The sequence below is a fragment of the Cucurbita pepo genome, chromosome 8 (assembly GCF_057944985.1).
Source record: "Cucurbita pepo subsp. pepo isolate OVF chromosome 8, ASM5794498v1, whole genome shotgun sequence".
NCBI classification, from domain to species: domain Eukaryota; kingdom Viridiplantae; phylum Streptophyta; class Magnoliopsida; order Cucurbitales; family Cucurbitaceae; genus Cucurbita; species Cucurbita pepo.
This window is the reverse complement of record NC_141805.1, coordinates 6,811,007-6,883,095: the sequence shown is the minus strand read 5'-3', so window position 1 is coordinate 6,883,095 and position 72,089 is coordinate 6,811,007. Positions and strand designations below refer to the sequence as shown.

Here is a 72,089-nt window from a genome sequence, read left to right as displayed (position 1 = left end):
AAAAAATAGTACTTGGTTTGATAATTTAAAAAAATACTCAGTAAATAATCACACTGTTGCGGTCGAAAAATGGAAATACATGCAACGATCTCTACTTTTCAGTCTGGATAGAGCGGAATGTGTAATATTTCTCTACACATGCACACATAGATCCACCTAGCAGACTCGTATACGTATCCTCTAAGTCTACTTGTTGGGCTAGCTTACACTCACGTTGGCAGAAGCTATGGAGGGAAAGGAGCGTGCATAATATCACGACGTACATGATATCGTAGTTTATGTAGTGTAATATATGGAGGTTCATGCATCATACAACATTAACATCACAACATAGTTCCATAACATGACATAATCATATTATAGTACATCTTGTATCATTGCATAAACATAACATACCACAAAACGCATCAACAATCATGAAAAATTCGTCATTCGTACATCATACAAGTCATTCAACCAAGCCAACATTAAAGTCATTTCGTAGGCGAAGTTATTAACGTATGGAAAATTAGAGTATCTTTGTTTAAGACCTACCTTGATCGGCACAAATGTGAGGATTGTTGAGCTATTGATAACTCTCTAATAGTAGAGTCATATTAAGTCCTTTTGTAGTTAATATTGCACTCTTATTCACAATTTACTCATTTATTACCCCATTTATTCTACTTAGTGAGCATGAAATCGTTTATTGCGGTCCAACATGAAAAAAAATATGATTTTGCATAAATCGATTTTAATTGTATGTTTAATTGAGTTACGTGGTAAATTTCAGACATTTATGCTAAACCACGTGGGAGTAGCAAATTTGGAAACAAATGGGGGATGACATGGAAATTTTAAATCCACGTCAGCAGTCCAAGTGGGTCATTGATTACCCAATGAGGAACATCCTATTTGGACAACTTATTCATTTTCAGCCCTAAAGGGGAACCCATGCTCAATATAAAAGGAAAAGGAAGATTAAGAGGAGGAGAGCCACACTTTGGGGAGAAAAATCGAATTACACAGCAGCAGCGTCTGTTGCAGTGAACTGCTATGAAACTAGAGAAGAAGAAGAAAACCCTAATCCAGCAGCTGTTGACAGCAGAAGGAAAAGGAGACCAACAAGGATTGATTAGGGCAAAGAGGTGGACGTGAGAGCTCAAGAGAAGGGAACTTCCATTGACGAACGACAACAAACCGGGATAACTCTCTATTTCCTTATTCTCTTTTCTTATTCCATCAATTTTACTTGATCAAGATGCAGATTCCTCTGTTTAATTCAGTTTGTATGGAGAGCTAAACTTAATAGGGGAGGCGTGAGAGTTTTATATAGTTTAAGTATGTTGACGGTATGATTTTAGTTTATTAAAGAGTTGTTGTTAATGATTTACATGTATGTTTAATTAGCTACTTTACATACATAGTTATTCTCTTGTTCGGGAGAAGAAAGAGAGCAATGAAATTCTCTTTAATACTCTAGTTTGATAGCAAGGAGACTTGAAGGGTAATAGAAGGGTTAGGAATAATTCTTTTCCTATAGCCTTGTTAAGAGAAATTACAACGATTATGGAAATAATCACCATTCATGACCCTCGGAAGTGGGCTTGAGAATCTATTATAAGAAACTAAAATCAACCACAAAACTCAACAACTTGTCTATTTAATCTCTCTTAGCCGAACCTTCCTCATTATAGTTGATTGTCTCATAATTTTCTGTTTTTCGACAGCAGTAGCACTCTGTTTTAGTTTTGTTTAAATAGTTAAAATCTCCAACACCCATTTGAATGTTACCCAAAAACTCAATTTCCAGCGATAAAATTAATAAAAAAGATAGGTTCCCTGTGGAATTGATAATTTACTTATTACTTGGTACTTGTGATAGTGTATACTTGCACTTATTCTTGTGAATTTTACATCATTTTATTCTATACATCCACAAGCGATCAGCTATTCTTAGATATATTTATATTTTAAGTCTCTCCTTTCTCCGGTAGAGTTGAAGCCTCAAGAAAAACAGCCCAATAAATAGTTCATACTCGTAATTGTGCTCCATACATTAAACCTATGATAATTTGCCAAACTATCAAGTTTGAATAGTTCATGACACTATAGGGTTCCGCTGACTTCCAGACGTCGTTACAGATTAGCTTGATTAAAGGGTCCAGGCGAGCGCCCGGACGATTCACTCTCGCATGTGTTGGTCATGTATAAAGGAAGTACTACACATCCAATTTGTTCGAGATTGGAGGTCACTCCTAGATGAGTTAGAGCTCGATCCCAAGAGCATGTTGCATGTGTTTGCATCAGCATGACCCCTACAATGGGTCACTTACTGAGTATTCTTTGAAATACTCAAGCCGTATGCCACATATCATTTTTCAGGTAAAGACAAAACGCCCATGTACAGACGACGACGACATCGGAAATAGATACTGTGGTACGTGCATAAGGTAGTTGCATGATTAAATTCTTAGTCATAGGAGTATAGGATGCTTTTATTTCATTATTTAGATTATTCCATTTGTAATTGTTTTGTGTTAATTTTAAATTCCAACGTTATATTTTGAAACACGTAAGACCGACAATGTGTTCTAGTAGTTTGAAGTGTTCTGAATGTGTTTTAAATTTTTCGTTATTTATGATGAGTATCTAAGATTTATATTCCGCATTTAATAGATAAGCATGAGACTTGGTAGCGACTCTGAGTATGTAAAAATTTAGGATCGTTACATAAAACATTAACTTGAGACTAAAGAAGAAGCTAAACCTAAATGGGAATGAGTGAATAAAAAATAAAATACGAGGAATGCCAAACCGAATCAAATAAGTTAAAAAATCAAAAATTGTTACCCATACAGTATTAGAAAGCCATGACAAAGGGATGACCTTAGAGTCAAGGTCGAGGCCTAAGCCATCGAGGCTAGAAATAAGTCACTTAGGTTGAGGCCACCTTGGTCAGGTTGAGAAAATCTTGATGAATAGCTTTACTGAGTAAGCCTATGTCAAGGCAAACACCTTCATCCAAGTCTATGATGAATCTCTCTACCTTCTTTGTCTTCATGTAGACCAATTATGAGGCTAGGCTAAGCTCATTCGCCTCATGAATTCTTGGTATATTCCTATTGTTTTATACATGTGACCATGCTCAAGTAATACTCTTCTCATAATGTCGTGTGATTAAACCACCATTAGGACTGAGAAACATATTTGTGCATCATCCTACAACATGAACGATGCACAAGATACTTTATGGTCATCTAAACTCTTCAATAGATGAAATATCATCTCCATTATGAACCTATTCCTCCTTTCACTGACGTCATTCTATTGAGGAATGTATACTGCTGTCAATTTATGTTTAATTCCAGCCTCTTCACAAAAACTGTTAAATGTACTCCTTGCAATTATCTGATCTTATAGTCTAAATCAAGCATCCACTCTCATTCTCAACTCTGGCTTTGAATTTCAAATACATCCGCAACTTCTGGCTTTTGCTTGAGCAAGAAGATATAACACATTCTCATTAGATCATCAATAAAAACAATGTAATAAAGATTACCATTTAATGATGGTGTTCGTTGACGACCACAAAGATCAGTATGAACCAGCTGTAGTTTTTTCGAGGCTCTCCATGAATGTTTAGGAAAGGGTTGCCTATGTTGTTCCCCAAAATTACAAGCACGGCAAAGAGGAATGTAATCATTAATGTCGGCGAGTCTTTCTACCAGCTTCTTTGACTGCATCTAAAGCAAAACTCGATGATGAAAGAGACCAAGTCTTTTGTGCCAAATCTTAGTGGCACTAGCTATGGATATAAAGGTCATCTGCATTTTCTCCATCAGATTTAGAGCAAAGCTTTTTCCTTTCATTTTGACATTGAACATGTCTTTGCACTACATCTCTAATCAATCACTCCTTATTCTCAAACAAGTAACTGTCCATGTTTTTTGAAAATTTTTTAGGGAATGATGTGGCATGATGATTTAGAATAGAATTTCGAAGAAACGGAGTGTATAAAGCAGTAAAAAAAGTGCTTAAAATCGAAACCCTAATTCGAAAACCCCAAACCGAGACGTTGGAAACATGTGCTAAAAAAAATGAGCAACCGTACATGTTTTTCAAAACTTTTGTGGGGAATTATTAGGCATGATGATTTAGAATAGAATGTTGAAGAAATGGACTGTATAAAGCAGTAAAAAAGTGCTTCAAATCGAAACCCTAATTCGGAAAACCCAAATCGGGACGTTGAAACATGTGCTAAAGAAACCGCGTAACTTTCCATGTTTTAAGAAACTTTTTTGGGGAAGGATTAGGCATGATGATTTAGAATAGAATGTTGAATAAAAAGAGTGTATAAAGCAGTAAAAAAGTGCTTAAAATCGAACCCTATTTCGGAAACTGCAAACTGGGACGTTTCAAACACGTTCTAAAAAATCGATAAACTGTCCATGTTTTTCGAAACTATGATTAGCCATGATGATGAAGAATAGAATGTCGAAGAAACGGAGTGTATAAAGCAATAAAAAAGGGCTTAAAATTGAAACCCTAATTCAGAAACCCCAAACCGGGACGTTCGAAACACGTGCTAAAAAACCAAGTAACTGTTCATGTTTTTCGAAACTCTTGTAGGGAATGATGAGGCATGATGATTTAGAATAGAATTTTGAAGAAACGGAGTGTATAAAGCAATAAAAAAGTGTTTAAAATTGAAACCCTAATTCGAAAACCTCAAACCAAGATGTTTGAAACACGTGCTAAAGAAACTGAGTAACTTTTCATGTTTTAAGAAACTTTTGTGAGGAATGATTAGGCATGATGATTTAGAATAGATTGTCGAAGAAACAGAGTGTATAAAGCAGTACAAAAAGTGCTTAAAACCGAACTCCTAATTCGGAAACCCCAAACCGGGACGTTTAAAACACGTGCTAAAATAACCGAGTAACTGTCCATGTTTTTTGAAACTTTTGTGGGGAATGATTAGGCATGATGATCAAGAATAGAATGTCGAAGAAACGGAGTTTATAAAGCAGTAAAAAAGTGCTTAAAACCGAAACCCTAAACCGGGTCGTTTGAAACACGTGCTAAAAAAATCCGAGTAACTATCCATGTTTTAAGAAACTTTTTTGGGGAATGATTAGGCATGATGATTAAGAATAGAATGTCAAAGAAATGGAGTGTATAAAGCAGTAAAAAAGTGCTTAACATTGAAAAAAAATGTTTCGTTCCTCCTTCCAACTAACGTCTCTAGTTGATCAATACAGATATATGTGGACCAATTAACCCCGAGTCCTTCGGCGAAAATAGGTATTTTATTTCCTTTATCGATGATCACTCATGGAAAACTTAGGCTTACTATCTGAAAGAAAAATCCAAGGCATTCGAGGTGTTAAAAAATTTCAAAGTAATGGTGGAGAAGGAAACATGTAGACACATCAAAGCTGTTGTGGCTAGTATACTTCGACGGCTTTCATGGAGTACTGCGAGGAGCAAGGCATAAGGTGATTTTTAACCGCACCGTACACCCCTCAATAAAACGGTGTGGCCGAGAGAAAGAACCGGGCCGTTCTCGACATGGATATCTCAATGCTTAAGAGAAAAAGGATGTCGAAGGAATTTTGGGCAGAAGCCGTGCAATGCACCATCTACGTACAAAATCGATGTCCACATGCAAAGTTAGATGATCAAACACCACAAGAGGCTTGGAACGAACAAAAGCCTACAATTTCTCACCCTTAAAGTGTTCGGTAGTGTGGCTTATGCTCACGTACCGGACCAACGAAGAACGAAGCTTGAAGACAAAAGTAAAAGGTATATCTTTATTTGATATGATGGGAAGACAAAAAGATACAAGCTACTTGACCCGATTAGTAAGATGATGATAGTGAGTCACAATGTGCGAGTAAATGAAGCAAGCGAATGGGATTGGAACAATTTGACGGATGTCAACATCGAAGTAGGAGAATCATCAGTTGCTACACCAACAGACTCAGAAATTTTCAATGATGAAGATGAACCACGACAACCCAAAATGCGGAGTTTGCGAGTTTTGTATGACTCAACTAATGAGGTACACCTTGTATGTCTTATGGCAGATGCTGAAAATATCAGCTTTGAAGAGGCGGTGCGAGACACGAAGTGGCAAACCGATTCATCGCAACAACAAATGGGAAGTGACAAAATTACCGGTAGGAAGTCAGCCCATAGGTGGGAAGTGGGTATTCAAGAAAAAGATGAATGCTCAAGGCAAGATTGAACGGTACAAGGCGCGACTTATTGCGAAGGGATACAAGCAAAAGGCGAGAATCGACTATGACGAAGTGTTTGTTCCCGTCGCTAGAATGGAGACAATTTGATTGATCATTTCCCAAGCAGCCCAATTCAAATGGCCGATTTTTCAAATGGATGTCAAGTCAGCATTCTTGAATGGTGTGCTTAAAGAAGAAGTATACCTCGAACAACCTCCCGGGTATATGAAAATTGGAGAAGAGAAGAAGGTACTAAAATTGAAGAAGGCGCTTTACGGGTTGAAACAAGCACCATGAGGATGGAATACTCGTATCGACACATACTTCAAGGAGAACGGGTACAAGCAATATCCCCACGAACATTCACATTATACAAAGAAGAGTGGAGGCGATGTGATACTTGTCGCTCTCTATGTCGATGACCTCATCTTCTCAGGCAACAATAATGAAATGATAGAAGAGTTCAAAAGCACAATGACGCGAGAATTTGAGATGACAGACTTGAGCTTGTTAAAGTTTTTCCTCGGTTTGGAGGTTAAACAAGGAGAAACATGTATTTTTATATCACAGGAGAAATATGCAAAGGAAATTTTGAAGAAGTACAAGATGAAAAATTGTATCCCGGTATCTACACCAATGGAACCAGGTGCAAAGCTCTCAAAGTACGATGAAGGAGAACAAGTAGATGCAAATAGGTACAGAAGCCTGGTGGGAAGCCTTCGCAATCTTACATGCACAAGGCTAGATCTTTCATTGAGTGTTGGCATAATAAGCCGGTTCATGGAGGAGCCAATTTATTCACACTGAAAGGCGTTGAAGCGAGTTCTCGATACGTCCAAGGAACATTGTCACTTGGGGTTATTCTCTTGAAAAACAGAATATTACAAGTTAGTCGATTACTCTGACAGTGATTGGTGCGGAGACATAGACGATCGAAAAAGTACATCGGGTTATGTATTCTTCATGGGCAACACAGCATTTACTTGGCTTTCAAAGAAGCAACCGATCGTGACACTCTCGACGTGTGAAGCTGAGTATATAGCAGCATCTTGATGTGTGTGTCACGCAATATGGCTTAGAAACTTGTTGAGTAAGATGGAGCAAAAGCATCGAGGTGCAACCGTAATACAAGTTGACAACAAATCAGCAATTGAGTTGGCCATGAACCTAGTAAACCGTGAAAGAAGCAAATACATTGACGTTCGATTAAATTTAATCTGAGATCATGTGAAGGAAGGAAACGTGAAATTGCTGCATGTGGCAAGTCAGGATCAAGTTGCGGACATCTTTACAAAACCGCTACCGAAAGTACTTTTTGACAAATACAAGAAGACGATTGGCATGGCAGACGACAAGAGCATTGAAGTTTATGTGGGGGAGTTTTGTTGGGAATTAACTTAAATGAAAAAAAAGAAGAGAATGGTAGTTTTTTATTTTGTTAAACTTAGTAAGACTTTTGAAATTTGAGTGAAAAGGCCAAAGAAAATATAAAGGGCCAAGAATCATCCCACGAGAAAATGGGTGGTGGGATAGCTAATTTTATATCTTAGAAACCCTATAAATTGATTCGTTTTTATTGTAAAATGCAAGAGGCAGAGAGCAAGAACAAGAGACAGAAAGCAAAGTGTACAGTGTAATAGAAAATAGCTTTTTCATAATTTCTTTTGTCCCCTTGTCTCTCCCCTCTTAACACCTCCTTCACAGGTTCGTGAGAGTTATTTAAACAAGTTGATTTCAGAGCGAGCGTCTATTTTCTACAAGTTGGTATCAGAGCCATTGTTATTTTCAACAAACTCAAAATCCCTAATCAAATTCAGGACTTTTATTCCACGAATCCTCTCATCTCCTTCATATTCCGCCTTGAGGTAATCCCAGATTTCCTTTGCTGTTTTGAGAGACATTATTCGCATGAAGATCATTTGAGATACGGCTGCAAATAGGCAAGCTTTTGTCTTTGATTTTCTTGTCTTCTTTTCCTTATGTGCTTTGATTTTTGCTACAATAGGATTTGCTGGAAGTGGAGGGACCTCGTAATCCTCTTCTATTGCTTCCCAAAGATCCAAAGCCTCCAAATAAGTCTCCATACGAACTTTTCACATTTGATAATTGTCTCCATCGAAGACTGGTGGTGCAACAGCTAAAAACTAGATTCTCCTTTATTTTGATCTCACAGATCCTTAAGAAGACGGCTTTGATACCAATTTGTTAGTGAAAGAATGAGTGATTGAATGGTTGAGGAGAAAATTGTATTATGAAGACCAAGAAAGGTCTAAATATATAGAGAGAATATAAAAAGATATTAAAAAATCTACCTAGAAATCTGCAGTAACAAACCAGTAAACAAATTAAAACTAAATCAACTCCTAACTACAACGAGATTTAATTAGATATTAGCTGATAGCAATCTAAACAAACACGTGATCTTTAACCGTCCAATTGATGATACAAAGGTTGTTTCTCTTACAATTTCATAATTATTTCATCTCTTGCATCATCTTAGGGTTGTTGGCTGCCTACGCTCGTTATTTGGTTGTCATAGTCTATATTTATTAAACGAAAGGTCTCCCACATTAGGGTAGTCGTAGTGGGGACCGACACTACTACAGGCATCGATGGTGCCACTTGTGGTACTATAGGTAGTGACAAGGCTAGGCCTATACGACCCTAATTTTCCTAATCAAATATAGATACTACTACACGCATGACATGGCTAATACGTGTGGAAAAGTCTATGAAAATATTTCATAAACGATGTCGTGGACTTAAACATTCATAATAAATTCATTAAAACAATATTGCTATGAACAATATAGCAAAAAATAGCTAATGTGAATTTAAATGAGATAAAAAAAATAAGGTGATGGCCTGATATAACCTAAGGACTACTAAAACAAACATGAACATAATACCCTAGCTTTGATCTCATGGCCTTCACCGCGACGCCGTCACATCCATACGAGAGTACCTTACCTGTACCTAAGAAAGAAGAGTAACATGCGACTTAGTATTTTAAGAAATAATCCATAAGTAACCCCACTATTGAAGTAAGAAAAATGCAATCAAATGCAATATGGTGGGACCTATCATTTCATAAAACCATCATGACATGACTTTAAACTTAGTCCGGGCAGGGTTGAATGTGTAGTACTTATATACACACGGCCCACGCACGTGCACATAGTCTCACCAGATAGACTCATGTATATATTCCCTAGGCCTCATTCATCGGGTTAATGCACGCTCATGCTATCGGAAATCACATGGAGAAAGGACCCACGTAATATCATGACAAAAATAGATATCGTAATGTACGCATTCGTATTATTCACAATGGGAAAGTATCCTGGTGCAAATGACGCACATAAATGCATGAGGTCCCCATAGCTTAAAACCATGACATAAGTTTATGATTCAAGTCATACCTCCATTCATTCATGACATACAAAGTTTGTGAGACATGCATCCGTAATAATTAACATAATTTACATAGCTTGGTGTATGAAGTTTTATGCATCATATCATCAATATCATAAATATAATTCCACAAGATGGTAACATGGTATAGTCGTATTATAGCATAGCTTATAACAATACATAATACGACATAGCGTAATTTATAACATAGCATAGCATCACATAATACATGCAAACAGTCATAATAATGACATGTGCAGGGTTCACTAAATTTCTTGAGTTGATGTTCGTTTTATCCAACTCGTCGAGGAATAGTTCCAAAAGTAACTCCAAATCAACTTCCTCCATTTTCTTTTTTCTTCATCATGTTCTCCAAATTGGCATTGGCTAGAAATAAAAGAAATGATAGTATGAAGATTGAGAAATAACACACACATCTTAAGCTTGGAATAACTCTAGGAACTTCTCCATCATCATTTTCATGTGATAAATGTTATCTCTCTAATGTGCAATTTCATCACTTATCGAGCTAAAATCTATATAGATATTTTTTTTCTTTACTCAAGCTTTTGTCTAACTGCATTGGCTCATAATATATCACTAGAGTCTTGTCGATCATGCACTTACCGAGCATAAACACGTGGAACACATGAAGTAGGGTAAACATTCTTGTATTGAGAAGTAAATTTGTATTTGTTTCAAGATCCTTATGTGTAGTAATGACTTAATTTAAAATAATTATAAATTCCACCTCTTAATTTTTAAAACCTACTTTAATTAAAAGAATTAAATTTATTTCACATGAAATTAAAATTATAAATATGAAACCTATCTTTTTAATAAAAGGTAGAATATTATCCAAAATGAACATATATCATTGGATTGGATTATATCATTGACTATAATGTTGGATTTGAATTTAAAAATAAATAAATAAATATATGGATATTAATTTCTTGTAGGTCAATTTCATTCCTTTTTTTTTTTTTTTTTTTACTTAATTTATTAGTCGTAATGGTCCCTCACGTAAATAACTGATACGAACCGTTATGACATTTTCATCGATAGTTGACATATACATTCATTGTTCAACAATTTATTTAACTTGCGTTTACTGTTTCGATCATAAAGAAAAATATAATTAAAAAAAACTTAGACAAAGATAAATATTTAACTTGCGTTTACTGTTTCGATCATGAGTAGAAATTTAAGTTTAGAAATATTTGAATAGTTAAAAGAGAAACTATTGGTAGAGTTGATATGGCTTTTTTGGGATTGATTAAGAATGAACAACAAAGGAAATATAATGTTTTTTAATGGATCAAATCTGGAAGGTTTGACTTTTTATGGTTGCAAGTAGAGAATAAAGTTTAAATTAAGAGTAAAAAAAAAAAAAAAAAAAAAAGTCATTAAATTGACTAATTAATGTTTTTATATTTGATTATGCAATGTATTGATTGGTGGAGTTCTGGGATGTGACATACACCTCTCTTTGCTTGTCCATTACTTTGACTTTCTTTTAAGTAAATTGTCTTGGAGTGATGCCTTCCAATTTTTCAAGTTCATCTTTTTTCTTTTTTTGATATATTTTAATTATAAACTTTCTATTTTCGATCTATTAAAATATTATGTCGGCAAGACAATAAATAGTTTTTGAACAATCATACCAGTAGATTATTTGTGCGTCACTCTCAATTAATCATTTTAATTTTGATGAATTATCCTAACTTCTATTAGGATAAACAAATAAATTTTGATTAGTTGACAATAGTCTCTATTTTTAAATTACGGTAATGCCTTACATTCACTAACTTGGATGAGAGGTGTCACTACACGTACGATTCTTCAACGAAATACTTAGTAGAATCTTTCTTATGAAGCTATGAATTTACCCATTCAATTTAAAAATAAGAAATAACAAGTACCATCAACGTTAGAAAAGAAACATTAACATGATTCCAGTACGAAGATGAGAACCCTGAACTACCCATGAAGAAAAACAATGCATACTACTCTCATAACTTAGTTCTATGACCATTCTAGAATCACGGTCGTATGTGTAGGGGTGCTTTACCTTTGCCTAATATATAAGGGTAGTATGTGGCTAGTATTTGAAGAAATACTCAATAAGTAACCCTACTGTTGGGGTCAGATAATCCAAACAAACATATACATGATAGGACCTAAGCTTTAAAACAATATAACATGACATTGAGCTCTTTCTAGTCTGGGTAAGGTTGGATATGTGGTACTTTTTCAGACACCGCTCATGTAATAGCCCAACAATAAAGAAAGAAAGAAACAAATAAAATAATTATAAAAAAATAAAAATAATAAAAATAAATAAATAAATAAACAAAAAAACAACCTTTCCCCCCTCTCCACTAACCTTTCATCCCTCCCCACAATTATCTCCCCCCTCCCCTCCTCAACCCATCCTCCTGCCACAGAGCAACAGAAAAACAACTTCAGATTTACTTCAGAAAAAAAATGAGAATGGCATTTTTTACTCAGCTGTGATTCATGTGAGATTTATGCGAAGATAGATCCGATGAATAAGATATATATTAAATCTTCATTTTCTTTTATCCTATTGTTTTTTAGAAATCACAGCCAATTATAGTTAGATGTTCATTGAATTATTATAATGGTTTAGCTTTGAGTTAGAAACTAAATGTCCATCATTCATATGAATTCTAGCAAATCATTAGTAATATTAGATTAAATTTATATCAGTAGCCAAATGAATAGATTAAAAATAGAATGACCAAGAAAATTTGTGAACAGTAAACATTAAGGTAAGGAAAGATTTGGAAAAAGAGATCCAGTGTAAATTTAGAATACATGAGGACAGAATGAAAAGGGCACAAGGAACAAAAAAAAAAAAAAAAAAAAAAAAAAAAATTAGGGAATTAAAAACCACAAACTAAATTTAGAGGGAAAGGTAAAAGCAGATGGTAAATACAGAGAGTAGTAAAGCTCAGAATAACTTAAATAGTTGTATAAACTTTTCTTTCTACAACAGTAACTATGGAAAATAAGATTTTTAATAAAAATATAATTATTGATTATATTTCAAGACTTTTAACAATGGACCCATGTAAGTGAACTTACTATCGGCATGGTTATATTTGCTGTTGACACGTGCCCCGTAATTCTGCACGTGTCATATATATTGATATGTGTGAATTATTTGTGGATCGATATGCTTCTTATTTGTTATGTATATGTTATAATATGTGAATTGTTTAATAATAATTACGGTACGATGTGTTCAATGATATGTTTGAGATATGATACGAGAAGGATGCACAAAACGAAATGTAACGATAGGAGTAAAATACGTTCATGAAACGTTAAGGTTAGGTTACATACCAGAGTGATATGGATAAGAGAGATTGATGGAAGAATACAGTTAGGCTACGGGTAGAAAGGGATATGTTTGTGATAGATTGATAGAACGATAGCGTTAGGTTAAGTTCTTGTGATGAGATGACTAAGGTACGTTAATGTAATAATATGTCTGTGATAAGTAAAGAATGTTAAGGGAGATGTATGTACTAACATAACGGAGATGTATCATGATGCACAACATACATAAATGCGTGAGGTCCCAATGGCTTAAAATCAGTAAGAATCATTTCACTTATCCTTTTATTCATGTCATAGTACACATACGAGACATGTATGCATAGTATTCATCATGGCTTTCATCATGCATCATCATTAGTATAATATAATCTATAACATGCCTTTACTTTACTTTACATGACATTAGGTATATAACATGTTTTAGTTCCTGCTTGGTACAAAATTTAATTCTAAAACTAAAACGTGATTCCCTAGTTCAAATTTGAACTATTGCTACAAAATTAACACAATGAACAAAAAGAGGGTTCAAGAATAGAACTTACTCAGATGACCTCCTTAAACGGCTATTCTTCCTTCAAAAAATTGATGTTGATATCCAACGCAAATTAGGCGATTGATCCAATAACTCACTTCTATTTACGGTATATTTTTTTTCAAAACTTTGTTTTACTCCTTTAATTACATTCTACCCCTTAAGTAACATTAATCCTCTAATTAAGTATCTACTTTGGCCTCTAATTAACATTAATCCTTTAATTACAAATGGCTCTGATGCCATTTGTAATAGCCTAAGCTCACCGTTAGCTGGGATTATCTACTTTGGCCCGTTACGTATCGCCGTTAGTCTCACGGTTTTAAAATGTGTATGTGAGAGATGTTTCCACATTACTTTAAGAAATGTTTCATTCTTCTTTTCAACCGACGTGAGATCTCATAGTCCATGGGAACTTTTGAAAAATTTATGAGAATATTTAAACCGTCGTATAAGAATTTACTATTCTAAACGAGGAAGAGGGTTATTATTAATATTATGTGTTGATATTTTTATTAAATATAAGGTCAATTTTATACAATATGATTAAAAAGTGGATTTGGTGGACAATATTAGATATCGACATATTAATGAAAAAAGAATATAATGGTCTGTGTCAATACTCTCGGTCACTGTCAATGAAAAGCAAATTGTAGAGATAATTTCTACATTTTTCTTTTTCTTTTCTTTATTTATTTATTTAATTATTTATAGAAACAACTTTAATTTTAATTTTGAAGAAGACTATGAATATTCGTGGTTCACTAAGCTCGGCAATTAATTTTTTTTTTCAAATAATTATTTATTACAACCTTTTCATAATTTTTGAATTGTTATCCATTATACTTCATATTAATTACATCATCATATGCCTCTTTTATCTCGAGTATAAGTATTTTAATATATTTAAAATTGTAAAATAGGTTTTTTTTTTATTATTATTAATTTAATTTATTAGTATTTTTGTTGTATATATTTTTTCTTTTAAAATTATCTATTGATATTGACATTTCCATAAAATCGAGACTTCCACATTTTAAACATTAATGTTAAGTAACTAATTTTGATATCTAACGCTATAACTTGAATAGAAAATGCAACTATCATAACTTCATTCTCATAGCCTATACAGTGACCCTACATGGTTGTCTTACCTTCATCTAAAAAAAATAGCACTTGGTTTGATAATTTAAAAAAATACTCAATAAATAATCACACTGTTGCGGTCGAAAAATGCAAATACATGCAACGATCTCTACTTTTCAGTCTGGATAGAGTTGAATGTGTAATATTTCTCTACACATACACACATAGATCCACCTAGCAGACTCGTATACGTATCCTCTAAGTCTACTTGTTGGGCTAGCTTAAACTCACGTTGGCAGAAGCTATGGAGGGAAAAGAGCGTGCATAATACCAGGACGTACATGATATAGTAGTTTTGTAGTGTAATATATGGAGGTTCATGCATCATACAAAATTAATATCACAACATAGTTCCATAACATGACATAATCATATTATAGTACATCTTGTATCATTGCATAAACATAACATAACACAAAACGCATCAAACAATCATGAAAAATTCGTCATTCGTACATCATACAAGTCATTCAACCAAGCCAACATTAAAGCCATTTCGTAGGCGAAGTTATTAACGTATGGAAAATTAGAGTATCTTTGTTGAAGACCTACCTTGATCGGCACAAATGTGAGGATTGTTAAGCTATTCTTAGATATATGTATATTTTAAGTCTCTCCTTTCTACGGTAGAGTTGAAGCCTCAAGAAAAACAGCCCAATAAATAGTTCATACTCGCAATTGTGCTCCATACATTAAACCTATGATAATTACCCATACTATCAAGTTTGAATAGTTCATGACACTATGGGGTTCCGCTAACTTCCAGACGTCGTTACAGATTAGCTTGATTAGAGGGTCCAGGCGAGCGCCCGGAGGATTCACGCTCGCACGTGTGGGTCATGTGTAAAGAAGTACTACACATCCAATTTGTTCGAGATTGGAGGTCACTCCTAGATGAGTTAGAGCTCGATCCCAAGAGCATGTTGCACGTGTTTGCATCAGCATGACCCCTACAGTGGGTCACTTACTGAGTATTCTTTGAAATACTCAAGCCGTGTGCCAAATATCATTTTTCAGGTAAAGAGAAGACGCCCATGTACGGACGACGACGACATCAGAAATAGATACTGTGGCACGTGTATAAGTTAGTTGCATGTTTAAATTGTTAGTCATAGGAGTATAGGACGCTTTTATTTCATTATTTAGATTATTCCATTGTAACTGTTTTGTTTTAATTTTAAATTCCAACGTTATACTTTGAAACACGTAAGACCGACAATAAGTTCTAGTAGTTTGAAGTGTTCTGAATGTGTTTTAAATTTTTCGTTATTTATGATGAATATCTAAGAGCTATATTCCGCATTTAAGAGATAAGCATGACACTTGGTAGCGACTCTGAGTATGTAAAAACTTAGGATCGTTACATAAAACATTAACTTGAGACTAAAGGAGAAGCTAAACCTTAATGGGAATGAGTGAATAAAAACGCCAAACCGAATCAAATAAGTTAACAAATCAAAATTTGTTACCCATGCAGTATTAGAAAGCCATGACAAAGGGATGATCTTAGAGTCAAGGGCGAGGCCTAAGCCATCGAGGCTAGAAATAAGTCACTTAGGTTGAGGCCACCTTGGTCGAGTTTAGAAAATCTTAATGAATAGCTTTACTGAGTAAGCCTAGGTCGAGGCAAATACATTCATCCAAGTCTACGATGAATCTCTCTGCCTTCTTTGTCTTAATGTAGACCAATTTCGAGGCTAGGCTAAGCTCATTCACCTCATGAATTCTTGGTGAATTCCTATTGTTTTATACATGTGTGATGGTGTTAATATAACACATGTGGAAGCAATTTGGATCTTAGGCACTTTTAGAAAATTAATTATAGTATATAACTAGCATGTTCATAAGTATTAAAACTTAATTAGTTTAGATACTAACCATTTGTAGTTCAAACTTCTTTTTCCTCACGAACCGGTTTCGAACCACCACTAGTGTCTTCCACTATCCTCTGGCCTTAGAACGGGATTGTGGAATCCGGTGAGTGACTAAACTTGGGAGGGATTTTGTATATGTGAAGAGAGTGTTTGTGAGAGGTTTTTCTCAAGATTTTCCACCAAGAAGAAGAAGACCTTCCATGTACCATGATCACTCTATTTGAAGAGTCATGTTTGCATGTTCATGCAAATTTGAGATCACCAAATTTTGACACTTAAAATTCTACTCAAATGTTTGGGATTATGTGGCAAGCATGCATGTTTGAGTTAACCAAATTTTGACACTCAAAATTCCACTCAAACTTGTGGGGTTTATTTGGCAAACATGCAAGTTTGGTTAAACCAAATTTTGACACCTCAAAATTCCACTAACATTCCACTAACATGGATGAAGTCAACATTTTGACTTTTTTCATTTTAATTCAACAATTAATTTGAATAATGAATTTCAAATTAAAGCAACATTAAATGATTAATTAAACTATTTAATTAATATTTAATATTAATTCAAATGCCAATCCCAATCAATTCCAACACATAATTGATTAAGATATTTAAATCTTATTTAAATATCTCAGATTCTCTCCTTTTGTTTAATTCGTAAATAAAACAAAAATGCGGTTAAATATATCGTATATATGTAGCGCATATTCCCTAATTTGAATTCGAACACTTCGAACTCAATCGTCACACTGTTCTATGGTTTAGTCTGATATGAGCTAGCAGAGGGACCTAATGGACCTATAGATCGTGGGCTCCAACGATCCAAGATTAACAGGCTAAAGTCATTAACCTTGTTAACCAACATTCGTTAACTACTAGGACACTCCACTATAGCCTAGTAGTTGCACTCCCCTCACTATAGATATATTTATGTCCATTTGATATAACCATGATTAGTAAGTTGATCCTCCACAGGTTCTTCGTAACTAGAGCTGGGTCAATTTACCGTTTTACCCCTAAAGTTACTTCTTGTTCCTTATGTCTCACTGATCCTCTAATGAACAATTGGTTTGTGGTCCAACCAGTAAACCGAATCCCTCTCAGGCCAATGAGAGGGTGGGGCCCCTTGTTCAAGACCTGGAGTCAGTGCTTAAGGGAACTACCTCTCTTCTATCCCTAAAAGTGGGTAGGAGTGAATTCCATCTTGCACCCCACGTCCCCAGCCATTCACCCAGTCTTACCCCTGAAATGGGAGGCCTATTGAGTCGGCGAACTAGAGCCACTCTCACCCATGCAAATCTAAGGATAATTCCGAATAAACAGGAGTTCATGGTTAGCTCAGGATTAAAACCGAGTTACCTAGGTTATCGAATGAAAAGAAAATCAGTCTCAACAGTAAACGACATTAAAAAGTGAGAGTGGTTATCTTCATGGTCCGATCTTAATACTCATTGCATAGGACGCCCCCACTCACATGTCTCCACATGTACAATTTAGTGATCACATTGTTTATATCATATACAAAAGTGGGCCGCATCCATAGTGTCCCCAGAATGAGGTACTCAGCCTTATCCTTATACTATAGATCATTTTGACTATATACTTGAACTTGATCCACTCTTATGTCTCTACATATAGTTCAAGTAATCATACTATAGCCAGAGTGTTCTTAGTTTATTGGATTCAGATTAATGATCGTAAATTTCACTTTATACAATAACAATCTTTACTGAATAAACAATAATAATAACTTTATTGAAAATAGAATATGTTTTTGTTTACAAACTATGAGTTTTTGGACATAAAACCCAACAAACTCCCACTTGGACTAAAACTCTAGTGGGGTTTTATAACGTTGAGTAGAGAGAAATACAAAAAACTAGGGCATCACATACTCATGCCATTTCTCCCACTTGCCCTAGATTACATAACTCGTAGTCCTAGACTCACTAGGTGCCCTTCAAACACTTTAGCCGTGAGGGGCTTTGTAAATGGATCAGCAATGTTGTGCTCTGAAGCTATCTGTGTGACGATCACATCTCCTCGTTGCACAATCTCCCTTATGAGATGATATTTGCGCTCAATATGTTTTCCTCGCTTATGGTTTCTTGGTTCTTTTGAATTTGCAACTGCTCCACTATTATCACAAAAAAGAGTGACGGGAAGATGCATATTTGGAACGACTTCCAATCAGTTAAGAACTTCCTAAGCCATACAGATTCTTTCGCTGCTTCACAAGCAGCAACATACTCAGCCTCCATGGTGGAATCAGCAATGCAACCTTGCTTTATGCTTCTCCATATTATTGCTCCTCCGTTCAGAGTGAAGACAGATCCTGATGTCGATTTCCTCGAATCTACATCGGTCTGAAAATCTGAGTCAGTGTACCCTGTAAGGATTAGATCCTTAGCGTCGTACATTAGCATATAGTCCCTCGTTCTCCTAAGATACTTGAGGATATTCTTAACGGCAGTCCAATGAGCACGTCCCGGATTGGACTGATATCTGCTGACAATTCCCACAGCATAGCATATGTCGGGTCGGGTACATAGCATGGCATACATCAGACTGCCGACCGCTGATGCATAGGGAATGTGTCTCATATCCTCAACTTCTTGAGGTGTCTTAGGACTTTGTTCCTTCGACAAATGAACTCCATGCCTAAAAGGTAATAATCCTTTCTTGGAGTCCTGCATCTTATATCGAATCAACATTTTATCGATGTACGATGCCTGAGACAATGCTAGTGTTTTGTTCTTGCGATTTCGAACAATTTGGATTCCAAGAACAAACTGAGCCTCTCCCAAATCTTTCATTTGGAATTGTGTCGCTAGCCAATGCTTAATGTCAGTCAGAAATCCCACATCATTTCCAATGAGTAGGATATCGTCAACGTACAACACCAGGAAAGCTACTGTAGAGTTGACTATCCTTTTATAAACACAAAGTTCATCAACATTCTGTTTAAAGCCATAAGATTTGATCGCAGTATCAAACTTTATATTCCAGGATCGAGATGCTTGCTTCAACCGATAAATGGATCTTTTAAGCTTTCAAACCATTTGCTAGTGATCCTGTTCAATGAACCCCTCTGGTTGAGCCATATAGATACTCTCTTCAAGATTGCCGTTTAGAAAGGCTGTCTTAACATCCATTTGCCAAATTTCATAATCATAAAATGTGGCAATAGACAAGAGTATTCTAATCGATTTAAGCATAGCAACAGGAGAGAAGATTTCTTCATAGTCCACCCCCTCTCTTTGGGTATAACCCTTTGCTACTAGTCGAGCTTTAAAGGGTTGTACCTTACCGGTTTGGTCTCGTTTCCTCTTATAGATCCATTTGCAACCAATAGGTTTTACCCCATCTGGTTGATCTACAAGTTCCCAGACTGAATTGAAGTACATTAACTCCATTTCAAGATTCATGGCTTTAATCCACTGATCTCTATCTTCATCATTCATTGCCTGTTTATAGGTCAATGGATCCTCAACGCCATCAACAGGTATGATGACTTGAGTTTCTGTCAAACCTAAGTAACGATCGGGTTGAGTTATAACCCTCCCACTACGTCGAGGATTCTCAACTCTTGAGAAGGATGTGATTGACCAGAAGTGTCAGCTCCATCAACAACTCTTGTTGAAGAACCAGCTTGATCAACAACTCTTGTTGTCTTATCAGTAGCTTCTTTAGAAATCTCACTTAATACTAGTTTGCTACGAGGTTGATGATTTCTTACGTGGTCTTCCTCTAAGAATGTAGCGTTTGTTGATACAAACACTCTATTTTCTTGAGGGTCATAAAACAAACCACCTTTCGTCTCTTTGGGGTATCCTACGAATAGACATAATTTTGAACGACGTTCTAATTTCTTGGGATTTTGCAACAACACATGTGCTGGACATCCCCAAATTCTGAAGTGACGTAAACTACCTTTACGCCCTTTCCATAACTCATAAGGTGTTTCTGAAACACTCTTAGTAGGAACCATGTTCAAAATGTATGTAGCAGTCTCCACTGAATATCCCCAAAACGGATCGGGTAATTGAGCGAAACTCTTCATAGACCGAACCATGTCTAATAGAGTTCTATTTCTCCTTTCTGATACACCATTTTGTTGAGGCATACCAGGGGCTGAGAGTTGAGACCTTATTCCATGTCCTATCATATAGTCCTGAAATCTTAAGTCCATGTACTCTCCTCCTCGATCTGATCGAAGTGTTTTAATAGTTTTACCTAATAGATTCTCAACCTCAGTCTTATACTCTCTGAATTTTTCAAGAGCTTCGAACTTGTGATGCATTAGGTAAAGATAGCCATACCTTGAATAATCATCAATAAAAATGATGAAATATTCATACCCTCCTCGTGCTTTGACATTCATTGGACCACAGAGATCTGTATGCACGAGTTCTAAGGTTTCTTTGGCTCTATAACCTTTTTCGGAAAAAGATCGTTTAGTCATTTTACCCTCAAGACAAGACTCACATGGAGGTAAAGAGTTGTCTTCTAACTCATTTAGAAGTCCTCTTTTGACCAATCTCTCAATCTTATTGAGATTAATGTGATCTAGTCTTAAGTGCAAAAGATAGGTATTAGGAGAAATCTTTTGTCGTTTATTTTGAGTTTCAGCTGTTTTAAACATCTCGGTATTTAAAATAGCTTTTGTTTCGCTCGGTTTTAACATATATAAGTTGTTTTCTAGTTTTGCAGAACAAATATGAATACCTCTTTTGAAAATGAACACTTCATCGATTTCAAAAGATACTTTATACAATTGTTCTAATAAACAAAAGATAGATATTAGATTCATTTTCATTTCAGGAACAAAAAGTACATTATCTAATATAATGAATCTATCTCCAAAAAACAACTTTAAATTTCCTACTGATCTTGCTGAGACAACCTCTCCTGTTCTAACCCTGAGTGTTATCTCGCCGTCCGCAAGCATTCTCCAGGAGCTAGTTTCCTGGTAAAAAGAACAAATATGATTAGTCGCCCCTGAATCTAGTATCCAAGTTGAGTTGACATACTCAACTAAACATATTTCTACAACGAGTAAATCATATTTACCTTGTTGTGTCTTTTCGGCTTTCTTCTCTACAAGGTATTTTGGGCAGTTTCTCTTCTAGTGCCCGTTTTCGTTGCAATGGAAACATTTTCCTTTATCTGCTTTTTGAACCTTGTGTTTGCAGTTAGTAGGAATCTTATTTTTTCCTTTACCCTTCTTCTTCATCAAAACACTTTTAGAAGTTGAAGGTCCAGACTTATTTTTGGAGGACGATCCTCGTAGTAATTTCTTGGAGATAGCAACATTTGCCTCTCCTGTTTGTCCCTTGTTCATTAAGAGGGACTGATAAGTTTGTAGCTCATTGAGAAGAGCACTCAAGTTATATTCTATTTTGTTCATAACCACATTGGTGCAGAACTGGAAGAAGCTCTTCGGAAGAGACATCATGATAAAACTGACTTGACTCTTCTCATCAATGACAGCTTCATTTTCTTCTGCCACATTGAAATGGACCGTCATGTCCAGGACATGTTCTCTAACTGAGGTCCCTTCTTCATACGACAGTTGTAAATGTATTTTATGGCTTCATGTCTAAGGGAGAAGGACGGTTGTCCAAACATCCTTTTTAGAGATTCCATAATCTCTTTAGCAGTACCCATAACATCGTGTTTCTTAGCCAAAACATCAGATATGCTGGCTAGAATGTACACTCGGGCTTTATCATTTGCCTTTATCCATCTGTCACACGCATCCAGAACTGTTCGGTTTGCATTTGAGTTGGGGTTTGGAGAACACTCCTCAGTTAAAATAAACTTTAAATCATCAATGACCAGTATTGTGTTTAGGTTTGATTTCCAAGTTGTGTAGTTGTCGCCGTTTAATTTCTCAGAAGCGAGTAATTGTACTATTGAGTTTGTCATGCTGTGATATAAAGAAAATTCTTTTAGTGATTTGACTTAATCCTGTTTAATCCAATCAGTTTTAGCAAATGTAATAATGTACCCAAATCATTATTAATTTGCAACGATACTTTAGTGAGTTAGAGCAACTGCTACCGAGGGGCAGTCAATCACTCATTCACTAAACCAAGACATTCTTGACTTAAACACTATTCCCAGAATAACTCTTGTTCCTATAATGAGCAGTGTTCTTTAGTTATCGCTGTTTTGGTCAAGAATATACCAACTCTTAGTATTTCTTCGTAAGTGTGACCCGCCATTTTCAGACCTCATAGATCGGTCCCAACAAAGCTATCGAATGAAAAAGCCAAAGTTGGGAACGGACTTAAGTAATCCTATCCCATTTCTGGAGTTTGCGTTGTTTCGACTCCCATGTTACGACCCTCCGAATGGGTAGTTGCTCTAGGGCAACATGCAGGTGGAACATGGGAACCTCACGGTGCAACCTAGTGGTGGAGACCATAGGACGTATTTGACATACTTCCTTCTCCCACTTACTATAAATACTTTCTCTATTCACCTTGTTATTGACTCATCCAAATACCTTCCGAATGGAGGATGCTCCCAGGGCGACACGAGGCCGAGCATGAATCTCACTGTGTGAATTTTACAGAGAGCGTGAAAAGAAAACGATGTATCTTATACACCTTTTTCCTCCCACTAAGTATTTTAGATGGTTGGGTATACTCATTACTTAAGTATATTCCGGCTAATTAAATATAACTTAAGTCTAGGTGATTTTTCTAAATCTTACATCACTTAAGCATGCTCATAAAACTGGGCTAACTAAGCTCAAGTACTGGTCCGATCTCCAGGTAGTAGGTGTTCTGTAAACCGTCAACTTAAGTACCTCCAGCCTTAGACAAGATCGTGCCAGGTGAGCTTTCTCGTAACCGCAATTTTGTAAGACATCTACCTATTTTAACTATTAAAATTGATCGTGCTAGGGTCTTAACCCTAAGTGAGCAAGCACTTACCTTTATTATAGATTTTAACGTCTATCTCGTTTTATGACGTTGAAAATAACCTATAACATGCATCTAACATGCTTTATATAACAATTATATAATCAACCATTCCATGCAATAATATAACAATTTATATCTATCACTCATGGAACCCTAAACATGCATACTATACATTATAACACTTATAACATACTTGGAATGCATGGAACATACTTAGCCTATGGTGGGATTTTAAATCTACATGACATACTTTATGCATATACATTTTCTATTTAATTAAAACATACATTCATAATGCATAATTAATTAAACACACTAAAGTGGGTTGGTTTTGGCATTTTAAAGCAAACATTTAACTAAATTATTACACTAATAATTAAAAATAACTTGAGCCGCTCCCAAGGATCACGAACTGGGCGATCCAACCCTTAATAACGTTGAATCGGACCCCAACGGCAGAAGAAACACCCGAACCGCCTCTTCCATCTTCTTCGGTTCAGCTTGCTATCTCTTCCATTTTCGATCAATTACAACCTAAAATGGACTCTAATGACTCCATAAAAATTACAGACCTTTCTTCATTCATTCAAGCCCATACACGTTAGGCTTATTACAATAATTGTATCAAATAGAAGCATAAAAAAAAAATTGCCAAAACCAAAACCATCCACTTTAGCAACCACAAATTTCATTCATGAAATAGTACCCACCATGATCAAATTAATGTAAATAAAGTGCCTAAAACTTGCTCTGATACCAATTGATGGTGTTAATATAACACATAAAGAAGCATAGGCACTTTTAGAACATTAATTATAGTATATAACTAGCATGTTCATAAGTATTAAAAATTAATTAGTTTAGATACTAACCTTTTGTAGTTCAAACTCCTTTTTCCTCACAAACCGGTTTCGAACCACCACTAGTGTCTTCTCCACTATCCTCCGGCCTTAGAACGGGATTGTGGAATCTGGTGAGTGACTAAACTTGGGAGGGATTTTGTATATGTGAAGAGAGTGTTTGTGAGAGGTTTTTTCTCAAGGTTTTCCACCAAGAAGAAGAAGACCTTCCATGTACCATGATCACTCTATTTAAAGAGTCATGTTTGCATGTTCATGCAAATTTGAGATCATCAAATTTTGACACTTAAAATTCCACTCAAATGTTTGGGATTATGTGGCAAGCATGCATGTTTGAGTTAACCAAATTTTGACACTCAAAATTCCACTCAAACTTGTGGGGTTTATTTGGCAAACATGCAAGTTTGGGTAAACCAAATTTTGACACCTCAAAATTCCACTAACATGGATTTTTCCATGAGATGAAGTCAACCTTTTGACTTTTTTCATTTTAATTCAACAATTAATTTGAATAATGAATTTCAAATTAAAGTAACCTTAAATGATTAATTAAACTATTTAATTAATATTTAATATTAATTCAAATGCCAATCCCAATCAATTCCGACACATAATTGATTAAGATATTTAAATCTTATTTAAATATCTCAGATTCTCTCCTTTTGTTTAATTCATAAATAAAACAAAAATGCGGTTAAATATATCGTATATATGTAGTGCATATTCCCTAATTTGAATTCGAACACTTCGAACTCAATCGTCACACTGTTCTATGGTTTAGTCCGATATGAGCTAGCAGAGGGACCTAATGGACCTATAGATCGTGGGCTCCAACGATCCAAGATTAACAGGCTAAACTCATTAACCTTGTTAACCAACATTCGTTAACTATTAGGACACTCCACTATAGCCTAGTAGTTGAAGGCAAGTGCTATTTTTTTTAGATGAAGGCAAGACAACCATGTAGGGTCACTATATAGGCTATGAGAATGAAGGTTTGATAGAGGCATATGATGATGTAATTAATATGAATTTTAATGGTTAACAATTCAAAAATTATGAAAAGGTTGTAATAAATAATTATTGGAAAAAAAAAATTAATTGCCCAGCTGAGTGAACCACGAATTATTCATCATCTTTTTAAAAATTAAAATTAAAGTTGGATCTATAAATAATTAAATAAATAAATAAAGAAAAGAAAAAGAAAAATGTAGCAATTATCTCTACAATTTGCTTTTCATTGACCAAGAGTATTGACACGGACCTTTGTATTTTTTTTTCATTAGTATGTCGATATCTAATATTGTCAACCAAATCCACTTTTAATCATATCGTATAAAATTGACCTTATATTTTATAAAAATATCAACATATAATATTAATAATAACCCTCTTCCTCGTTTAAAATAGTAAATTCTTATGCGACGGTTTAAATATTTTCATAAATTTTTCAAAAGTTCCCATGGACTATGAGATCTCACGTCGGTTGAAAAAGAGAACGAAACATTTCTTAAAATAATGTGGAAACATCTCTCACAGACACATTTTAAAACCGTGAGACTGACGACGATACGTAACGGGCCAAAGTAGATAATCCCTGCAAACGGTGAGCTTAGACTATTACAAATGGCATTAGAGCCAAACACCGAACGGTGTGCCAACAAAGACGCTGGCCCCCAAGGGGGTGGATTGTGAGATCCCACGTTAGTTGGAGAGGAGAATGAAGCATTCTTTATAAGAATGTGAAAACCTCTCCCTAACAAACATGTTTCAGAACACTTCAAACTAATAGAACACATTGTCGGTCTTACTTTTTTCAAAATATAACGTTGGAATTTAAAATTAAAACAAAACAATTACAAATGGAATAATCTAAAAAATGAAATAAAAGCGTCCTATACTCCTATGACTAAAAATTTAAACATGCAACTACCTTATGCACGTGCCACAGTATCTATTTTCGATGTCGTCGTCGTCTGTACATAGGCGTCTTCTCTTTACAGGAAAAATGATATTTTGCACACGGCTTGAGTATTTCGAAGAATACTCAGTAAGTGACCCACTATAGGGGTCATGCTGATGCAAACACATGCAGCATGCTCTTGGGATCCAGCTCTAACTCATCTAGGAGTGACCTCCAATCTCGAACAAATTGGATGTGTAGTACTTCTTTACACATGACCCACACGTGCGAGCGTGAATCCTCCGGGCACTCGCCTGGACCCTCTAATCAAGCTAATCTGTAACGACATCTGGAAGTTAGCAGAACCCCATAGTGTCATGAACTATTCAAACTTCATAGTTTGTCTTATTATCATAGGTTTAATGTATGGAGCACAATTGCGAGTATGAACTATTTATTTAAAAAAAAAAAAAAATTAGCGCTCGAGTATTTAAAAAAAAAAGGGAAAAAAAGAAAAAATAAATTAGGTCACAATAGAGGCAAACCAGTCATTTTGCCTTATTACTTGAGGGGTCTCTTTTGGCTGAGGCATAATTTGGAAAAGAGAAAAAAAGAGGGGAGAGGAAGAAGAAAGAAGAGGGAAGAAGATTTAGGTTTTGAGGAAGGAGGAGGAGATCGGATCTGAATGGACGCCGGAGATTCGAGTCCCCAATCTAAACCGTTAATAGTCCGAGGCAAGGTGCTCTAACGAATCGCACCTACCTATTTCGTCAAAACGTCCAAGAACTTCAGGTTAGTCCATGAGTGTCTAGATCGAGAAATCATTAAGATTTTCGTGTGTTAGTGACGTTTTGTGTTGATCCTTGGACTCTTACCCTCAACAGTGCTATCTGGTTAAGTTCTGGAGTGAAGGCGGCCAAGATTGGCGTTCGAATCGGAGTTTCAAGAAAACGTGATTTTTGGTAAGAACTCGTATTTTTTTCTCCGAATTCGAACTTGAATAATAAGATCTGTGATTATCAGAAAATTTTAAGAAAATGGTTTCGAAGGAGTAGAATATGAGATCTACAAGGTTCGTGAAGAAAATTTGTCGAATCGGATTACAAATTGGAAGATAAAAAAGTTGAAAGAAAATAGATCGAAACGTGAAGAGACATGGAAAATGAAGAAAAAAAACGTAGGAGAGAGGGTGGAGGCCGCCACGCGTCGGTCGGCAACGGAGGAGAGCGGCGGAACTGGTGATCGACACGTGTCGATCACCGACTGGTGAGGCACGACCTCACCCGGCAGGACACGCGTCAGGCGCGTAGACTTGGCCGGCCCGACTCGCGCCGCACGTGAAGCGCCCGACCCGGTGCCTCTGACCTGCTCCTACGCGGGGAGCAGCACGTGCGGCACGCGCGCGTAGTGACCCTCAACGGCGCGCGTGAGGCACCAATTTTCTTCCCGTTCGGTCTCTGTTTGCTTGTTTTCCGATCCGATTTTGATGCTGACCCTATTATTATGTGAATTAGGACTTGTGAAGGAAATTTCAGATTTGTTGGAATCCATTCCGTCAAGAAAACTCAAACTCGGGAAGGCACGCGTCAACCAAGTAAGTAGCCATTTGGATTCCCACGAGCAGTACTTGTAGGAACCGCTAGGAACAAGCATGCATGCTACCACCTATGAAATTAGCTAGCCGGACTTAGCATAATAGTATAGAAACTGCGAATATGAGATGATTATGGAAAGCTAGTTACGAAATGTGTATTAAATCTGTTTTGATTTAGACTCTGATAATGTATGTATGCATGAGGAGGTTGGGAAACTTGTGAAATCTGTGCTCCGGGTAAAGATGGACGTTATCTTCCCGTTGAGCATGTTTGTTAATATTGCATGAACTGCTGCGTGTTAACTCTTATGCATGATGATTGCTTGTGTATCTTTCTTGATGAATAGGAAGAAATTATGAGCTTAGATTAGGGTGCTTGTGACTAAGTAGGCTAGACGAGACCCTTGATTGGGGAACTCTAGAATACCGTGCAATTAGACCCGTAAAATGATTACCGGCAGATCCAGAGCCCATAATTCCAAACCAGATAGGTTTGTGAGACCAGGCACAAGAATCCTAGAGATACACGAATCCATGTCTAAGCCACCAGGTTCCACCCTAGAAAGAATAATAGGTCACCACGGTAACTATAGGTAGCCTGCTAGAGTTGAGCAGTGTAGGTAGTGTCATCAGAACCTCACTCCCTCTCTCCTCCGATATCGTACCGTTGAGACAGAGCTCTGGTACGGTGATCGTTGAGCTTAGCAGATCCGGATACGGAAGTGTGACAGGTGCCCAGACCTAGTGGTGATAGCTAAGGGGTCTTCTGAACAGGACTCCTTGGCCGTAGAAACCCGTCCCTGAGCGGGGGACGTGGAGCCACATAGGATGACTCAGTAGCTGACTGGCACACAGGGGGTCGCACCCCGTTTAGTGGATGTATGGTCCCGTGTGAGGGTCGTCAGTTAACCTCCATGGATGATGTTCAAAGAGAGTCACATTTTCAGATCCAGCCATACAATCCCCTCAGATTTACTTATGAGGTCGCACCTCACCTGAGGACACTGATCATTTCACTGCTTAAGATGGGCAAGCCTCCTAAGATACAGAAAAGAGAGTTGCAGCTTAGATCACTCTCCTTAGAAACCCGAGAAAGACCGTGGTTACCCACAAAGATAAGGATGCGAAAAGAGCCTACAAGTAGCCTGCTTAATGAGTATTTTTATACTTATTCCTTTCTACTCTTTTTTTTTCATGTGAGTGATACCATGGATCGGGGCGAGAATGCATGCTGAATCTTAATGCCACAGAGGAGTATCCTTGGGCATCTAGGAGTCTGTGCATAATTTTGTTAGATTTGTCATGCATTGCATGTAAACCATTTCCATACTTTTCTTACTTGAACACCTTGTTTTGGATTTTAAACCTTTTACGTAATTGCAAAAGTTTTTTTTTTTTTTTTTTTGAAATCTCGTCTTCTCTATTTGTTATTACAAGATTTCATTGCATTGTCTGTTGGTCAAGCCCTAGATTTCGAGATACAAATTTTGGGCTGTGACACTTCAACTATACCGGAGAAAGGAGAGACTTAAAATATAAATATATATAAGAATAGCTCAACAATCCTCACATATGTGCCGATCAAGGTAGGTCTTAAACAAAGATACTCTAATTTTCCTTACGTTAATAACTTCGCCTACGAAATGGCTTTAATGTTGGCTTGGTTGTATGATGCACGAACCTCCATATATTACACTACATAAACTACGATATCATGTACGTCGTGGTATTATGCACGCTCCTTTCCCTCCATAGCTTCTGCCAACGTGAGTTTAAGCTAGCCCAACAAGTAGACTTAGAGGATACGTATACGAGTCTGCTATGTGGATCTATGTGTGCATGTGTAGAGAAATATTACACATTCAACTCTATCCAGACTGAAAAGTAGAGATCGTTGCATGTATTTGCATTTTTCGACCGCAACAGTGTGATTATTTACTGCGTATTTTTTTTAAATTATCAAACCAAGTGCTATTTTGTTTAGATGAAGGTAAGACAACCATGTAGGGTCACTATATAGGCTATGAGAATGAAGGTATGATAGTTGCATTTTCTATTCAAGTTATAGCCCTTAGGTTAGATATCAAAATTAGTTACTTAACATTAATGTTTAAAATGTGGAAGTCTCGATTTTATGGAAATGTCAATATCAATTGATAATTTTGAAAAAAAAAAAATATATACAACAAAAATACTAATAAATTAAATTAATAAAAAAAAAAAACCTATTTTACAATTTTAAATATATTAAAATACTTATCATTGACTCGAGATAAAAGAGGCATATGATGATGTAATTAATATGAAGTATAATGGATAACAATTGAAAAATTATGAAAAGGTTGTAATAAATAATTATTTGAAAAAAAAAATTAAGTGCCGAGCTTAGTGAACCACTAATTATTCATCGTCTTCTTCAAAATTAAAATTAAAGTTGTTTCTATAAATAATTAAATAAATAAATAAATAAAAGAAAAAGAAAAATGTAGCAATTATCTCTACAATTTGCTTTTCATTGACCGTGAGAGAGTATTGACACGGACCATTGTATTCTTTTTTCATTAATATGTCGATATCTAATATTGTCCACCAAATCCACTTTTTAATCATATTGTATAAAATTGACCTTATATTTAATAAAAATATGAACGCATAATATTAATAATAACCCTCTTCCTCGTTTAGAATAGTAAATTCTTATACGACAGTTTAAATATTCTCATAAATTTTTCAAAAGTTCCCATGGACTATGAGATCAAACGTCGGTTGAAAAAGAGAACGAAACATTTCTTAAAGTAATGTGGAAACATCTCTCACAGACACATTTTAAAACCGTGAGACTAACGGTGATACGTAACGGGCCAAAGTAGATAATCCCTGCTAATGGTGAGCCTAGGCTATTACAAATGGCATCAGAGCCAGATACCGTGCGGTCTGCCAACAAAGACGTCGGCCCCCAAGGGGGTGGATTGTGAGATCCCACGTCAGTTGAAGAGGAGAACGAAGCGTTCTTTATAGGAATGTGAAAACCTCTCCCTAACAAACATGTTTTAAAACCGTAAGGCTGACGGCGATACATAACGATTCCAAACAGATAATATCTACTAGCGGCATACATGGGCTGTTACACTGACATCCATATTTTCATTAAATTGAGGTCTCTACATTTTTCATCAACATTGTCATTTAAAACTTGAGTGTTAATATTACTCTCTTTAATTTTTCGTCATGAAAATTTTGAAGTTAAGGGTTTATTATGATTTCATGCAAGTGACACAAGTGAAACAAGATTTGAGGTTTCAAACATATGCATCGTCAAATTTGTAATAACACACAAGAATAGACGAACAACGTTGTTCATATGAAAAAAAAAACTACGTACCATTATGTTACATTGCATTGTAATGAAACTATAAAATGATGGTGGAATTCTGAGAAGATTTCCAAACCCATCATAACACGACGTACGACCAAACTGATTATTTAAACACGACATTGAAATGAAAAATTGAAGAATAAACAAGAAACGGAAATGAAAGGATTTGGTTTTAAGCAGGGCATTGGAAGTCGGACGGAACCTTATTTCCACAGTAGTTCAAAAGCAAGCTGAGGGAAACTGAGAGGTCAATCTTGAGACCCAAGGCTCTGGCCTTCACCGCAGTGCAAAGGCACACAGCAGCTTCCAGGTCAACAAGGCCTTGGATTAGGGTGCAGCATGGGGATTTTGGTGGTGAGCCGATCACTAAGTGCACTAGATCGTCCAGCAAGTCGGCGCAGACGCCAAGCTTGAGGGTGTCCCTGGGGCATTTGGGGAGTGATGGTTGCTGCCTTGACGGGGTGGGCTTGTCTGGCGGCGGTGGGCAAGGGACATAGGTGGAGCTGACCATAGTGAAGAAGAGGAGGTTGAGGAGGAGGAGGGCAATGGGCGAAGAGAGCTTGGAAGCCATTGGTGGAGAGATATTGAAGGGTTTGTAGGTTTGTTCGATGGCTTGTGAAGAATTATGAGAAGGGTTAGGGTCTTTTAAATGGGGTTTGGGAATTTGTTGTATTTTAAAACAAAAATTCCTTACAAATTGCTGTATATGAAACACCTAACTCTTTCAGTTACTTTATTAAGTTTTGAGGAATTGATTTGAGAGATGGGTTTTTAATTAGTTTGTCTTTTTTTAAATATTATAAAAATGTCAAATGGCCTACAAACTAGACGAAGTGATGTTCGATAATAAGATATCAAATACTTTTTAAAATAAATTATTGTGGTTTGTATGGTTGGAAAATAATATTTGATAGAACCATTCAATACAAGTGGGTAATAGATTATAATCTAGAGATTATTTTTAGCACAAATAATTTTTACAAATATAATATGGTTTTTTTTTAAATATAATTATGAGATTCCACGTCATTTTGAAGGAGTAACGAAACATTTTTTTTTATAAGGGTGTGGAAACCTCTCCCTAGTAAATTGTAAAATTGGCGGCGATATATAATGAATCAAAGCGGATAAATATATGTTAACAATGAGTTTTGATATATATTGATGTTAGTATGACATAACAGTACAACTTCTAAAACATGACAAGACTAAGATTGTTATTACATGCATGCTTTGAAAATCTTTTAAAGTTTACTTAAGATGAAAATGACTATAAGATAAAAGATCTCTAAAAAAAAAGAAAAAAAAAAGACTTTTATTTAGGATCCCAAAAATCAATTTTAAAACATAAATTGGACGGTTAAACTTCGATATGGGCTATATAAAGTGTTGTTTGCGAATAAGCAGTGATTGATTAGAGATGTAGTGGCAAAGACTTGTTTAATGTCAAAATGAAAGGAAAAAGCTTTGCTCTAAATCCGATGGAGAGAGAGCAGATGACCTTTATTTCAAGAGCTAGTGCCACTGAGATTTGGCACAAAAGACTTGGGCACTTTCATCGTTGAGGTTTGCTTTAGATGCAGTCTAAGAAGCTGGTAAAAAGACTCGCTGACATTAATGATTACATTCCTCTTTGTCGTGCTTGTAATTTCGGGAGCAACATAGGCAACCCTTTCCTAAACATTCATGGAGAGCCTCGAAAAAACTGCAGCTGGTTCATACTGATCTTTGTGGTCGTCAATGAACAACATCATTAAATGGTAATCTTTATTACATTGTTTTTATTTATGATCTAACGAGAATGTGTTGGATCTTCTTGCTGAAGCAACAACAAGAAGTAGCGGGCGTATTTTGAAATTCAAAGCCAGAGTTGAGAATGAAAGTGCATGCTTGATTCAGACTATAAGATCAGATAATGGCAAGGAGTACAGTTCAGAAACTTTTAACAGGTTTTGTGAAGAGGCTGGAATTGAACATCAATTGACAGCACTATACACTCCTCAACAGAATGACGTCAGTGAAAGGAGAAATAGATTCATAATGGAGATGATATTTCATCTATTGAAGAGTTTAGATGACCATAAAGTATCTTGTGCATCGTTCATGTTCTAGGATGATGCACAAATGTGTTTCTCAATCCTAATGGTGGTGTAATCACACGACATTATGAGAAGAGTATTACTTGAGCATGGCCACATGTATAAAACAATAGGAATTCACCAAGAATTCATGAGACGAATGAGCTTAGCCTAGCCTCGAAATTGGTCTACATTAAGACAAAGAAGGTAGAGAGATTCATCGTAGACTTGGATGAAGGTGTTTGCCTCGACCTAGGCTTACTCAGTAAAGCTATTCATTAAGATTTTCTCAACTCGACCAAGGTGGCCTCAACCTAAGTGACTTATTTCTAGCCTCGATGGCTTAGGCCTTGACCTTGACTCTAAGGTCATCCCTTTGTCATGGCTTTCTAATACTGCATGGGTAATAAATTTTATTTGTTAACTTATTTGATTCGGTTTGGCGTTTTTATTCACTCATTCCCATTAAGGTTTAGCTTCTCCTTTAGTCTCAAGTTAATGTTTTATGTAACGATCCTAAATTTTTACATACTCAGAGTCGCTACCAAGAATCATGCTTATCTCTTCAATGCGGAATATAGCACTTAGATACTCATCATAAATAATGGAAAATTGAAAACATATTCAGAACACTTCAAACTACTAGAACACATTGTCGGTCTTACGTGTTTCAAAATATAACGTTGGAATTTAACATTAAAACAAGACAATTACAAATGGAATAATCTAAATAATGAAATAAAAGCGTCCTATACTCCTATGACTAAGAATTTAAACATGCAACTACCTTATGCACGTGCCACAACATCTATTTTCGATGTCGTCGTCGTCCGTACATGGGCGTCTTCTCTTTACCTGAAAAATGATATTTGGCACACAGCTTGAGTATTTCGAAGAATACTCAGTAAGTGACCCACTGTAGGGGTCATGCTGATGCAAACACGTGCAACATACTCTTGGGATCGAGCTCTAACTCATCTAGGAGTGACCTCCAATCTCGAACAAATTGGATGTGTAGTACTTCTTTACACATGACCCACACGTGCGAGCGTGAATCCTCCGAGCGCTCGCCTGGACCATCTAATCAAGCTTATCTGTAACGACGTCTGGAAGTTAGTAGAACCCCATAGTGTCATGAACTATTCAAACTTGATAGTATGGGTAATTATCATAGGTTTAATGTATGGAGCACAATTGCGAGTATGAACTATTTATTGGGCTGTTTTTCTTGAGGCTTCAACTCTACCGTAGAAAGGAGAGACTTAAAATATAAATATATCTAAGAATAGCTTAACAATCCTCACATTTGTGCCGATCAAGGTAGGTCTTAAACAAAGATACTCTAATTTTCCATACGTTAATAACTTCGCCTACGAAATGGCTTTAATGTTGGCTTGGTTGAATCACTACAACAAATATTGGATTAGATAGCTTCCGAAAAATGCTATCATAGACCTTTTATAGCATTTTTCGTACGTCGTGACAACCCATGTTATTAAAAGTCTTGAACTTTTTATAGCGTTTTTGTATAGCTATAATAAATATTATTATATAGTACCTAAATATAGCTTATATGCAATGCTATGAAAACATTTTATAGCATTTTTGTTAAAGTTATAAATATGTAAACATAACTAAAATATTATGCTATCATTCATTTTTAATAAGCTATATTTATACTATATTTTATGCTATTATTCATTTTTAATAAGCTATATTTATACATTTAATCTTATGCTATAACAAAAATATAATTGAAATTTAATAATCTACTAACACATTACAAAATAAAGTATTCAACTCGATCTATATAAGAATATCAGACTCGTTACACTAGCACAATTTTCATATCAGTTCTTCCCCACCCAATACACAATAAATAGAACAAAAACTCACTATCCACAGTATGTGACATCTTTGATTTTGATCAAATCAAGTACACCAATCCTAAAGGTATTCGAACCGACATCAATGTCTTCTATGTTCCACCCTTTTAGCAATGTCAATTGATAAATTGTTCGTTGTTGCTTGCCAATTAGTGCTTCCTTGCTCCAACAAAAACTTGATCGTTGGGTTGAGGATTAGGGTTGCCTTATCAATTTGGTATCAGAGCCTAAGTTGCATCTTTGTGGCTGACTCTAGGCAATGTCAATTGATAAATTGGTCGTTGTTTCTTGCCAATTAGTGCTTTCAAGGAATCCTGCAACATTATCAAAGCATATATATCAGTGATTCGAAGAGAAATGCAAAATAGTACCAAAAGGTTTGACATAAGGTGATTCGAAGAGAAGTGCAAAATAGCAACAAAATCTAAATATCATATAAAAGTAAAAAAGAGAATAGAACATTATTGTTCATCTTATATATGTAAGCACGTTTCATTTCTTAAAAACAGAGCATAGAAACATTAGTTCAAATACTTGCATTACAGCTTTCAATTAGAATTGAAAGGGGAGGGCATTGTCCACTCAAAGTTTACGAGGAAAGAAAGAGAATTACGCTTTTTGATTCCCTTGGATGAAAACCATAACTTTGTAATAAAACCCAATCCTTTCAAATAGCCCTTTTTTGATGAAGTGTTGTCCTCATATGATAAACCAAACAGAACCATTAAAAAAAAATTGATATCACGACGAGTAAGGCCAACCAAAAAAAGCTTATTAACCAAAGAAAATGACCATACAAACTAATGAATTCTCTTGAGAAAAAAGAAAAGTAGTCTTTAAAGGATCTACAAATATTCTTTCTCCTAGTCACTCCAAGTTAGCAAACAAAAGTCAAAGACCGAAATCAGTCTAACTGGTCTTCTAATTAGGAACAACTTCTTCTAACTGATCTTCTAATTTATCTAAGATCTCAGTTGAAGAAATCCTCAAAATCAAATAAGAAGAAGAATGTGTTGTTGAAAGCCCTAAATGCAAAATAACAGTAACAGTAACAATAGGGCCACACAAGTTCTTGTTGTTGTTGTGTGAAAGTGAGTGATCTTGCCAATCATGTATTTAATAAGTTATACACAAGGAAGGAGAAAAGGAGACCTAATATATCAAAGGAATTAAAAAATCAAGGAGAAAAGGCCACAAAAATTTAGTCATACATAATACAATTGGTATTTTGCTCAAGGAATTTATATGCAGTCCATAATACGTGTATAAACTTCTTCCTACTACTTGATACTTGCAGAATATGTAACCCGTTAACATAAATCATTCCTACCGGTAGAATGGGCTTGAAATAACCTATGAATTAACAAATTCCTCTAAACTTAATTACTTTGTACTCTTAGGCTTATTTTTTTGTTTGTAATCTTCATGTGGTTCCTCAATTTGGGCATGTATTGATTGAACCAACACAATGAAAAATAAAGATAGTTTCTTGTATTATGTTTTTATTCCGTTGTTCTAACTCACAAAACTACATTCAACCTTTTAACACAAGACAACAACTACATCTACCTCACAGAACTCACCAATCTACATTCAAAGAAAAATTCTACAGCTAGGAAAATACACACTTAAAAGTAAAGTACATTACTTAATGAAGGACCAAAGGACTGAACTCACAAAAGTTTATTAGTGTACTAAATGTAAATGAAAAACTTAATTATTTAGTAGTAGTTCGATCCTTCAAAAAGAAATTAAAAAGGAAGATACAAAGACAAATCACTTAGAATAATTCATCAATGAAATTCTTTACAAAGTGAGCCAACAAAGAAGATAATAGGGAAAAAAAAAAAACAACTAACCTCCATCTTGGATTGTTCAATTTGCAGTGAGGTAGGAGAATAGGGTTTTTCATAGACAAAGCATCAACAATAAACTGTATGCCTCCTCTCAATGCCACCATCTTGAGACCTGATGCAAATCAGAGAAAAATTTTGACGCACAAAAGAAAGAAGGATGGATCTTGAGGGAAAAATTTTGAAGCACGAAAGAAAGAAGGATGGATTGTTGCGTGAGAGAAAGAAGGCGAGATTTGGTTTTGCCCTAGGGTCTGAGGGAATATGGGTGTCTAGAGGGAAAAGGACAGAAAAAGAAAGGAAGGCTTTGATACACGTGATTAGGTTTTTAGGGATAACATTAAAAAAAATAAAAAAAATAAATAAAAAAACCTTTATTTTCTTTCTGATTTATAGCATCTTTTAGAAAATATTATACAAAAAAGCTATAAAAGATGGTATTTGTTGCAGTGAATGCCTTGTATGATGTACGAATGACGAATTTTTCATGATTGTTTGATGCGTTTTGTGTTATGTTATGTTTATGCAATGATACAAGATGTACTATAATATGATTATGTCATGTTATGGAACTATGTTGTGATATTAATGTTGTATGATGCATGAACCTCCATATATTACACTACATAAACTACGATATCATGTACGTCGTGGTATTATGCACGCTCCTTTCCCTCCATAGCTTCTGCCAACGTGAGTTTAAGCTAGCCCAACAAGTAGACTTAGAGGATACGTATACGAGTCTGCTAGGTGGATCTATGTGTGCATGTGTAGAGAAATATTACACATTCAACTCTATCCAGACTGAAAAGTAGAGATCGTTGCATGTATTTGCATTTTCCGACCGCAACAGTGTGATTATTTACTGAGTATTTTTTTAAATTATCAAACCAATGCTATTTTTTTTAGATGAAGGCAAGACAACCATGTAGGGTCACTATGTAGGCTATGAGAATGAAGGTATGATAGTTGCATTTTCTATTCAAGTTATAGCCCTTAGGTTAGATATCAAAATTAGTTACTTAACATTAATGTTTAAAATATGGAAGTCTCAATTTTATGGAAATGTCAATATCAATAGATAATTTTGAAAAAAAAAATATATATACAACAAAAATACTAATAAATTAAATTAATAATAAAATAAAAAAAAAACCTATTTTCCAATTATAAATATATTAAAATACTTATGATTGACTCGAGATAAAAGAGGCATATGATTATGTAATTAATATGAAGTATAATGGATAACAATTCAAAAATTATGAAAAGGTTGTAATAAATAATTATTAGAAAAAAAATTAATTGCCGAGCTTAGTGAACCACTAATTATTCATCGTCTTCTTCAAAATTAAAATTAAAATTGTTTCTATAAATAATTAAATAAATAAATAAATAAAAGAAAAGGAAAAATGTAGCAATTATCTCTACAATTTGCTTTTCATTGACCGTGATCGAGAGTATTTACACGGACCATTGTATTCTTTTTTCATTAATATGTCGATATCTAATATTGTCCACCAAATCCACTTTTTAATCATATTGTATACAATTGACCTTATATTTAATAAAAATATCAACACATAATTTTAATAATAACCCTCTTCCTCGTTTAGAATAGTAAATTCTTATACGACGGTTTAAATATTCTCATAAATTTTTCAAAAGTTCCCATGGACTATGAGATCTCACGTCGGTTGAAAAAGAGAACGAAACATTTCTTAAAGTAATGTGGAAACATCTCTCACATACACGTTTTAAAACCGTGAGACTAACGGCGATATGTAACGGGCCAAAGTAGATAATCCCTGCTAACGGTGAGCTTAGGCTATTACAAATGGCATCAGAGCCAGACACCGAGCGGTGTGCCAACAAAGACGCTGGCCCCCAAGGGGGTGGATTGTGAGATCCCACATCAGTTGGAGAGGAGAACGAAGCGTTCTTTATAGGAATGTGAAAACCTCTCCCTAACAAACATGTTTTAAAACCGTAAGGCTGACGGCGATACATAACGATTCCAAACGGATAATATCTACTAGCGGCGTACTTGGGCTATTACACTGACATCCAAATTTTCATTAAACTGAAGTCTCTACATTTTTCATCAACATTGTCATTTAAAACTTGAGTAATATTACTCTCTTTAATTTTTCGTCATGAAAACTTTGAAGTTAAGGGTTTATTATGATTTCATGCAAGTGACACAGGTGATACAAGATTTGAGGTTTCAAACATATGCATCGTCAAATTTGTAATAAGACACAAGAATAGACGAACAACGTTGTTCATTTGAAAAAAAAAACTACGTACCATTATGTTACATTGCATTGCAATGAAACTATAAAAAGATGGTGGAATTCTGAGAATATTTTCAAACCCATCATAACACGACGTACGACCAAACTGATTATTTAAACACGACATTGAAATGGAAAATTGAAGAAGAAACCAGAAACGGAAATGAAAGGATTTGGTTTCAAGCAGGGCATTGGAAGCCGGACGGAACCTTCTTTCCACAGTAGTTCAAAAGCAAGCTGAGGGAAGCTGAGAGGTCAATCTTGAGACCCAAGGCTCTGGCCTTCACCGCAGTGCAAAGGCACACAGCAGCTTCCAGGTCAACAAGGCCTTGGATTAGGGTGCAGCATGGGGATTTTGGTGAGCCGATCATTAAGTGCACTAGATCGTCCAGCAAGGCGGCGCAGACGCCAAGCTTGAGGGTGTCCCTGGGGCACTTGGGGAGTGATGGTTGCTGCCTTGACGCGGTGGGCTTGTGGGGCTTGGGTGGCGGCGGTGGGCAAGGGACATAGGTGGAGCTGACCATAGTGAAGAAGAGGAGGTTGATGAGGAGGAGGGCAATGGCCGAAGAGAGCTTGGAAGCCATTGGTGGAGAGATATTGAAGGGTTTGTAGGTTTGTGCGATGGCTTGTGAAGAATTATGAAAAGGGTTAGGGTTTTTATAAATGGGGTTTGGGAATTTGTTGTATTTTAAAACAAAAATTCCTTATAAATTGCTGGATATGAAACACCTAACTCTTTCAGTTACTTTATTAAGTTTTGAGGAATTGATTTGAGAGATGGGTTTTTAATTAGTTTGTCTTTTTTTAAAGTATTATAAAAATGTCAAATGGCCTACAAACTAGACGAAGTGATGTTCGATAATAAGATATCAAATACTTTTTAAAATAAATTATTGTGGTTTGTATCGTTGGAAAATAATATTTGATAGAACCCTTCCAGACAAGTGGGTAATAGATGATAATGTAGAGATTATTTTTAGCACAAATAATTTTTACAAATATAATATGGTTTTTTTTTTTAAATATAACTACGAGATTCCACGTCATTTTGAAGGAGTAACGAAACATCTTTTTTTTTTTTATATGGGTGTGAAAACCTCTCCCTAGTAAATTATAAATTGGCGGCGATATATAATGAGTCAAAGCGGATAAATATATGTTAACAATGAGTTTTGATATATATTGATGTTAGTATGACATAACAGTACAACTTCTAAAACATGACAAGACTAAGATTGTTATTACATGCATGCTTTGAAAATCTTTTAAAGTTTACTTAGGATGAAAATGGTTATAAGATAAAAGATCTCTAAAAAAAAAGAAAAAAAAAAGACTTTTATTTAGGATCCCAAAAATCAATTTTAAAACATAAATTGGACCGTTAAACTTCGATATAGGCTATATAAAGAGTTGTTTGCGAATAAGTAGTGATTGATTAGAGATGTAGTGGCAAAGACTTGTTCAATGTCAAAATGAAAGGAAAAAGCTTTGCTCTAAATCCGATGGAAAGAGAGCACCTTACCTTTATATCAACACCTAGTGCCACTGAGATTTGGCACAAAAGACTTGGTCACTTTCATCATTGAGGTTTGCTTTAGATGCAGTCAAAGAAGCTGGTAAAAAGACTCGCTGACATTAATGATTACATTCCTCTTTGCCGTGCTTGTAATTTTGGGGAGCAACATAGGCAACCCTTTCCTAAACATTCATGGAGAGCCTCGAAAAAACTACAGCTGGTTCATACTGATCTTTGTGGTCGTCAACGAACTACATCGTTAAATGGTAATCTTTATTACATTGTTTTTATTTATGATCTAACGAGAATGTGTTGGATCTTCTTGCTGAAGCAAACGCCAGAAGTAGCGGGCATATTTTGAAATTCAAAGCCAGAGTTGAGAATGAAAGTGCATGCTTGATTCAGACTATAAGATCAGATAATGGTAAGGAGTACACTTCAGAAACTTTTAACAGGTTTTGTGAAGAGGCTGGAATTGAACATCAATTGACAGTACTATACACTCCTCAACAGAATGACATCAGTGAAAGGAGGAATAGATTCATAATGGAGATGATATTTCATCTATTGAAGAGTTTAGATGACCATAAAGTATCTTGTGCGTCGTTCATGTTGTAGGATGATGCACAAATATGTTTCTCAGTCCTAATGGTGGTTTAATCACACGACATTATGAGAAGAGTATTACTTAAGCATGGTCGCATGTATAAAACAATAGGAATATACCAAGAATTCATGAGGCGAATGAGCTTAGCCTAGCCTCGAAATTGGTCTACATGAAGACAAAGAACGTAGAGAGATTCATCATAGACTTGGATGAAGGTGTTTGCCTTGACATAGGCTTACTCAGTAAAGCTATTCATCAAGATTTTCTCAACCTGACCAAGGTGGCCTCAACCTAAGTGACTTATTTCTAGCCTCGATGGCTTAGGCCTCGACCTTGACTCTAAGATCATCCCTTTGTCATGGCTTTCTAATACTGCATGGGTAACAAATTTTGATTTGTTAACTTATTTGATTCGGTTTGGCATTCCTCGTATTTTATTTTTTATTCACTCATTCCCATTTAGGTTTAGCTTCTTCTTTAGTCTCAAGTTAATATTTTATATAACGATCCTAAATTTTTACATACTCAGAGTCGCTACCAAATCTCATGCTTATCTCTTAAATGCGGAATATAACTCTTAGATACTCATCATAAATAACGAAAAATTTAAAACACATTCAGAACACTTCAAACTACTAGAACACATTGTCAGTCTTACGTGTTTCAAAATATAACGTTGGAATTTAAAATTAACACAAAACAATTACAAATGGAATAATCTAAATAATGAAATAAAAGCGTCCTATACTCCTATGACTAAGAATTTAAACATGCAACTACCTTATGCACGTACCACAGTATCTATTTCCGATGTCGTCGTCGTCCGTACATGGGCGTTTTTTCTTTACCTGAAAAATGATATGTGGCATACGGCTTGAGTATATCAAAGAATACTCAGTAAGTGACCCACTGTAGGGGTCATGCTGATGCAAACACATGCAACGTGCTCTTGGGATCGAGCTCTAACTCATCTTCGAGTGACCTCCAATCTCGAACAAATTGGATGTGTAGTACTTCCTTTACACATGACCAACACATGCGAGCGTGAATCGTCCGGGCGCTCGCCTGGACCCTTTAATCAAGCTAATCTGTAACGACGTCTGGAAGTCAGCGGAACCCCATAGTGTCATGAACTATTCAAACTTGATAGTTTGGCTAATTATCATAGGTTTAATGTATGGAGCACAATTACGAGTATGAACTATTTATTGGGCTGTTTTTCTTGAGGCTTCAACTCTACCGGAGAAAGGAGAGACTTAAAATATAAATATATCTAAGAATATTTTATCGCTTGTGGATGTATAGAATAAAATGATGTAAAATTCACAAGAATAAGTGCAAGTATACACTATCACAAGTACCAAGTAATAAGTAAATTATCGATTCCACAGGGAACCTATCTTTTTTATTAATTTTATCGCTGGAAATTGAGTTTTTGGGTAACATTCAAATGGGTGTTGGAGATTTTAACTATTTAAACAAAACTAAAACAGAGTGCTACTGCTGTCGAAAAACAGAAAATTATGAGACAATCAACTATAATGAGGAAGGTTCGGCTAAGAGAGATTAAATACAAAAGTTGTTGAGTTTTGTGGTTGATTTTAGTTCCTTTTAATAGATTCTCAAGCCCACTTCCGAGGGCCATGAATGGTGATTATTTCCATAATCGTTGTAATTTCTATTAACAAGGCTATAGGAGAAGAATTATTCCTAACCCTTCTATTACCCTTCAAGTCTCCTTGCTATCAAACTAGAGTATTAAAGAGGATTTCATTGCTCCCTCTCTTCTCCCGAACAAGAGAACAACTATGTATGTAAAGTAGCTAATTAAACATACATGTAAATCATTAACAACAACTCTTTAATAAACTAAAATCATACCATCAACATACTTAAACTATATAAAACTCTCTCGCCTCCCCTATTAAGTTTAGCTCTCCATACAAACTGAATTAAACAGAGGAATCTGCATCTTGATTAAGTAAAATTGATGGAATAAGAAAAGAGAATAAGGAAATAGAGAGTTATCCCGATTTGTTGTCGTTCGTCAATGGAAGTTCCCTTCTCTTGAGCTCTCACGTCCACCTCTTTGCCCTAATCAATCCTTGTTGGTTTCTTTTCCTTATGCTGTCAACAGCTGCTGGATTAGGGTTTTCTTCTTCTTCTCTAGTTTCATAGCAGTTCACTGCAGTAGAGGCTGCTGCTGTGTAATTCGATTTTTCTCCCCAAAGTGTGGTTCTCCTCCTCTTAATCTTCCTTTTCCTTTTATATTGAGCATGGGTTCCCCTTTAGGGCTGAAAAGGAATAAGTTGTCCACATAGGATGTTTCTCATTGGGTAATCAATGACCCACTTGGACTGCTGACGTGGATTTAAAATTTCCATGTCATCCCCCATTTGTTTCCAAATTTGCTACTCCCACATGGTTTAGCATAAATGTCTCAAATTTTACCACGTAACTCAATTGAACATACAATTAAGATCGATTTATGCAAAATCATATTTTTTTTCATGTTAGACCGCAATAAACGATTTCATGCTCACTAAGTAGAATAAATGGGATAATAAATGAGTAAATTGTGAATAAGAGTGCAATATTAACTACAAAAGGACTTAATATGACTCTACTATTAGAGAGTTATCAATAGCTCAACAATCCTCACATTTGTGCCGATCAAGGTAAGTCTTAAACAAAGATACTCTAATTTTCCATACGTTAATAACTTTGCCTACGAAATGGCTTTAATGTTGGCTTGGTTGAATGACTTGTATGATGTACGAATGACGAATTTTTCATGATTGTTTGATGCGTTTTGTGGTATGTTATGTTTATGCAATGATACAAGATGTACTATAATATGATTATGTCATGTTATGGAACTATGTTGTGATGTTAATGTTGTATGATGCATGAATCTCCATATATTACACTACATAAACTACGATATCATGTACGTCGTGATATTATGCACACTCTTTTCCCTCCATAGCTTCTAGCAACGTGAGTGTAAGCTAGCCCAACAAGTAGACTTAGAGGATACGTATACGAGTCTGCTAGGTGGATCTATGTGTGCATGTGTAGAGAAATATTACACATTAAACTCTATCCAGATTGAAAAGTAGAGATCGTTGCATGTATTTGCATTTTTCGACCGCAACAGTGTGATTATTTACTGAGTATTTTTTTAAATTATCAAACCAAGTGTTATTTTCTTTTAGATGAAGGTAAGACAACCATGTAGGGTCACTATATAGGCTATGAGAATGAAGGTATGATAGTTGCATTTTCTATTCAAGTTATAGCCCTTAGGTTAGATATCAAAATTAGTTACTTAACATTAATGTTTAAAATATGGAAGTCTCGATTTATGGAAATGTCAATATCAATAGATAATTTTGAAAAAAAATATATATACAACAAAAATACTAATAAATTAAATTAATAAAAAAAAAAACCTATTTTACAATTTTAAATATATTAAAATACTTATCATTGACTCGAGATAAAAGAGGCATAGGATGATGTAATTAATATGAAGTATAATGGATAACAATTCAAAAATTATGAAAAGATTGTAATAAATAATTATTAGAAAAAAAAATTAATTTCCCAGCTTAGTGAACCACTAATTATTCATGGTCTTCTTCAAAATTAAAATTAAAATTGTTTCTATAAATAATTAAATAAATAAATAAAGAAAAGAAAAAGAAAAATGTAACAATTATCTCTACAATTTGCTTTTCATTGACCGTGACCGAGAGTATTGACACGGACCAGTGTATTCTTTTTTCATTAATATGTCGATATCTAATATTGTCCACCAAATCCACTTTTTAATCATATTGTATAAAATTGACCTTATATTTAATAAAAATATCAACACATAATATTAATAATAACCCTCTTCCTCGTTTAGAATAGCAAATTCTTATACGATGGTTTAGATATTCTCATAAATTTTTCAAAAGTTCCCATGGACTATGAGATCTCACGTCGGTTGAAAAAGAGAACGAAACATTTCTTAAAATAATGTGGAAACATCTCTCACAGACACATTTTAAAACCGTGAGACTAACGGCGATACGTAACGGGCCAAAGTAGATAATCCCTGCTAACGGTGAGCTTAAACTATTACAAATGGCATTAGAGCCAGACACCTAGCGGTGTGCCAACAAAGACGCTAGCCCCCAAGGGGGTGGATTGTGAGATCCCACGTCAGTTGGAGAGGAGAACGAAGCGTTCTTTATAGGAATGTGAAAACCCCTCCCTAACAAACATGTTTTCAAACCGTAAGGCTGACGGCGATACATAACGATTCCAAACGGGTAATATCTACTAGCGGCGTACTTGGGCTGTTACACTGACATCCATATTTTCATTAAATTGAGGTCTCTACATTTTTCATCAACATTGTCATTTAAAACTTGAGTGTTAATATTACTCTCTTTAATTTTTCGTCATGAAAATTTTGAAGTTAAGGGTTTATTATGATTTCATGCAAGTGACACAGGTGAAACAAGATTTGAGGTTTCAAACATATGCATTGTCAAATTTGTAATAAGACACAAGAATAGACGAACAACGTTGTTCATTTGAAAAAAAAACTACGTACCATTATGTTATATTGCATTGTAATGAAACTATAAAAAGATGGTGGAATTCTGAGAAGATTTCCAAACCCATCATAACACGACGTACGACCAAACTGATTATTTAAACACGACATTGAAATGGAAAATTTAAGAAGAAACAAGAAACGGAAATGAAAGGATTTGGTTTCAAGCAGGGCATTGGAAGCCGGACGGAACCTTCTTTCCACAGTAGTTCAAAAGCAAGCTGAGGGAAGCTGAGAGGTCAATCTTGAGACCCAAGGCTCTGGCCTTCACCGCAGTGCAAAGGCACACAGCAGCTTCCAGGTCAACAAGGCCTTGGATTAGGGTGCAGCATGGGGATTTTGGTGGTGAGCCGATCACTAAGTGCACTAGATCGTCCAGCAAGTCGGCGCAGACGCCAAGCTTGAGGGTGTCCCTGGGGCACTTGGGGAGTGATGGTTGCTGCCTTGACGGGGTGGGCTTGTGGGGCTTGGGTGGCGGCGGTGGGCAAGGGACATAGGTGGAGCTGACCATAGTGAAGAAGAGGAGGTTGAGGAGGAGGAGCGCAATGGGTGAAGAGAGCTTGGAAGCCATTGGTGGAGAGATATTGAAGGGTTTGTAGGTTTATGCGATGGCTTGTGAAGAATTATTTGAAGGGTTGGGGTTTGAGAATTTGTTGTATTTTAAAACAAAAATTCCTTATAAATTGCTGGATATGAAACACCCAACTTTTTCAGTTACTTTATTAACTTTTGAGGAATTGACTTGAGAGATGGGTTTTTAATTAGTTTGTCTTCATTGGGACCTCACACATTTATGTATGTTGTGCATCATGATACATCTCCGTTATGTTAGTACATATGTGTACTTTCGATATTTATGTTCGTCGTGATATCATGTGGATCTTTCCCTCTGTGGTGTTCAGCGCGTCAGCACATTTAACCCAACGAGTCAAGCCTTAGGGGTATGTAAACGAGTCCATCCTTAACGGTCCATGTGCGCATGTGAGCTGTAATGACCCAAAATTTTCTACTTAATTTAAGGTCGCTACTGTATACGTACCATAAACATTGAATGCGGAAGACTTTATTTGAATTCCATAAAACATAACCTTTATTTTAAAACAAAGTCATGGACTTACGTGTTTTGAAAACATCTTTAAAACGACACAACAAAAGACTAAATAAAATGAATAGTTTAAGTTAAAAACATCCTATTCTAGCCCATGTCTAACAAAATAAATACCATTACCCTCTGCATGCGCCTTGGTCTCGAGTTGCGATATCGTCGTCAACCGTACCGGAATGCCTTACCTTAACCTGAAAAATGTAGTAGCATATGGCTTAGTATTTAAAGAAATACTCAGCAAGTGACACCACTATTGGGGTTAAATGCAACAATCACATGCAATGAAATGATGAGAGCTATCTTTCGTTTCGTTTTCCCTACAATGCTGTCGTAACGGATAATTTTGGACGTGTACCATATACTCTACACACAGCCCATACGTGCGAGTATGGGCTCACCAGCTAATTCACACACTGCTGGGCCACCTTCCTTATCCGGTGGGCATACTCTAGGAGCCCCTTAGGCCAGACACTCGGTAGAACTAGTAACCATCACGGCAGCGCTATGCAGAGCATAACGATCGTTGTCCTGCCATTGGATGTACGCGTCCGTACCCTCGTGATGGGATAGGGGTATCCCTCCCAAATGCATGAGCACACATAATGCATGAGGTCCCAAAACTTTTCCATTTTCATTATCCTTTAATACAACCCCGCTAGCATTATGTACGTATCATATCATTTTTCATATCGTTTCAGATATCGTTCATCATTCATGTGATATCGTTTCTCATCCTTCAATTCTCAAATCATACATAATTCTAACGGGGTTATACTTCATGTCATTTATCGTAATTTCATGTCATTCATATCGTGCTGTATACACACAATTTAGGAGACCTAACATAACGTTCTATGCTTTTAACATAACATTTCATCATATACACATCATACCATAACATATTGCATCACAATGTCTCATATCATAAACGAGTCATAACATAAACACTTCATAGTCATATCGTTCTCTAACTTATCATAGCCTTAACGTTCTTTACTTATCACAGACATATCATTACGTTAACGTACCTTAGTCATCTCATCACAAGAACTTAACCTAACGCTGTCGTTCTATCAATCTATCACAACAATATCCCTTTCTACCCGTAGCCTAACTGTATTCTTCCATCAATCTCTCTTATCCATATCACTCTGGTATGTAACCTAACGTTAACGTTTCATGAACACATCGTACCGTAATTATTATTAAACAATTCACATATTATAACATATACATAACAAATAAGAAGTATATCGATCCACAAAAAATTCACACATATCAATATATGACACGTGCAGAATCACGGGGCACGTGTCAACAGCAAATATAACCATGCCGATAGTAAGTTCACTTACTTGGCTAGCTTAAATCGTTGCCACGAATATATCTTTAATGAATGTTCGATTCCGTCCTTTGAAATCCGAGTCAACCTATGTGAGCCCAGAAAATCAGTTTCAAGTTTGAAATCTATAAAATTATTTCTCTCATTTACATGGGTCCATTGTTAAAAGTCTTGAAATATAATCAATAATTATATTTTTATTAAAAATCTTATTTTCCATGGTTACTATGGTAGAAAGAAAAGTATATACAACTATTTGAGTTATTGTGAGCTTTACTACTCTCTGTATTTACCATATGCATTTACCTTTCCCTCTATATTTAGTTTGTGGTTTTTAATTCTCTAATTTTTTTTTTTTTTTTTTTTGTTCCCTATGCCCTTTTCATTCTGTTCTCATGTATTCTAAATTTACAGTGGATCTCTGTTTCCAAATCTTTCCTTACCTCAATGTTTACTGTTCACAAATTTTCATGGTCATTCTATTTTTAATCTATTCATTTGGCTACTGATATAAATTTAATCTAATATTACTAATGATTTGCTAGAATTCATATGAATGATGGACATTTAGTTTCTAACTCAAAGCTAAACCATTGTAATAATTCAACGAAGATCTAAATATAATTGACTGTGATTTCTAAAAAACAATAGGATAAAAGAAAATGAAGATTTAATATATATCTTATTGATCAGATCTATCTTCACATAAATCTCACATGAATCACAGCTGAGTAAAAATGTCATTCTCATTTTTTTTTTCTCAAGTAAATCTGAAGTTGTTTTTCTGTTTATTTTTTTTTGCAAGGAACTGTTGCTCTGTGGCATGAGGATGAGTTGAGGAGAGATAATTGTGGGGAGGGATGAAAGGTTAGTGGAGAGGGGGAAAGGTTGTTTTTTTTTGTTTATTTATTTATTTATTTTTATTATTATTATTTTTTTATAATTATTTTATTTGTTTCTTTCTTTCTTTATTGTTGGGCTATTACATGAGCTTGTCTGAAAAAGTACCACACATCCAACCTTACCCAGACTAGAAAGAGCTCAATGTCATGTTATATTGTTTTAAAGTATAGGTCATATCATGTATATGTTTGTTTGCATTATCTGACCCCAACCGTAGGGTTACTTATTGAGTATTTCTTAAAATACTAGCCACATACTACCCTTATATTTTAGGTAAAGGTAAAGCACCCCTACACATACGACCGTGATTCTAGAATGGTCATAGAAGCTAAGTTATGAGAGTAGTATGCATTGTTTTTCTTCATGGGTAGTTCAGGGTTCTCATCTTCGTACTGGAATCATGTTAATGTTTCTTTTCTAATGTTGATGGTACTTGTTATTTCTTATTTTTAAATTGAATGTGTAAATTCATAGCTTCATAAGAAAGATTCTAATGAGTATTTCGTTGAAGAATCGTACGTGTAGTGACACCTCTCATCCAGGTTAGTGAATGTAAGGCATTACCGTAATTTAAAAATAGAGACTATTGTCAACTAATCAAAATTTATTTGTTTATCCTAATAGAAGTTAGGATAATTCATCAAAATTAAAATGATTAATTGAGAGTGACGCACAAATAATCTACTAGTATGATTTGATTGTTCAAAAACTATTTATTGTCTCGCCGACATAATACTTTAGTAGATCGAAAATAGAAAGTTTATATTTAAAATATATCAAAAAAAGAAAAAAGATGAACTTGAAAAATTGGAAGGCATCACTCCAAGACAATTTACTTAAAAGAAAGTCAAAGTAATGAACAAGCAAAGAGAGGTGTGTGACACATCCCAGAACTCCACCAATCAATACATTGCATAATCAAATATAAAAACATTAATTAGTCAATTTAATGACTTTTATTTCTTCCTTTTTTTTTTACTCTTAATTTAAACTTTATTCTCCACTTGCAAACCATAAAAAGTCAAACCTTCAAGTAAGTGACCCACTGTAGGGGTCATGCTGATGCAAACACATGCAACATGCTCTTGGGATCGAGCTCTAACTCATCTACGAGTGACCTCCAATCTCGAACAAATTGGATGTGTAGTACTTCCTTTACACATGACCAACACATGCGAGCGTGAATCGTCCGGGCGCTCGCCTGGACCCTTTAATCAAGCTAATCTGTAACGACGTCTGGAAGTTAGCGGAACCCCATAGTGTCATGAACTATTCAAACTTGATAGTTTGGCTAATTATCATAGGTTTAATGTATGGAGCACAATTACGAGTATGAACCATTTATTGGGCTGTTTTTCTTGAGGCTTCAACTCTACTGGAGAAAGAAGAGACTTATAATATAAATATATCTAAGAATAGCTGATCGCTTGTGGATGTATAGAATAAAATGATGTAAAATTCACAAGAATAAGTGCAAGTATACACTATCACAAGTACCAAGTAATAAGTAAATTATCGATTCCAAGGGAACTGTAACGACCCGGGAAAGAAAGAAAAAGAAAAAAAAAAAAAAAAATATATATATATATATATATATATATATATATATATATATATATATATATATATATATTAATAATAAATAAATAAATAAATGAAAACGAAAAAAAAAAAAAAAAAAAAGAAACTCAGTCGCCGGAAAACCCGCGAGTTTTCCGGCGACCGCCGAGTTTCGCGGAACCCACGCGAAACAACGGCCACAGCATGCCCACCCTCAGCCCAGCATCTTCAGAACGCCTGCAAAGGGAGAAAAGAGAGAAAATTTCGAGAGAGAGAGAGAGTTCGGACAAACGTCGGCGAGTGTCCAGTTTCTCCGACGAGCCCTCAAACCACCCTTAAACCGACACCAAACGACCTGTTACTACCGTAAGAGAGATCCCTAACGAAAGCACAATAACTCAGGGTGCGTTTTGTGTTATTTCGTATGCGTCGTCGTCGGTAACCGAGGTCGGAAAGTTAGGTTTCTTAATCGATTCTTAGATCTATGGCTTTTAGGAGCTTTTAGGCTGCAAAACTCCCAAAAAGGAAAGAAGAACGACGAACAAAGAGAAAAATGGAAGGAAGAGGACCGAAATCGGCAACGGAAACGCCGCGGGAAGGAGAGAGAAAGCTCGCCAGAAAATCGGCCAAAGTCAGGTAAGGAAGACGAGATCCACGGATCCGGGTCAACTCGAACCCAGAACCCGGGAGAGCCAGCCCGTTCCTCCCTTGGCCTCTGCCTTCGGCCCAGCCCAACTACAGCGGCCCAAACCTCAAACCGGCCCAGAAGCTACGGTTCAGTTGAACCAACCCAGACTAGACCCACGGTCCAATTGAGCCGGCCTGCAAACCAAACACTTGTGGCCCAGCCCAGTAAGCCGAGGCCCAACGTTTAGCCTTGGCCCAGTAGCCTTCCACAGCCCGCGACCCGAACCACGACCCGAACCGGACTCCGACCCGCGCTTCGACCCGACACTACCGCCCGACGTGGCTTTCTCTGCTGCTGCCACGTGTCACACAGCGGCGCGGCAGTCCTCGGCTCAGCTCGGCGCAAACGGCTCGGGCTCCCTCCGGTGACGCTCCGGCGGCTCCTCCGGCGGCTCCAGCGGCTGTTCGGCTCGGCTCACCTGTTTTCAGCCCGATTTCTACTGTTTCGACCCTCCCGGATCTGTTTTCGGCCCCGATTAAGGTATCCGAGGCCGTTTTAGAGCCGTATTTCACATTTATTAAATTATAGGTAAATTAATTGTGAAATACTAACGGAAAGTGGTGAACGGCGTGATAGGAAACAAACCCAGCGAAGTAGGAAGCAGCTCTCACGGAACGGGAGCTTACGTTTAGCTATTTAGGGAGTACTTCGGCCGAGGCCAACCAAGTAAGTGGCCTTACTATGGGATAGGCTAAATAAATTGTATGATGCTTGATGATATGTGCCAGTTTATATATATTTGGTTGAGTGACGCTTAATATGTTTGACGCACGTTGTGGCATTATGATGAGCATGATGATTGCATGATTTTACCTTAATATGATGATGTTTTCCATATTGAGCATGCTAGATGATGATGGGTGCCATATTGCATCATGTCGTTAGATCGACGTAGGACACAACCCTAAGAGCATGAAAATGATATTAATATAAATATCCACGATATGCGTTACCTAGAGTAACAAAGAGATGAGACTAGAGGGTTGTGTCAGAAGAGACATTACGATGGATTTAGAGGGACCTCATGCATTTTGTATGTTCATAAGCATAGGGCTACTTCCCCTAGAGATGATGAGTGCGGACGCGCACCTTATGATGAGCGCGAATGCGCACAGGTGCGAAAGCACACAGATGAGGGTGTTCATGAGGCGCATGACACTATGGGGTTCCGCTGACCTCCGGACGTCGCTACAGATTAGCTTGACCAGAGGGTCCAGGGGGTGTGCGAGCACCCTGTGGACTCACACTCGCACGTGTGAGTCGTGTGTAGGGAAGTACTACACATCCAATTTGTCCGAGACTGGAGGCCACCCCTAAGATTATTAGAGATAGGTCCCTATTCATGATTGCATGTGTTTGCATTAGCATGGCCCCTATAGTGGGGTCACTTACTGAGTATTTCTTCGAAATACTCAGGCCGTGTGCCATATTGTTTTTCAGGTAAAGGCAAGGCTCCCATGTACGGTTGACGGTGGCATCGTGATCAGAGACTGTGGCGCGTGCATAGGAAAGTTGCATATTTAATTCCTAGTCTTGGTTAGGATAGGGCGTTTGCATTTCATTCATTTATATTAATTAATTTGTAATCGTTTTATTTTATCTTTTTGAACTCCAGCACGATATTTGAAACACGTAAGTCCGGCAGTGTTTTCCAATGTTTTAATGTATTCTGAACTTTTAAATTTTTTCGCTAATAAAGATGAGCATGCTTAGATTTTTATTCTGCATTAGAGATGAGCACGAGACGTTAGTGGCGACTCTAGATATGTGGAAATTTAGGGTCGTTACAGTTGGTATCAGAGCTCTAGGTTTTAGATTCTGTAGACTAGCCTACGATGTAGGCTTGGCACGCTCCACGGTCCCAACGTCGATGCCCCATCACCGTCAGGTATGCCTTGCACAAGATAAGAAAAGAGAAACGTTTTCAAACTCGCATGCATTTTATGTTAATGTTACTGAAATTGTTGTGATATTTCACGTATTTATTTAAGAGCATGATGTGATGTGTTGCATGCTGAGTGCTTTTGTTTGCAATATGATGTGAACTTTGTAGATGTGATGCATAGTATAATTTCATAGGTAATGAGCCTTAGACTTAAGAGATGCTATCTTGGTTTCTAGAACCATGCTGCTTAGACCATGCGAAAGAGTAAGACGAGGAAGGGGACGACCTCCTATTAGAGATAGAGAACGAGGTGAGGCTGAAGAGAGCCCACCTCGAGAGGGATCAGAGACAGGGTTTGAATTAGAACCCTTGTTACATGTATGGTCGGCAAGCAACCCTAAGAGGGTAGACATAGTAACTAAGGATAGAGTGAAGAATGACCAAGCAATAGTAGCCGACCAAACTCTAAAGCGTAGTCTTAATAGTAGTAAAGATGACCGACTTCGACGTAATACTAGGCATGGATTGACTAGCTGCAAACCGTGTTAGTATAGACTGTCGCAAAAAAAAAAAAATAATGAAATTCTCGCCACCGGTGTGACCTAGCTTTAAATTTAAATGCACAAGTACCGGGACTACCCCAAATGTAGTCTCGATGATGAAAGCAAAGAGATTAGTCCAACAAGGCGGTTAAACTATATTAGTAGGTGTTGTAGACGTAAGAGGAAAAGAAAAGACCCTTGAAAACTTGCCAATAGTAAAGGAGTTCTCAGATGTATTTCTGGACGACCTACCTGGAATACCCCTTCCCGAGCGGTCGACTTCGTCATCGAACTCGAGCTGGGAACTGGGCCTATTTCTAAAGCACCCTATCGCATGGCGCTAGCAGAGTTGAATGAACTCAAGGCGTAATTACAAGACTTACGGGATAAAAGGGTTCATTCGACCTAGCATATTCCCCTAGGGTGCGCCAGTGTTGTTTCTTCAGAAGAAAGATGGATCGATGCGTTTGTGCATCGATTACAGAGAGTTAAATAAGAGAACCATAAAGAACAAATACCCTCTACCTAGAATAGATGACTTATTCGATCAACTAAGAGAAGCAACAATATTTTCTAAGATAGACCTGCGGTCAGGTTATCATTAAATAAAGAGTAAAGAAAAAGACGAACCAAAGACAGCATTTAGGACAAGGTATGATCGCTATAAGTTCGTGGTATGTCATTTAGCCTCACCAATGCTTCAGCTGTGTTAATGGAGTTAATGAACCGAGTGTTCAAGGACTGTCTAGATACTTGTGTGATCGTGCTCATTGATGACATCCTAGTGTACTCAAAAACAGACTTGGAATACCAGGAACACCTCTAAAAAGTCCTAGCCACCCTAAGAGAGAACAAGTTGTAGGACAAGTTCTCAAAGTGTGAATTTTGGTTACGATAAGTCTCATTCTTAGGATACGTGGCGACAAAGGGTGGAGTATCCGTAGATCCTACTAAGGTCAAAGCGGTCACGAAGTAGGAACGCCCAACTTCGGTAACATCAGTACAGAGTTTCTTGGGACTAGCGAGATACTATCGAAGGTTCGTGTAGGACTTCGCTAGAATAGCCTCGCCTTTGACACAGCTAACGAGAAAAGGGGTACCATTTATATGAAATGATGCTTGTGAGGCAAGCTTCCAAAACCTAAAAGAGAGATTGGTAACCGTCTCGGTACTTACGGTACCCGAGATCTCAGAAGAGTACATAATCTATAGTGACGTCATTAAAGAATGGACTAGGATGTGTGTTAGTGCAACACGGTAAAGTTGTTGCATACGCGTCCCGTCAACTAAAAGAAAATGAAGATAATTACCCTAGCCACGACCTGGAGTTGGCCGCTGTAGTGTTCACGCTGAAATTTGGTGACACTATCTGTATGGAGAGAAAATTCAAAGTTTAACCGACCACAAGATTTTAAATATTTCTTCACCCTGAAAGAGTCAAATATGAGACAGAGAAGGTGGTTAGAATTGGTGAATGACTACGATGTAGATATCCAGTACCACCCTAGAAAAGCAAACGTGGTCGCAGACGCTTTGAGTAGAAAGGTGGCCCACTCTTCGACCCTCATTACGAGGGAAGTAAGGGTACAAAGAGAGTTCGAGCGAGCCAACATAGCTGTAGCGACCGAGGGAGTCATAGCACAGCTGGCCCGACTCACGGTACAACCTACGCTTAGGCAGAGAATTATTGCCTCCCAACGACAGGATCCTAACCTACAGAAAGTCCTAGGACAGCTAGACGAAAGTCTAGTAGATGGATTCTCGAAGTCATCAGATGAAGGACTATTGTATCAGGGACGCTTATGTGTTCCAGCAATAGAAGATTTAAGGAAGGAAATACTGATGGAAACTCACAACTCACCATTTGCGATGCATCCAGGAGGTACTAAGATGTACCAAGATTTAAAACAACACTTTTGGTGGAAGAACATGAAGAGGGATGTGGCCGGGTTTGTGAGCAAGTGCTTAGTTTGTCAACAAGTGAAAGCTCCAAGACAAAAGACGGCGGGGTTGTTGCAGCCCCTAAGCATACCGGAGTGGAAGTGGGAAAACATAGCGATGGACTTCATAGTAGGTTTACCCAAAACACCCAAGGGCTATACAGTGATCTGGGTAGTTGTCGATAGGTTGACCAAGTCGGCACACTTTCTACCTGGGAAGGTTACATATACAGTTGACAATTGGGTACAACTGTACGTGAAAGAAATAGTAAGACTACATGGAGTCCCAGTGTCTATAGTGTCGGATCGGGATCCACGCTTTACGTCAGCGTTTTGGCGCGGACTTCAAAAAGCACTGGGTACCCGCCTCGACTTTAGTACTGCTTTTCACCCCCAAACAGATGGACAAACGGAGCGTTTAAACCAAATTCTAGAGGACATGCTACGCGCTTGCGTACTAGATTTTAAGGAAAGTTGGGATTCAAAACTCCACCTAATGGAATTCTCGTATAACAACAGTTTCCAAGCAACTATTGGAATGGCACCGTTTGAGGCCCTGTACGGGAAACGGTGTAGGTCCCCACTATGTTGGGACGAGGTAGGAGAGAAAGAATTAGTAGGACCCGAGTTGGTTCGACTCACCAATGAGGCTGTCCAGAAAATTCGAGCGAGGATGCGTACCGCTCAAAGTAGACAGAAAAGCTACGCCGATGTAAGGCGTAAAAGCCTGGAGTTTGAGGTGGGGGACCCAGTATTCCTCAAGGTGGCACCTATGAAAGGTGTGTTAAGAATCGGACATAAGGGCAAGTTAAGTCCTAAATTCATTGGACCATTCGAGATCCTAGAGCGAGTTGGTCCGGTAGCGTATAAGTTAGCCTTACCTCCAGCCCTCTCAGGAGTACATGATGTATTTCATGTGTCGATGCTGAGGAAGTACATTATGGATCATATCCACGTAATAGACTACGAACCACTCCAACTCAATGAAGATCTGAGCTACGAGGAAAAACCAGTAAGAATCTTAGCTAGAGAGGTAAAAACCTTACGCAACAGGAGTATTGCGTTTGTTAAGGTACTGTGGCGGAATCACCACAGTGAGGAAGCCACGTGGGAGCGTGAGGACGAGATAAGAGAGAAATACCCCGAGTTGGTACAAGAGTTTGAGACTTTCGAGGACGAAAGTTCTTTTTAGGGGTAGATAATGTAACGACCCGGGAAAGAAAGAAAATATATATATATATATATATATATATATATATATTAATAATAAATAAATAAATAAATGAAAACGAAAAAAAAAAAAAAAAAAAAAGAAACTCAGTCGCCGGAAAACCCGCGAGTTTTCCGGCGACCGCCGAGTTTCGCGGAACCCACGCGAAACAACGGCCACAGCACGCCCACCCTCAGCCCAGCATCTTCAGAACGCCTGCAAAGGGAGAAAAGAGAAAATTTCGAGAGAGAGAGAGAGTTCGGACAAACGTCGGCGAGTGTCCAGTTTCTCCGACGAGCCCTCAAACCACCCTTAAACCGACACCAAATGACCTGTTACTACCGTAAGAGAGATCCCTAACGAAAGCACAATAACTCAGGGTGCGTTTTGTGTTATTTCGTATGCGTCGTCGTCGGTAACGGAGGTCGGAAAGTTAGGTTTCTTAATCGATTCTTAGATCTATGGCTTTTAGGAGCTTTTAGGCCGCAAAACTCCCAAAAAGGAAAGAAGAACGACGAACAAAGAGAAAAAGGGAAGGAAGAGGACCGAAATCGGCAACGGAAACGCCGCGGGAAGGAGAGAGAAAGCTCACCGGAAAATCGGCCAAAGTCGGGTAAGGAAGACGAGATCCACGGATCCGGGTCAACCCGAACCCAGAACCCGGGAGAGCCAGCCCGTTCCTCCCTTGGCCTCTGCCTTCGGCCCAGCCATACTACAGCGGCCCAAACCTCAAACCGGCCCAGAAGCTACGGTTCAGTTGAACCAACCCAGACTAGACCCACGGTCCAATTGAGCCGGCCTGCAAACCAAACACTTGTGGCCCAGCCCAGTAAGCCGAGGCCCAACGTTTAGCCTTGGCCCAGTAGCCTTCCACAGCCCGCGACCCGAACCACGACCCGAACCAGACTCCGACCCGCGCTTCGACCCAACACTACCGCCCGACGTGGCTTTCTCTGCTGCTGCCACGTGTCACACAGCGGCTGTTCGGCCGGGCTCCCTCCGGTGACGCTCCGGCGGCTCCTCCGGCGGCTCCAGCGGCTGTTCGGCTCGGCTCACCTGTTTTCAGCCCGATTTCCACTGTTTTGACCCTCCCGGATCTGTTTTCGGCCTCGATTAAGGTATCCGAGGCCGTTTTAGAGCCGTATTTCACATTTATTAAATTATAGGTAAATTAATTGTGAAATACTAACGGAAAGTGGTGAACGGCGTGATAGGAAACAAACCCAGCGAAGTAGGAAGCAGCTCTCACGGAACGGGAGCTTACGTTTAGCTATTTAGGGAGTACTTCGGCCGAGGCCAACAAAGTAAGTGGCCTTACTATGGGATAGGCTAAATAAATTGTATGATGCTTGATGATATGTGCCAGTTTATATATATTTGGTTGAGTGACGCTTAATATGTTTGACGCACGTTGTGGCATTATGATGAGCATGATGATTGCATGATTTTACCTTAATATGATGATGTTTTCCATATTGAGCATGCTAGATGATGATGAGTGCCATATTGCATCATGTCGTTAGATCGACGTAGGACACAACCCTAAGAGCACGAAAATGATATTAATATAAATATCCACGATATGCGTTACCTAGAGTAACAAAGAGAAGAGACTAGAGGGTTGTGTCAGAAGAGACATTACGATGGATTTAGAGGGACCTCATGCATTTTGTATGTTCATAAGCATAGGGCTACTTCCCCTAGAGATGATGAGTGCGGACGCGCACCTTATGATGAGCGCGAATGCGCACAGGTGCGAAAGCACACAGATGAGGGTGTTCATGAGGCGCATGACACTATGGGGTTCCGCTGACCTCCGGACGTCGCTACAGATTAGCTTGACCAGAGGGTCTAGGGGGTGTGCGAGCGCCCTGGGGACTCACACTCGCACGTGTGAGTCGTGTGTAGGGAAGTACTACACATCCAATTTGTCCGAGACTGGAGGCCACCCCTAAGATGATTAGAGATAGGTCCCTATTCATGATTGCATGTGTTTGCATTAGCATGGCCCCTATAGTGGGGTCACTTACTGAGTATTTCTTCGAAATACTCAGGCCGTGTGCCATATTGTTTTTCAGGTAAAGGCAAGGCTCCCATGTACGGTTGACGGTGGCATCGTGATCAGAGACTGTGGCGCGTGCATAGGAAAGTTGCATATTTAATTCCTAGTCTTGGTTAGGATAGGGCGTTTGCATTTCATTCATTTATATTAATTAATTTGTAATCGTTTTATTTTATCTTTTTGAACTCCAGCACGATATTTGAAACACGTAAGTCCGGCAGTGTTTTCCAATGTTTTAATGTATTCTGAACTTTTAAATTTTTTCGCTAATAAAGATGAGCATGCTTAGATTTTTATTCTGCATTAGAGATGAGCACGAGACGTTAGTGGCGACTCTAGATATGTGGAAATTTAGGGTCGTTACAGGAACCTATCTTTTTTATTAATTTTTTCGCTGGAAATTGAGTTTTTGGGTAACATTCAAATGGGTGTTGGAGATTTTAACTATTTAAACAAAACTAAAACAGAGTGCTACTGCTGTCGAAAAACAGAAAATTATGAGACAATCAACTATAATGAGGAAGGTTCGGCTAAGAGAGATTAAATAGATAAGTTGTTGAGTTTTGTGGTTGATTTTAGTTCCTTTTAATAGATTCTCAAGCCCACTTCCGAGGGTCATGAATGGTGATTATTTCCATAATCGTTGTAATTTCTATTAACAAGGCTGTAGGAGAAGAATTATTCCTAACCCTTCTATTACCCTTCAAGTCTCCTTGCTATCAAACTAGAGTATTAAAGAGGATTTCATTGCTCCCTCTCTTCTCCCGAACAAGAGAACAACTATGTATGTAAAGTAGCTAATTAAACATACATGTAAATCATTAACAACAACTCTTTAATAAACTAAAATCATACCGTCAACATACTTAAACTATATAAAACTCTCTCGCCTCCCCTATTAAGTTTAGCTCTCCATACAAACTGAAGTAAACAGAGGAATCTGCATCTTGATCAAGTAAAATTGACGGAATAAGAAAAGAGAATAAGGAAATAGAGAGTTATCCCGGTTTGTTGTCGTTCGTCAATGGAAGTTCCCTTCTCTTGAGCTCTCACGTCCACCTCTTTGCCCTAATCAATCCTTGTTGGTCTCCTTTTCCTTCTACTGTCAACAGCTGCTGGATTAGGGTTTTCTTCTTCTTCTCTAGTTTCATAGCAGTTCACTGCAGCAGAGGCTGCTGCTGTGTAATTCGATTTTTCTCCCCAAAGTGTGGCTCTCCATCTCTTAATCTTCCTTTTCCTTTTATATTGAGCATGGGTTCCCCTTTAGGGTTGAAAATGAATAAGTTGTCCACATAGGATGTTGCTTATTGGGTAATCAATGACCCACTTGGACTGCTGACGTGGATTTAAAATTTCCATGTCATCCCCCATTTGTTTCCAAATTTGCTACTCCCACGTGGTTTAGCATAAATGTCTGAAATTTTACCACGTAACTCAATTAAACATACAATTAAGATCGATTTATGCAAAATCATATTTTTTTTTCATGTTGGACCGCAATAAACGATTTCATGCTCACTATGTAGAATAAATGAGGTAAAAAATGAGTAAATTGTGAATAAGAGTGCAATATTAACTACAAAAGAACTTAATATGACTCTACTATTAGAGAGTTATCAATAGCTCAACAATCCTCACATTTGTGCCGATCAAGGTAGGTCTTAAACAAAGATACTCTAATTTTTCATACGTTAATAATTCCGCCTACGAAATGGCTTTAATGTTGGCTTGGTTGAATGACTTGTATGATGTACGAATGACGAATTTTTCATGATTGTTTGATACGTTTTGTGGTATGTTATGTTTATGCAATGATACAAGATGTACTATAATATGATTATGTCATGTTATGGAACTTTGTTGTGATGTTAATGTTGTATGATGCATGAACCTCCATATATTACACTACATAAACTACGATATCATGTACGTCGTGATATTATGCACGCTCCTTTCCCTCCATAGCTTCTGCCAACGTGAGTGTAAGCTAGCCCAACAAGTAGACTTAGAGGATACGTATACGAGTCTGCTAGGTGGATCTATGTGTGCATGTGTAGAGAAATATTACACATTCAGCTCTATCCAAACTGAAAAGTAGAGATCGTTGCATGTATTTCCATTTTTCGACTGCAACAATGTGATTATTTACTGAGTATTTTTTTAAATTATCAAACCAAGTGCTATTTTTTTTAGATGAAGGCAAGACAACCATGTAGGGTCACTATATAGGCTATGAGAATGAAAGTATGATGTTGCATTTTCTATTCAAGTTATAGCCCTTGGGTTAGATATCAAAATTAGTTACTTAACATTAATGTTTCAAATGTTAATGTTGACAAAAAAATATTGAAGTCTCGATTTTATGGAAATGTCAATATCAATAGATAATTTTGAAAAAATATATTTATATCAAACAAAAATACTAATAAATTAAATTAATAAAAAAAAAAAACCTATTTTACAATTTTAAATATATTAAAATACTTATTATTGACTCGAGATAAAAGAGGCATATGATGATGTAATTAATATGAATTTTAATGGTTAACAATTCAAAAATTATGAAAAGGTTGTAATAAATAATTATTGGAAAAAAAAATTAATTGCCCACCTGAGTGAACCACGAATTATTCATCATCTTTTTCAAAATTAAAATTAAAGTTTGATCTATAAATAATTAAATAAATAAAGAAAGAAAAGAAAAAGAAAAATTAGCAATTATCTCTACAATTGCTTTTCATTGACCAAGAGTATTGACACAGACCATTGTATTTTTTTTTCATTAGTATGTCGATATCTAATATTGTCAATCAAATCCACTTTTTAATCATATCGTATAAAATTGACCTTATATTTTATAAAAATATCAACACATAATATTAATAATAACCCTCTTCCTTGTTTAAAATAGTAAATTCTTATGCGACGGTTTAAATATTTTCATAAATTTTTCAAAAGTTCCCATGGACTATGAGATCTCACGTCGGTTGACAAAGAGAACGAAACATTTCTTAAAATAATGTGGAAACATCTCTCACAGACACATTTTAAAACCGTGAGACTGACGGCGATACGTAACGCGTCAAAGTAGATAATCCCTGCTAACGGTGAGCTTAGGCTATTACAAATGACATCAGAGCCAGACACCGAGCGGTGTGCCAACAAAGATGCTGGCCCCCAAGGGGGTGGATTGTGAGATCCCACGTTAGTTGGAGAGGAGAACGAAGCATTCTTTATAGGAATGTGAAAACCTCTCCCTAACAAACATGTTTCAGAACACTTCAAACTAATAGAACATATTGTCGGTCTTACTTTTTTCAAAATATAACGTTGGAATTTAAAATTAAAACAAAACAATGACAAATGGAATAATCTAAATAATGAAATAAAAGCGTCCTATACTCCTATGACTAAGAATTTAAACATGCAACTACCTTACGCACGGGCCACAGTATCAATTTCTGATGTCGTCGTCGTCCGTACATGGGCGTCTTGTCTTTACCTGAAAAAATGATATTTGGCACACGGCTTGAGTATTTCAAAAAATACTCAGTAAGTGACCCACTGTAGGGGTCATGCTGATGCAAACACATGCAACATGCTCTTGGGATCGAGCTCTAGCTCATCTAAGAGTGACCTCCAATCTCGAACAAATTGGATGTGTAGTACTTCTTTACACATGACCCGCACGTGCGAGCGTGAATCCTCCAGGCGCTCGCCTGGACCCTCTAATCAAGCTAATCTGTAACGACGTCTGGAAGTCAGGGGAACCTCATAGTGTCATGAACTATTCAAACTTCATAGTTTGTCTTATTATCATAGGTTTAATGTATGGAGCACAATTGCGAGTATGAACTATTTATTGGGCTGCTTTTCTTGAGGCTTCATGTAGCGCTCGAGTATTTAAAAAAAAAAAGGGAAAAAAAGAAAAAATAAATTAGGTCACAATTCATTTTGCCCTTATTACTTAAGGATTCTCTTTTGGCTAAGACATAATTTGGAAAAGAGAAAAAAGAGGGGAGAGGAAGAAGAAAGAAGAGGGAAGAAGATTAAGGTTTTGAGGAAGGAGGAGGAGATCGGATCTGAATGGACGCCGGAGATTCGAGTCCCCAATCTAAACCGTCAATAGTCCGAGGCAAGGTGCTCTAACGAATCGCACCTTCCTATTTCGTCAAAACGTCCAAGAACTTCAGGTTAGTCCATGAGTGTCTAGATCGAGAAATCATTAAGATTTTCGTGTGTTAGTGACGTTTTGTGTTGATCCTTGGACTTTTACCCTCAACAGCGCTATCTGGTTAAGTTCTGGAGTGAAGGCGGCCAAGATTGACGTTCGAATCGGAGTTTCAAGAAAACGTGATTTTTCGTAAGAACTCGTATTTTTTTCTCCGAATTCGAACTCAAATAATAAGATCTGTGATTATTAGAAAATTTTAAGAAAATTGTTTCGAAGGAGTAGAATATGAGATCTACAAGGTTCATGCAGAAAATTTGTCGAATCAGATTACAAATTGAAAGATAAAAAAGTCGAAAGAAAATAGATCGAAACGTGAAGAGACCTGGAAAATGAAAAAAAAACGCAGGAGAGAGGGTGGAGGCCGCCATGCGTCGGTCGGCAACAGAGGAGAGCGGCAGAACCGGTGATCAACACGTGTCGATCACCGGCTGGTGAGGCACGACCTCACCCGGTAGGACACGTGTCAGGCTCGAAGACTTGGCCGGCCCGACCCGCGCTGCACGTGAAGCGCCTGACCCGGTGCCTCTGACCTGCTCCTACGCGGGGAGCAGCGCGTGCGGTACGCGCGCGTAGTGACCCTCCACGGCGCGCGTGTCGCGCGTGGGGGCGCATGAGGCACCGATTTTCTTCCTGTTCGGTCTCTGTTTACTTGTTTTCCGATCCAATTTTGATGCTAACCCTATTATTATGTGAATTAGGACTTGTGAAGGAAATTTCAAATTTGTTGAAATCCATTCCGTCAAGAAAACTCGAACTCGGGAAGGCACGCGTCAACCAAGTAAGTAGCCATTTGGATTCCCACGAGCAGTACTTGTAGGAACCGCTAGGAACAAGCATGCATGCTACCACCTATGAAATTAGCTAGCAGGACTTAGCATAATAGTATAGAAACTGCGAATATGAGATGATTATGGAAATCTAGATACGAAATGTGTATTAAATCTGTTTTGATTTAGACTCTGATAATGTATGTATGCATGAGGAGGTTGGGAAACTTGTGAAATCTGCGCTCCGGATAAAGATGGACGTTATCTTCCCGTTGAGCATGTTTGTTAATATTGCATGAACTGCTGCATGTTAACTCTTATGCATGATGATTGCTTGTGTATCTTTCTTGATGAATAGGAAGAAATTATGAGCTTAGATTAGGGTGCTTGTGACTAAGTAGGCTAGACGAGACCCTTGATTGGGGAACTCTAGAATACCGTACAATTAGACCCGCAAAATGATTACCGGCAGATCCAGAGCCCAGAATTCCAAACCAGATAGGTTTGTGAGACCAGGCACGAGAATCCTAGAGATACACGAATCCATGTCTAAGCCACCAGGTTCCACCCTAGAAAGAATAATAGGTCGCCACGGTAACTATAGGTAGCCCGCTAGAGTTGAGCAGTGTAGGTAGTGTCATCAGAACCTCACTTCCGTCTCTCCTCCGATATCGTACCGTCGAGACAGAGCTCCGGTACGGTGATCGTTGAGCTTAGCAGATCCGGATACGGAAGTGTGACAGGTGCCCAGACCTAGTGGTGATAGCTAATGGGTCTTCTGAACAGGACTCCTGGGCCGTAGAAACCCGTCCCTGAGCGGGGGACGTGGAGCCACATAGGATGACTCAGTAGCTGACCGGCACACAGGGGGTCGCACTTCGTTTAATGGATGTATGGTCCCGTGTGAGGGTCGTCAGTTAACCTCCATGGATGATGTTCAAAGAGAGTCACATTTTCAGATCCAGCCATACAATCCCCTCAGATTTACTTATGAGGTCACACCTCACCTCAGGACACTGATCATTTCACTGCTTAAGATGGGCAAGCCTCCTAAGATACAGAAAAGAGAGTTGCAGCTTAGATCACTCTCCTAAGAAACCCGAGAAAGACCGTGGTTACCCACCAAGATAAGGATGCGAAAAGAGCCTACAAGTAGCCTGCTTACTGAGTATTTTTATACTCATTCCTTTCTACTCTTTTTTTTCAGGTGAGTGATGCCATGGATCGGGGCGAGAATGCATGCTGAATCTTAATGCCACAGAGGAGTGTCCTTGGGCATCTAGGAGTCTGTGCATAATTTTGTTAGATTTGTCATGCATTGCATGTAAACCATTTCCAAACTTTTCTTACTTGAACACCTTGTTTTGGATTTTAAACCTTTTACGTAATTGCAAAAGTTTTTTTTTTTTTTTTTAAATCTCGTCTTCTCTATTTGTTATTACACGATTTCATTGCATTGTCTATTGGTCAAGCCCTAGATTTCGAGATACAAATTTTGGGCTGTGACACTAAAACTATACCGGAGAAAGGAGAGACTTAAAATATAAATATATCTAAGAATAGCTCAACAATCCTCACATATGTGCCGATCAAGGTAGGTCTTAAACAAAGATACTCTAATTTTCCTTACGTTAATAACTTCGCCTACGAAATGGCTTTAATGTTGGCTTGGTTGTATGATGCACGAACCTCCATATATTACACTACATAAACTACGATATCATGTACGTCGTGGTATTATGCACGCTCCTTTCCCTCCATAGCTTCTGCCAACGTGAGTTTAAGCTAGCCCAACAAGTAGACTTAGAGGATACGTATACGAGTCTGCTAGGTGGATCTATGTGTGCATGTGTAGAGAAATATTACACATTCAACTCTATCCAGACTGAAAAGTAGAGATCGTTGCATGTATTTGCATTTTCCGACCGCAACAGTGTGATTATTTACTGAGTATTTTTTTTAAATTATCAAACCAAGTGCTATTTTTTTTAGATGAAGGTAAGACAACCATGTAGGGTCACTATATAGGCTATGAGAATGAAGGTATGATAGTTGCATTTTCTATTCAAGTTATAGCCCTTAGGTTAGATATCAAAATTAGTTACTTAATATTAATGTTTAAAATGTGGAAGTCTCGATTTTATGGAAATGTCAACATCAATAGATAATTTTGAAAAAAAAAAATATATTCAACAAAAATACTAATAAATTAAATTAATAATAAAAAAAAACCCATTTTACAATTTTAAATATATTAAAATACTTATCATTGAATCGAGATAAAAGAGGCATATGATGATGTAATTAATATGAAGTATAATGGATAACAATTCAAAAATTATAAAAAGGTTGTAATAAATAATTATTTGAAAAAAAAATTAAGTGCCCACCTTAGTGAACCACTCATTATTCATGGTCTTCTTCAAAATTAAAATTAAAGTTGTTTCTATAAATAAATAAATAAATAAATAAATAAAAGAAAAAGAAAAATGTAGCAATTATCTCTACAATTTGCTTTTCATTGACCGTGACCGAGAGTATTGACACGGACCATTGTATTCTTTTTTCATTAATATGTCGATATCGAATATTGTCCACCAAATCCACTTTTTAATCATATTGTATAAAATTGACCTTATATTTAATAAAAATATGAACGCATAATATTAATAATAACCCTCTTCCTCGTTTAGAATAGTAAATTCTTATACGACAGTTTAAATATTCTCATAAATTTTTCAAAAGTTCCCATGGACTATGAGATCTCACGTCGGTTGAAAAAGAGAACGAAACATTTCTTAAAGTAATGTGGAAACATCTCTCACAGACACATTTTAAAACCGTGAGACTAACGGCGATACGTAACGGGCCAAAATAAATAATCCCTGCTAATGGTGAGCCTAGGCTATTACAAATGGCATCAGAGCCAGACACCGTGCGGTCTGCCAACAAAGACGCTGGCCCCCAAGGGGGTGGATTGTGAGATCCCACGTCAGTTGGAGAGGAGAACGAAGCGTTCTTTATAGGAATGTGAAAACCTCTCCCTAGCAAATAAAACCGTAAGGCTGACGGCGATACATAACGATTCCAAACGGATAATATTTACTAGCGGCATACTTGGGCTGTTACACTGACATCCATATTTTCATTAAATTGAGGTCTCTACATTTTTCATCAACATTGTCATTTAAAACTTGAGTGTTAATATTACTCTCTTTAATTTTTGGTCATGAAAATTTTGAAGTTAAGGGTTTATTATGATTTCATGCAAGTGGCACAGGTGAAACAAGATTTGAGGTTTCAAACATATGCATCGTCAAATTTGTAATAAGACACAAGAATAGACGAACAACGTTGTTCATTTGAAAAAAAAAACTACGTACCATTATGTTACATTGCATTGTAATGAAACTATAAAAAGATGGTGGAATTCTGAGAAGATTTCCAAACCCATCATAACACGACGTACGACCAAACTGATTATTTAAACACGACATTGAAATGGAAAATTGAAGAAGAAACAAGAAACGGAAATGAAAGAATTTGGTTTCAAGCAGGGCATTGGAAGCCGGACGGAACCTTCTTTCCACAGTAGTTCAAAAGCAAGCTGAGGGAAACTGAGAGGTCAATCTTGAGACCCAAGGCTTTGGCCTTCACTACAGTGCAAAGGCACACAGCAGCTTCCAGGTCAACAAGGCCTTGGATTAGGGTGCAGCATGGGGATTTTGGTGGTGAGCCGATCACTAAGTGCACTAGATCGTCCAGCAAGTCGGCGCAGATGCCAAGCTTGAGGGTGTCCCTGTGGCACTTGGGGAGTGATGGTTGCTGCCTTGACGGGGTGGGCTTGTGGGGCTTGGGTGGCGGCGGTGGGCAAGGGACATAGGTGGAGCTGACCATAGTGAAGAAGAGGAGGTTGTGGAGGAGGAGGAGGGCAATGGGCGAAGAGAGCTTGGAAGCCATTGGTGGAGAGATATTGAAGGGTTTGTAGGTTTGTGCGATGGCTTGTGAACAATTATGAGAAGGGTTAGGGTTTTTATAAATGGGGTTTGGGAATTTGTTGTATTTTAAAACAAAAATTCCTTATAAATTGCTGGATATGAAACACGTAACTCTTTCAGTTACTCTATTAAGTTTTGAGGAATTGATTTGAGAGATGGGTTTTTAATTAGTTTGTCTTTTTTTAAAGTGTTATAAAAATGTCAAATGGCCTACAAACTAGACTAAGTGATGTTGGATAATAAGATATCAAATACTTTTGAAAATAAATTATTGTGGTTTGTATGGTTGGAAAATAATATTTGATAGAACCCTTCCAGACAAGTGGGTAATACAGGATAATCTAGAGATTATTTTCAGCACAAATAATTTTTACAAATATAATATGTTTTTTTTTTAAATATAACTATGAGATTCCACGTCATTTTGAAGGAGTAAAGAAACATTTTTTTTTATAAGGGTGTGGAAACCTCTCCCTAGTAAATTGTAAAATTGGCGGCGATATATAATGAGTCAAAGCGGATAAATATATGTTAACAATGAGTTTTTATATATATTGATGTTAGTATGACATAACAGTACAACTTCTAAAACATGACAAGACTAAGATTGTTATTACATGCCGGCTTTGAAAATCTTTTAAAGTTTAATTAAGATGAAAATGGTTATAAAATAAAAGATCTAAAAAAAAATAAAAAATAAAATTAGACTTTTATTTAGGATCCGAAAAATGAATTTTAAAACATATATTGGACCGTTAAACTTCGATAGCATGAAACCCATCCTTGTTTCAAATAAAAACGTGTTTGAATAAGATATTAAAAGAATGAAAAATTGAAATATAAACAAAACTCTATCGAAAGTCTCTCCCAACTTCTATAGCAATCACTGTGCTGCTTAAGTCTTTGCCTTTACCTAAAAAATAGAAAATATTGATTATAAAAAATATTTAGTAAATAATCTTAGTTCTAGGATTAGTAGATACAATCATAAACAAAGTCTTAATTAGAGGATTAATGTTACTTAAGGGGTAGAATGTAATTAAAGGAGTAAAACAAAGTTTTGAAAAAAAGTAAACCGTAAATAGAAGTGAGTTATTGGATCAAACGCATAATTTGCGTTGGATATCAACATCAATTTTTTTAAGGAAGAATCGCCTTTTAAGGAGGTCATCTGAGTAAGTTCTATTCTTGAACCCTCTTTTTGTTCATTGTGTTAATTTTGTAGCAATAGTTCAAATTTGAACTAGGGGATCACGTTTTAGTTTTAGAATTAAATTTTGTACCAAGCAGAAACTAAAACATGTTATATACCTAATGTCATATCATGTCATGTCATGTCATGTAAAGTAAAGGCATGTTATAGATTATATTATACTAATGATGATGCATGATGAAAGCCATGATGAATACTATGCATACATGTCTGGTATGTGTACTATGACATGAATAAAAGGATAAATGAAATGATTCTTACTGATTTTAAGCCATTGGGACCTCACGCATTTATGTATGTTGTGCATCAGGATACATCTCCGTTATGTTAGTACATATGTGTACTTTCGATATTTATGTTCGTCATGATATCATGTGGGTCTTTCCCTCTGTGGTGTTCGGCGCGTCAGCACATTTAACCCAACGAGTCAAGCCTTAGGGGTATATAAACGAGTCTATCCTTAACGGTCCATGTGCGCATGTGCGCTGTAACGATCGGAAATTTTCTACTTAATTTAAGGTCGCTACTGTATACGTACCATAAACATTGAATGCGGAAGACTTTATTTGAATTCCATAAAACATAACCTTTATTTTAAAACAAAGTCATGGACTTACATGTTTTGAAAACATCTTAAAACGACACAACAAAATTCTAAATAAAATGAATAAGAGTTTAAGTTAAAAACATCCTATTCTAGCCAAGGTCTAAGAAAATAAATACCACTAACCTCTGTATGTGCCTTGGTCTCGAGTTGCGATGTCGTCGTCAACCGTATCGGAATGCCTTGCCTTAACCTTAAAAATGTAGTAGCATATGGCTTGAGTATTTAAAGAAATACTCAGCAAGTGACCCCACTATTGGGGTTAAATGCAACAATCACATGCAACGAAATGATGAGACCTATCTTTCGTTTCGTTTTCCCTACGATGCTGTCGTAACGGATAATTTTGGACGTGTACCATATACTCTACACACAGCCCATACGTGCGAGTATGGGCTCACCAGCTAATTCGCACACTGTTGGGCCACCTTCCTTACCTAGTGGGCATACTCTGGGTGCCCCTTAGGCCAGATACTCGCTAGAACTAGTAACCGTCACGGCAGAGCTATGCAGAGCATAACGATCGTTGTCCTGCCATTGGATGTACGCATTCGTACCCTCGTGATGGGATAGGGGTATCCCTCCCAAATGCATGAGCACACATAATGCATGAGGTCCCAAAACTTTTCCATTTTCATTATCCTTTAATACAACCCCGCTAGCATTATGTACGTATCATATCATTTTTCATATCGCTTCAGATATCGTTCATCATTCATGTCATATCGTTTCTCATCCTTCAATTCTCAAATCATACATAATTCTAACGGGGTTATACTTCATGTCATTTATCGTAATTTCATGTCATTCATATCGTGCTGTATACACACAATTTAAGAGACCTAACATAACGTTCTATGCTTTTAACATAACATTTCATCATATACACATCATACCATAACATATTGCATCACAATGTCTCATATCATAAACGAGTCATAACATAAACACTTCATAGTCATATCGTTCTCTAACTTATCATAGCCTTAACGTTCTTTACTTATCACAGACATATCATTACATTAACGTACCTTAGTCATCTCATCACAAGAACTTAACCTAACGCTATCGTTCTATCAATCTATCACAAACCTATCCCTTTCTACCCGTAGCCTAATTGTATTCTTCCATCAATCTCTCTTATCCATATCACTCCGGTATGTAACCTAACCTTAACGTTTCATGAACGTATTTTACTCCTATCGTTACATTTCGTTTTGTGCATCCTTCTCGTATCCTATCTCAAACATATCATTGAACACATCGTACCGTAATTATTATTAAACAATTCACATATTATAACATATACATAACAAATAAGAAGCATATCGATCCACAGACAATTCACACATATCAATATATATGACATGTGCAGAATCACGGGGCACGTGTCAACAGCAAATATAACCATGCCGATAGTAAGTTCACTTACTTGGCTAGCTTAAATAGTTTTCTCAAGTAAATCTGAAGTTGTTTTTCTGTTGCTATGTGGCAGGAGGATGGGTTGAGGATGGGTTGAGGAGGGGAGGGGGGAGGGGAGATTATTGTGGGGAGGGATGAAAGGTTAGTGGGAGGGGGGAAAGGTTGTTTTTTTGTTTATTTATTTATTTATTATTATTATTATTTTTTTTTTTTATAATTATTTTATTTGTTTCTTTCTTTCTTTATTGTTGGGCTATTACATGAGTTTATCTGAAAAAGTACCACACATCCAACCTTACCCAGACTAGAAAGAGCTCAATGTCATGTTATATTGTTTTAAAGTATAGGTCCTATCATGTATATGTTTGTTTGCATTATCTGACCCCAACCGTAGGGTTACTTATTGAGTATTTCTTAAAATACTAGCCACATACTACCCTTATATTTTAGGTAAAGGTAAAGCACCCCTACACATACGACCGTGATTCTAGAATGGTCATAGAAGCTAAGTTATGAGAGTAGT

General features: G+C 36.9%; 2 pseudogenes; both read right to left on the bottom strand.

The window, feature by feature from the left end:
• Positions 1–31,411: 31,411 nt before the first annotated feature.
• Positions 31,412–31,750, bottom strand: LOC147791460 (14 kDa proline-rich protein DC2.15 pseudogene; annotated as a pseudogene).
• Positions 31,751–46,239: 14,489 nt separating this feature from the next.
• On the bottom strand, positions 46,240–46,662 carry LOC147791459 (14 kDa proline-rich protein DC2.15 pseudogene; annotated as a pseudogene).
• Positions 46,663–72,089: the final 25,427 nt, after the last annotated feature.